Below are 72,089 nucleotides of genomic sequence, written 5' to 3'. Positions count from 1 at the left end.
CACAATACGGTTAATCCTTTGTTACAGCAAGCCGGTGAGATTGACAACCTCACTCGTTTCGTTGGGGCAAAGTACTTTGGTTGTGTTGTGCAGGTTCCACGTTGGCGCCGGAATCCCTGGTGTTGCGCCGCACTACATCCCGCCGCCATCAACCTTCAACGTGCTTCTTGGCTCCTCCTGGTTCGATAAACCTTGGTTTCTTTCGAGGGAAAACTTGCCGCTGTGCGCATCATACCTTCCTCTTGGGGTTCCCAACGAACGTGTGAGTTACACGCCATCAAGCTCTTTTTCCGGCGCCGTTGCCGGGGTGATCAAGACACGCCTGCAAGGGGAGTCTCCACATCGCAATCTCTTTACTTTGTTTTTGTCTTGCTTAGTTTTATTTACTACTTTGTTTGCTGCACTAAATCAAAATACAAAAAAATTAGTTGCTAGTTTTACTTTATTTGTTATCTTGTTTGCTATATCAAAAACACAAAAAAATTAGTTACTTGCATTTACTTTACTTGATTCATCATGTTTCCTTTTAATTTTACCACGAAAAACATACCGGTAGGACGTGGGTCTATAGTTGGGAGAAATAATATAGAAGAATTTTTCAATCATGTTAGTACCATTGAAGATTTTGAAGATAGACACTTGGTAGACCTTGCGCCTACTTATGAAATTGCTGCTGCCTCTTTAGTTCACATGTTGGAAACTAAATTTGTTAATCTTAATCCTATAATCCAACACATGTTTCTTACACTCGGTGATATGGAAGAAGGGGAAAAGAAAGATTTTGTTTTAGAAACCCTTCTTAGAGAATTTGGTGGTATAGCAAGAGAGGCTAGAAAGGTCTTTGCTAAATATGATATGCTTGGTTCATATACCAATTTTGTTAGTCTCTTTGAAAAGATGGATATCGATAGAATAAAGTACACTAATAATATTAATGATGGAGGGGAGATCAAAGCACCAATACCATGTAAACTCCTAGCTATGAATGATGCACTAGAAAATAACTATGCTTGGCTTGTTCCCGAAAATTTGTTTGATGAGAGTAGCACGCCTAAGACTAATGAAAAGGGAGATGCTAAAACTTATGTATCTAATATACTATGCCTGGTTGAGAAAACTCCACACCCCGCTGAGAATGCACCACCCTTCGATAATACTTGATACACACTTTCTGCGCCTAGCTGAAAGGCGTTAAAGAAAAGCGCTTATGGGAGACAACCCATGGTTTTTACCTACAGTACTTTGTTTTTATTTTGTGTCTTGGAAGTTGTTTACTACTGTAGCAATCTCTCCTTATCTTGGTTTAGTGTTTTGTTGTGCCAAGAAAAGCCGTTGATAGAAAAGTTCATACTAGATTTGGATTACTGCGCAGAAACAGATTTCTTTGCTGTCACGAATCTGGGCTGTTTTCTCTGTAGGTAACTCAGAAAATTATGCCAATTTACGTGAGTGATCCTCAGATATGTACGCAACTTTCATTCAATTTGAGCATTTTCATTTGAGCAAGTCTGGTGCCTCGATAAAATTCGTCAATACGAACTATTCTGTTTTGACAGATTCTGCCTTTTATTTCGCATTGCCTCTTTTGCTATGTTGGATGAATTTCTTTGATCCATTAATGTCCAGTAGCTTTATGCAATGTCCAGAAGTGTTAAGAATGATTGTGTCGCCTCTGAACATGTTAATTTTTATTGTCGCTAACCCTCTAATGAGTTGTTCTAAGTTTGGTGTGGAGGAAGTTTTCAAGGATCAAGAGAGGAGTATGATGCAACATGATCAAGGAGAGTGAAAGCTCTAAGCTTGGGGATGCCCCGGTGGTTCACCCCTGCATATTCTAAGAAGACTCAAGCGTCTAAGCTTGGGGATGCCCAAGGCATCCCCTTCTTCATCGACAACATTATCAGGTTCCTTCCCCTGAAACTATATTTTTATTCCATCACATCTTATGTGCTTTGCTTGGAGCGTCGGTTTGTTTTTGTTTTTTGTTTTGTTTGAATAAAATGGATCCTAGCATTCACTTTATGGGAGAGAGACACGCTCCGCTGTAGCATATGGACAAGTATGTCCTTAGTTTCTACTCATAGTATTCATGGCGAAGTTTCTTCTTCGTTAAATTGTTGTATGGTTGGAAACGGAAAATGCTACATGTAGTAATTGGTAAAATGTCTTGGATAATGTGATACTTGGCAATTGTTGTGCTCATGTTTAAGCTCTTGCATCATATACTTTGCACCTATTAATGAAGAAATACATAGAGCATGCTAAAATTTGGTTTGCATAATTGGTCTCTCTAAAGTCTAGATAATTTCTAGTATTGAGTTTGAACAACAAGGAAGACGGTGTGGAGTCTTATAATGTTTTCAATATGTCTTTTATGTGAGTTTTGCTGCACCGGTTTATCCTTGTGTTTGTTTCAAATAACCTTGCTAGCCTAAGCCTTGTATCGAGAGGGAATACTTCTCATGCATCCAAAATCCTTGAGCCAGCCACTATGCCATTTGTGTCCACCATACCTACCTACTACATGGTATTTCTCCGCCATTCCAAAGTAAATTGCTTGAGTGCTACCTTTAAATTTCCATTCTTCACCTTTGCAATATATAGCTCATGGGACAAATAGCTTAAAAACTATTGTGGTATTGAATATGTACTTATGCACTTTATCTCTTATTAAGTTGCTCGTTGTGCGATAACCATGTTCACTGGGGATGCCATCAACTACTCTTTGTTGAATATCATGTGAGTTGCTATGCATGCTCGTCTTGTCTGAAGTAAGAGAGATCTACCACCTTATGGTTAGAGCGTGCATATTGTTAGAGAAGAACATTGGGCCGCTAACTAAAGCCATGATCCATGGTGGAAGTTTCAGTTTTGGACATATATCCTCAATCTCATATGAGAAAAATAATTGTTGCTATATGCTTATGCATAAAAGAGGAGTCCATTATCTGTTGTCTATGTTGTCCCGGTATGGATGTCTAAGTTGAGAATAATCAATAGCGAGAAATCCGATGCGAGCTTTCTCCTTAGACCTTTGTACGAGCGGCATAGAGGTACCCCTTTGTGACACTTGGTTAAAACATGTGCATTGCGATGATCCCGGTAGTCCAAGCTAATTAGGACAAGGTGCGGGCACTATTAGTATACTATGCGTGAGGCTTGCAACTTGTAAGATATAATTTACATGATACATATGCTTTATTACTACCGTTGACAAAATTGTTTCTTGTTTTCAAAATCAAAGCTCTAGCACAAATATAGCAATCGATGCTTTCCTCTTTGAAGGACCATTCTTTTACTTTCATTGTTGAGTCAGTTCACCTATTTCTTTCCACCTCAAGAAGCAAACACTTGTGTGAACTGTGCATTGATTCCTACATACTTGCATATTGCACTTATTATATTACTCTATGTTGACAATATCCATGAGATATACATGTTATAAGTTGAAAGCAACCGCTGAAACTTAATCTTCCTTTGTGTTGCTTCAATACCTTTACTATGAATTATTGCTTTATGAGTTAACTCTTATGCAAGACTTATTGATGCTTGTCTTGAAGTGCTATTCATGAAAAGTCTTTGCTATATGATTCACTTGTTTACTCATGTCATATACATTGTTTTGATCGCTGCATTCACTACATATGCTTTACAAATAGTATGATCAAGGTTATGATGGCATGTCACTCCAGAAATTATCTGTGTTATCGTTTTACCTGCTCGGGACGAGCAGAACTAAGCTTGGGGATGCTGATACGTCTCCGACATATCGGTAATTTCTTATGTTCCATGCCACATTATTGATGTTATCTACATGTTTTATGCACACTTTATGTCATATTCGTGCATTTTCTGGAACTAACCTATTAACAAGATGCCGAAGTGCCGCTTCGTTGTTCTGCTGTTTTTGGTTTCAGAAATCCTAGTAACAAAATATTCTCGGAATTGGACGAAATCAACGCCCAGGGTCCTATTTTGCCACGAAGCTTCCAGAAGACCGAAGAGGAGACGAAGTGGGGCCACGAGGTGGCCACACCCTAGGGCGGCGCGGCCCCCCCTTGGTCGCGCGGCCCTGTGGTGTGGGCCCCTCGTGCCGCCTCCTGACCTGCCCTTCCGCCTACTTAAAGCCTCCGTCGCGAAACCCCCAGTACCGAGAGCCACGAGACGGAAAACCTTCCAGAGACGCCGCCGCCGCCGATCCCATCTCGGGGGATTCAGGAGATCGCCTCCGGCACCCTGCCGGAGAGGGGATTCATCTCCCGGAGGACTCTACGTCGCCATGGTCGCCTCCGGAGTGATGAGTGAGTAGTCTACCCCTGGACTATGGGTCCATAGCAGTAGCTAGATGGTTGTCTTCTCCCCATTGTGCTTCATTGTCGGATCTTGTGAGCTGCCTAACATGATCAAGATCATCTATCTGTAATTCTATATGTTGCGTTTGTTGGGATCCGATGAATAGAGAATACTTGTTATGTTGATTATCAAAGTTATGTCTATGTGTTGTTTATGATCTTGCATGCTCTCCGTTACTAGTAGATGCTCTAGCCAAGTAGATGCTTGTAACTCCAAGAGGGAGTATTTATGCTCGATAGTGGGTTCATGCCTCCATTGATATCTGGGACAGTGACAGAAAGTTCTAAGGTTGTGGATGTGCTGTTGCCACTAGGGATAAAACATTGGTGCTATGTTCAAGGATGTAGTTACTGATTACATTACGCGCAATACTTAATGCAATTGTCTGTTGTTAGCAACTTAATACCGGAGGGGTTCGGATGATAACCTCGAAGGTGGACTTTTTAGGCATAGATGCATGCTGGATGGCGGTCTATGTACTTTGTCGTAATGCCCAATTAAATCTCACTATACTCATCATAATATGTATGTGCATGGTCATGCCCTCTTTATTTGTCAATTGCCCAACCGTAATTTGTTCACCCAACATGTTGTTTATCTTATGGGAGAGACACCTCTAGTGAACTGTGGACCCCGGTCCAATTCTCTATACTGAAATACAATCTACTGCAATATTGTTCTACTGTTTTCTGCAAACAATCATCTTCCACATAATACGGTTAATCCTTTGTTACAAGCAAGCCGGTGAGATTGACAACCTCACCGTTTCGTTGGGGCAAAGTACTTTGGTTGTGTTGTGCAGGTTCCACGTTGGCGCCGGAATCCCTGGTGTTGCGCCGCACTACATCCCGCCACCATCAACCTTCAACGTGCTTCTTGGCTCCTCCTGGTTCGATAAACCTTGGTTTCTTTCTGAGGGAAAACTTGCTGCTGTGCGCATCATACCTTCCTCTTGGGGTTCCCAACGAACGTGTGAGTTACACGCCATCAAGCTCTTTTTCTGGCGCCGTTGCCGTGGAGATCAAGACACGCTGCAAGGGGAGTCTCCACATCGCAATCTCTTTACTTTGTTTTTGTCTTGCTTAGTTTTATTTACTACTTTGTTTGCTGCACTAAATCAAAATACAAAAAAATTAGTTGCTAGTTTTACTTTATTTGTTATCTTGTTTGCTATATCAAAAACACAAAAAAATTAGTTACTTGCATTTACTTTACTTGATTCATCATGTTTCCTTTTAATTTTACCACGAAAAACATACCGGTAGGACGTGGGTCTATAGTTGGGAGAAATAATATAGAAGAATTTTTCAATCATGTTAGTACCATTGAAGATTTTGAAGATAGACACTTGGTAGACCTTGCGCCTACTTATGAAATTGCTGCTGCCTCTTTAGTTCACATGTTGGAAACTAAATTTGTTAATCTTAATCCTATAATCCAACACATGTTTCTTACACTCGGTGATATGGAAGAAGGGGAAAAGAAAGATTTTGTTTTAGAAACCCTTCTTAGAGAATTTGGTGGTATAGCAAGAGAGGCTAGAAAGGTCTTTGCTAAATATGATATGCTTGGTTCATATACCAATTTTGTTAGTCTCTTTGAAAAGATGGATACTGATAGAATAAAGTACACTAATAATATTAATGATGGAGGGGAGATCAAAGCACCAATACCATGTAAACTCCTAGCTATGAATGATGCACTAGAAAATAACTATGCTTGGCTTGTTCCTGAAAATTTGTTTGATGAGAGTAGCACGCCTAAGACTAATGAAAAGGGAGATGCTAAAACTTATGTATCTAATATACTATGCCTGGTTGAGAAAACTCCACACCCCGCTGAGAATGCACCACCCTTCGATAATACTTGATACACACTTTCTGCGCCTAGCTGAAAGGCGTTAAAGAAAAGCGCTTATGGGAGACAACCCATGGTTTTTACCTACAGTACTTTGTTTTTATTTTGTGTCTTGGAAGTTGTTTACTACTGTAGCAACCTCTCCTTATCTTGGTTTAGTGTTTTGTTGTGCCAAGAAAAGTCGTTGATAGAAAAGTTCATACTAGATTTGGATTACTGCGCAGAAACAGATTTCTTTGCTGTCACGAATCTGGGCTGTTTTCTCTGTAGGTAACTCGGAAAATTATGCCAATTTACGTGAGTGATCCTCAGATATGTACGCAACTTTCATTCAATTTGAGCATTTTCATTTGAGCAAGTCTGGTGCCTTGATAAAATTCGTCAATACGAACTATTCTGTTTTGACAGATTCTGCCTTTTATTTCGCATTGCCTCTTTTGCTATGTTGGATGAATTTCTTTGATCCATTAATGTCCAGTAGCTTTATGCAATGTCCAGAAGTGTTAAGAATGATTGTGTCACCTCTGAACATGTTAATTTTTATTGTCGCTAACCCTCTAATGAGTTGTTCTAAGTTTGGTGTGGAGGAAGTTTTCAAGGATCAAGAGAGGAGTATGATGCAACATGATCAAGGAGAGTGAAAGCTCTAAGCTTGGGGATGCCCCGGTGGTTCACCCCTGCATATTCTAACAAGACTCAAGCATCTAAGCTTGGGGATGCCCAAGGCATCCCCTTCTTCATCGACAACATTATCGGGTTCCTCCCCCGAAACTATATTTTTATTCCATCACATCTTATGTGCTTTGCTTGGAGCGTCGGTTTGTTTTTGTTTTTTGTTTTGTTTGAATAAAATGGATCCTAGCATTCACTTTATGGGAGAGAGACACGCTCCGCTGTAGCATATGGACAAGTATGTCCTTAGTTTCTACTCATAGTATTCATGGCGAAGTTTCTTCTTCGTTAAATTGTTGTATGGTTGGAAACGGAAAATGCTACATGTAGTAATTGGTAAAATGTCTTGGATAATGTGATACTTGGCAATTGTTGTGCTCATGTTTAAGCTCTTGCATCATATACTTTGCACCTATTAATGAAGAAATACATAGAGCATGCTAAAATTTGGTTTGCATAATTGATCTCTCTAAAGTCTAGATAATTTCTAGTATTGAGTTTGAACAACAAGGAAGACGGTGTGGAGTCTTATAATGTTTTCAATATGTCTTTTATGTGAGTTTTGCTGCACCGGTTTATCCTTGTGTTTGTTTCAAATAACCTTGCTAGCCTAAGACTTGTATCGAGAGGGAATACTTCTCATGCATCCAAAATCCTTGAGCCAACCACTATGCCATTTGTGTCCACCATACCTACCTACTACATGGTATTTCTCCGCCATTCCAAAGTAAATTGCTTGAGTGCTACCTTTAAATTTCCATTCTTCACCTTTGCAATATATAGCTCATGGGACAAATAGCTTAAAAACTATTGTGGTATTGAATATGTACTTATGCACTTTATCTCTTATTAAGTTGCTCGTTGTGCGATAACCATGTTCACTGGGGAAGCCATCAACTACTCTTTGTTGAATATCATGTGAGTTGCTATGCATGCTCGTCTTGTCTGAAGTAAGGGAGATCTACCACCTTATGGTTAGAGCGTGCATATTGTTAGAGAAGAACATTGGGCCGCTAACTAAAGCCATGATCCATGGTGGAAGTTTCAGTTTTGGACATATATCCTCAATCTCATATGAGAAAAATAATTGTTGCTATATGCTTATGCATAAAAGAGGAGTCCATTATCAGTTGTCTATGTTGTCCCGGTATGGATGTCTAAGTTGAGAATAATCAATAGCGAGAAATCCGATGCGAGCTTTCTCCTTAGACCTTTGTACAGGCGGCATAGAGGTACCCCTTTGTGACACTTGGTTAAAACATGTGCATTGCGATGATCCCGGTAGTCCAAGCTAATTAGGACAAGGTGCGGGCACTATTAGTATACTATGCGTGAGGCTTGCAACTTGTAAGATATAATTTACATGATACATATGCTTTATTACTACCGTTGACAAAATTGTTTCTTGTTTTCAAAATCAAAGCTCTAGCACAAATATAGCAATCGATGCTTTCCTCTTTGAAGGACCATTCTTTTACTTTCATTGTTGAGTCGGTTCACCTATTTCTTTCCACCTCAAGAAGCAAACACTTGTGTGAACTGTGCATTGATTCCTACATACTTGCATATTGCACTTATTATATTACTCTATGTTGACAATATCCATGAGATATACATGTTATAAGTTGAAAGCAACCGCTGAAACTTAATCTTCCTTTGTGTTGCTTCAATACCTTTACTATGAATTATTGCTTTATGAGTTAACTCTTATGCAAGACTTATTGATGCTTGTCTTGAAGTGCTATTCATGAAAAGTCTTTGCTATATGATTCACTTGTTTACTCATGTCATATACATTGTTTTGATCGCTGCATTCACTACATATGCTTTACAAATAGTATGATCAAGGTTATGATGGCATGTCACTCCGTAAATTATCTGTGTTATCGTTTTACCTCGCTCGGGACGAGCAGTAACTAAGCTTGGGGATGCTGATACGTCTCCGACGTATCGATAATTTCTTATGTTCCATGCCACATTATTGATGTTATCTACATGTTTTATGCACACTTTATGTCATATTCGTGCATTTTCCGGAACTAACCTATTAACAAGATGCCGAAGTGCCGCTTCGTTGTTTTCGCTGTTTTTGGTTTCAGAAATCCTAGTAACGAAATATTCTCGGAATTGGACGAAATCAATGCCCGGGGTCCTATTTTGCCACGAAGCTTCCGGAAGACCGAAGAGGAGACGAAGTGGGGCCACGAGGTGGCCACACCCTAGGCGGCGCGGCCCCCCTTGGCCGCGCGGCCCTGTGGTGTGGGCCCCTCGTGCCGCCTCCGACCTGCCCTTCCGCCTACTTAAAGCCTCGGTCGCGAAACCCCCAGCACCGAGAGCCACGAGACGGAAAACCTTCCGGAGACGCCGCCGCCGCCGATCCCATCTCGGGGGATTCAAGAGATCGCCTCCGGCACCCTGCCGGAGAGGGGATTCATCTCCCGGAGGACTCTACGCCGCCATGGTCGCCTCCGGAGTGATGAGTGAGTAGTCTACCCCTGGACTATGGGTCCATAGCAGTAGCTAGATGGTTGTCTTCTCCCCATTGTGCTTCATTGTCGGATCTTGTGAGCTGCCTAACATGATCAAGATCATCTATCTGTAATTCTATATGTTGCGTTTGTTGGGATCCGATGAATAGAGAATACTTGTTATGTTGATTATCAAAGTTATGTCTATGTGTTGTTTATGATCTTGCATGCTCTCCGTTACTAGTAGATGCTCCGGCCAAGTAGATGCTTGTAACTCCAAGAGGGAGTATTTATGCTCGATAGTGGGTTCATGCCTCCATTGATATCCGGGACAGTGACGGAAAGTTCTAAGGTTGTGGATGTGCTGTTGCCACTAGGGATAAAACATTGGTGCTATGTTCAAGGATGTAGTTACCGATTACATTACGCGCAATACTTAATGCAATTGTCTCGTTGTTAGCAACTTAATACCGGAGGGGGTTCGGATGATAACCTCGAAGGTGGACTTTTTAGGCATAGATGCATGCTGGATGGCGGTCTATGTACTTTGTCGTAATGCCCAATTAAATCTCACTATACTCATCATAATATGTATGTGCATGGTCATGCCCTCTTTATTTGTCAATTGCCCAACCGTAATTTGTTCACCCAACATGCTCGTTTATCTTATGGGAGAGACACCTCTAGTGAACTGTGGACCCCGGTCCAATTCTCTATACTGAAATACAATCTACTGCAATACTGTTCTACTTTTTTCCGCAAACAATCATCTTCCACACAATACGGTTAATCCTTTGTTACAGCAAGCCGGTGAGATTGACAACCTCACCTGTTTCGTTGGGGCAAAGTACTTTGGTTGTGTTGTGCAGGTTCCACGTTGGCGCCGGAATCCCCGGTGTTGCGCCGCACTACATCCCGCCGCCATCAACCTTCAACGTGCTTCTTGGCTCCTCCTGGTTCGATAAACCTTGGTTTCTTTCTGAGGGAAAACTTGCTGCTGTGCGCATCATACCTTCCTCTTGGGGTTCCCAACGAACGTGTGAGTTACACGCCATCAGGTCCATATAATAATCATAATATATATAATTATCATAGATCTAGCTAAGGCGCGTGGGGCTATGACGAGGGCCAGATCTACCCCTTTGAACGTCATCTGATGACAGTTGACCATGGTACCGTCTTTTGCAGTGGTTACTAGGACACATAAAATGACGTCACGCGGCTCCGCTCGACTTTTTGGCTCCGTTTACTTTGCCAAACGTGCAAAACGGGGCCGCCAGGACATGCGGTATGGCCGTACCGGCCGCGCGCGTGCACCCGTCCGCCAACGCGTGAAACGGAAAACATTTAGCACATAAAATGATGCGTCGTAGACCTAAAAACATTTTTCCCGGCATTTATTGAGCGGAGGAAAGTGTCGCCCCAGTTCAAATCCGGTCAGTTCCGGCGGATTCGGCGGGACACCGCGAGAAGCGGGAGGGATTCCCGCGATGGCTACCGCGCGCATATGGCATGTGATAGGTGGTGCGTAGGAGGTATCCTACCGCAGCGCGGAGGTCCTGCGCAATACTGAAATGCGCACCATGTAGCTGCTTCACAAAAAAAGCCCTTCCGGCACCCCGAAAATGGAAAAACCGTCGCCCGTGGTTCGGATTGGAAATCCGCGACCGGGGCCTTGCTTCCCATCCTAAGGCCCACGCACGTGCCAAATATGGCCTCGTGTGGTGAAACGGGCCGTTTCCTACTCATTTCCCCTAAAAGCCATAGAACTCCGGGCGAGATAGCCCTGTTCGTGAAGGGTTTTTCAAGATAATTGCCGTATCCCAGTTCCGTCTTTTGCAGTGGTTACTAGGACACATAAAATGACGCCACGCGGCTCCGCTCGACTTTTTGGCTCCATTTACTTTGCCAAACGTGCAAAACGGGGCCGCCGGGACATGCGGTATGGCCGTACCGGGCGCGCGGTTGCACCCGTCCGCCAACGCGCGAAACGGAAAACATTTAGCACATAAAATGACGTGTCGTAGACGTAAAAACATTTTTCCCGGCATTTATTGAGCGAAGGAAAGTGTCGCCCCAGTTCAAATCTAGTCAGTTTCCAGCGGATTCGGCGGGACACCGCAGGAAGCGGGAGGGATTCCCAGATGGCTACCGCGCGCATATGGCATGTGATAGGTGGTGCGTAGGAGGTATCCTACCGCTGCGCGGAGGTCCCGCGCGATACTGAAATGCGCACCATGTAGCTACTTCACAAAAAAAATCCCTTCCGGCACCCCGAAAATGGAAAAACCGTCGCCCGTGGTTCGGATTGGCAATCCGCGACCGGGGCCTTGCTTCCCATCCTAAGGCCCACGCACGTGCCAAATATGGCCTCGTTCCGACAAACTATGTGGTGAAACGGGCCGTTTCCTACTCATTTCCCCTAAAAGCCATAGAACTCCGGACGAGATAGCCCTGTTCGTGAAGGGTTTTTCAAGATAATTTCTGTATCCCAGTTCCGTCTTTTGCAGTGGTTACTAGGACACATAAAATGACGCCACGCGGCTCCGCTCGAATTTTTGGCTCCGTTTACTTTGCCAACTGTGCAAAACGGGGCCGCCGGGACATGCGGTATGGCCGTACCGGGCGCGCGGTTGCACCCGTCCGCCAACGCGTGAAACGGAAAACATTTAGCACATAAAATGATGCGTCGTAGACCTAAAAACATTATTCCCGGCATTTATTGAGCGAAGGAAAGTGTCGCCCCAATTCAAATCCGGTCAGTTTCCAGCGGATTCGGCGCGTGGTTGACGAGGGAGGAAATTCCTGTTGTGTAGCTTTCTGGTCCCCGGCAACGGCGCCAGAAAATAGCTTGATGTCTACGTTCCCCCTCCTTTCCTGTAGACAGTGTTGGGCCTCCAAGAGCAGAGGTTTGTAGAACAGCAGCAAGTTTTCCCTTAAGTGGATCACCCAAGGTTTATCGAACTCGTGGAGGAAGAGGTCAAAGATATCCCTCTCATGCAACCCTCGCAACCACAAAGCAAGAAGTCTCTTGTGTCCCCAACACACCTAATAGGTGCACTAGTTCGGCGAAGAGATAGTGAAATACAGGTGGTATGAATATATATGAGCAGTAGCAACGGTGCCGTGAAAATAGCTTGCTGGCGTGTAGTTGATGGTGGTAGTATTGCAGCAGATAGTAACGCAATAAAACGAGTAAACAAGCAAGTAGTAACGCAGCGAGTATTTAGGAACAAGGCCTAGGGATTACACTTTCACTAGTGGACACTCTCAATATTGATCACATAATAGAATAGATAAATGCATACTCTACACTTTTGTTGGATGATGAACACATTGCGTAGGATTACACGAACCCTCAATGCCGGAGTTAACAAGCTCCACAATAATGCTCATATTTTAGTAACCTTTAGTGTAAGATAGATCAAAAGACTAAACCAAGTACTAGCATAGCATGCACACTCGTCACCTTCATGCATATGTAGGAGGAATAGATCACATCAATATTATCATAGCAATAGTTAACTTCGCAATCTACAAGAGATCATGATCATAGCATAAACCAAGTACTAACACGGTGCACACACTCGTCACCTTTACACACGTGCAGGAGGAATAGAACTACTTTAATAACTTTGCTAGAGTAGCACATAGATAGTAGTGATACAAAACTCATATGAATCTCAATCATGTAAAGTAGCTCATGAGATCATTGTATTGAAGTACATGGGAGAGATGAACCACATAGCTACCGGTACAGCCCCGAGCCTCGATGGAGAACTACTCCCTCCTCATGGGAGCAGCAGCGGTGATGAAGATGGCGGTGGAGATGGCAGCGGTGTCGATGGAGAAGCCTTCCGGGGCACTTCCCCGCTCCGGCAGGTGCCGGAACAGAGACTCCTGTCCCCCAGATCTTGGCGTCGCGATGGCGGCGGCTCTGGAAGGTTTCTGTGGTTTTCGCCAATCGTATCAGGGTTTTCGATCCAGGGGCTTTTTATAGGCGAAGAGGCGGCGTAGGAGGGTCGAAGGGGTGACGACACCATAGGGCGGCGCGGCCAGGGCCAGGGCCGCGCCGGCCTAGGGTCTGGGGGCCCAGTGCCCCCCCTCTGGTCCTTCCCGGGTGTTCTGGATGCTTCCGGTGAAAATAGGAACTTGGGCGTTGATTTCGTCCGATTCCGAGAATATTTCATTACTAGGATTTCTGAAACCAAAAACAGCAGAAAACAGGAACTGGCACTTCGGCATCTTGTTAATAGGTTAGTTCCAGAAAATGCACGAATATGACATAAAGTGTGCATAAAACATGTAGATAACATCAATAATTTGGCATGGAACATAAGAAATTATCGATACGTCGGAGATGTATCGGCATCCCCAAGCTTAGTTCTCGCTCGTCCCGAGCAGGTAAAACGATAACACGGATAATTTACGGAGTGACATGCCATCATAATCTTGATCATACTATTTGTAAAGCATATGTAGTGAATGCAGCGATCAAAACAATGTATATGTCATGAGTAAACAGGTGAATCATATAGCAAAGACTTTTCATGAATAGCACTTCAATACAAGCATCAATAAGTCTTGCATAAGAGTTAACTCATAAAGCAATAATTCAAAGTAAAGGTATTGAAGCAACACAAAAGAAGATTAAGTTTCAGCGGTTGCTTTCAACTTGTAACATGTATATCTCATGGATAGTTGTCAATGTAGAGTAATATAATAAGTGCCATATGCAAGTATGTAGGAATCAATGCACAGTTCACACAAATGTTTGCTTCTTGAGATGGAGAGAAATAGGTGAACTGACTCAACAATAAAAGTAAAAGAATGGTCCTTCAAAGAGGAAAAGCATCGATTGCTATATTTGTGCTAGAGCTTTGATTTTGAAAACATGAAACAATTTTGTCAACGGTAGTAATAAAGCATATGTATCATGTAAATTATATCTTACAAGTTGCAAGCCTCATGCATAGTGTACTAATAGTGCCCGCACCTTGTCCTAATTAGCTTGGACTACCTGGATTATCACCGCAATACATATGCTTTAACCAAGTATCACAAAGGGGTACCTCTATGCCGCCGGTACAAAGGTCTAAGGAGAAAGCTCGCATTTGGATTTCTCGCTTTTGATTATTCTCAACTTAGACATCCATACCGGGACAACATAGACAACAGATAATGGACTCCTCTTTTAATGCTTAAGCATTCAACAACAATTAATTCTTTTCTCATTAGAGATTTGAGGATGTTTGTCCAAAACTGAAACTTCCACCATGGATCATGGCTTTAGTTAGCGGCCCAATGTTCTTCTCTAACAATATGCATGCTCAAACCATTCAACTCAGTGTAGATCGCCCTTACTTCAGACAAGACGAACATGCATAGCAACTCACATGAAATTCAACAAGGAATAGTTGATGGCGTCCCCAGTAAACATGGTTATCGCACAACAAGCAACTTAATAAGAGATAAAGTGCATAATTACATATTCAATACCACAATAGTTTTTAAGCTATTTGTCCCATGAGCTATATATTGCAAAGGTGAATGATGGAATTTTAAAGGTAGCACTCAAGCAATTTACTTTGGAATGGCGGAAAATACCATGTAGTAGGTAGGTATGGTGGACATAAATGGCATAGTGGTTGGCTCAAGTATTTTGGATGCATGAGAAGTATTCCCTCTCGATACAAGGTTTAGGCTAGCAAGGCTTATTTGAAACAAACACAAGGATGAACCGGTGCAGCAAAACTCACATAAAAGACATATTGAAAACACTATAAGACTCTACACCGTCTTCCTTGTTGTTCAAACTCAATACTAGAAATTATCTAGACCTTAGAGAAACAAAATATGCAAACCAAATTTTAGCATGCTCTATGTATTTTTTCATTAATGGGTGCAAAGCATATGATGCAAGAGCTTAAACATGAGCACAACAATTGCCAAGTATCACATTACCCAAGACATTTATAGCAATTACTACATGTATCATTTTCCAATTCCAACCATATAACAATTTAACGAAGAGGAAACTTCGCCATGAATATTATGAGCTAAGAACACATGTGTTCATACGAACCAGCGGAGCGTGTCTCTCTCCCATACAAGCATTTATTCAAACAAAAACAAAAACAAACAGACGCTCCAAGAAAAAGCACATAAGATGTGATGGAATAAAAATATAGTTTCAGGGGAGGAACCTGATAATGTTGTCGATGAAGAAGGGGATGCCCAAGGCATCCCCAAGCTTAGACGCTTGAGTCTTCTTGATATATGCAGGGGTGAACCACCGGGGCATCCCCAAGCTTAGAGCTTTCACTCTCCTTGATCATAGTATATCATCCTCCTCTCTTGACCCTTGAAAACTTCCTCCACACCAAACTCGAAACAAACTCATTAGAGGGTTAGTGCATAATCAAAAAATCACATGTTCAGAGGTGACACAATCATTCTTAACACTTCTGGACATTGCCCAAAGCTACTGGAAGGTAATGGAACAAAGAAATCCACCCAACACAGCGAAAGAAGCAATGCGAAATAAAAGGCAGAATCTGTCAAAACAGAACAGTACGTAAAGACGAATTTTAAAAGGGAACCAGACTTGCTCAAATGAAAATGCTCAAATTTAATGAAAGTTGCGTACATATCTGAGGATCATGCACGTAAATTGGCTTAATTTTCTGAGTTACCTACAGGGAGGTGGACCCAGATTCGTGACAGCAAAGAAATCTGGAACTGCGCAGTAATCCAAATCTAGTACTTACTTTTCTATCAACGGCTTTACTTGGCACAACAAAACACAAAACTAAGATAAGGAGAGGTTGCTACAGTAGTAAACAACTTCCAAGACACAAATATAAAACAAAATACTGTAGCAAAATAACACATGGGTTATCTCCCAAGAAGTTCTTTCTTTATAGCCATTAAGATGGGCTCAACAGTTTTAATGATGCACTCGCAAGAAATAGTATTTGAAGCAAAAGAGAGCATCAAGAGGCAAATTAAAAACACATTTAAGTCTAACATGCTTCCTATGCATAGGAATCTTGTAAATAAACAAATTCAAGAAGCATAATGCAACAAGCATAGAAAGATAAAACAAGTATAGCTTCAAAAATTTCAGCACATAGAGAGGTGTTTTAGTAACATGAAAATTTCTACAACCATATTTTCCTCTCTCATAATAACTTTCAGTAGTATCATGAGCAAACTCAACAATATAACTATCACATAAAGCATTCTTATTCACATGCATAAAAGTATCATTACTCTCCACATAAGCATAATCAATTTTATTAGTTGTAGTGGGAGCAAATTCAACAAAGTAGCTATCATTATTATTCTCATTATCAAATATAGGAGGCATATTGTAATCATAATCAAATTTATCCTCCATAACAAGTGGTAACAAGAGACTACTATCATTATAATCATCATAAATAGGAGGCAAAGTATCATCAAATTAAATTTTCTCCTCAATGCTTGGGGGACTAAAAAGATCATGCTCATCAAAACCAGCTTCCCCAAGCTTAGAATTTTCCATAGCATTAGCAACAATAGTGTTCAAAGCATTCATATCAATAACATTCCCATTAGCATGCATATAAAGTTCCATGGGTTTTTTAATTTTCTCTTCAAACACATCATGTCCTAATTCAAGATAAAGTTCATAAAGATCTCTCATATTTTTGTTGTTTTCCATTATGCCTTACTAGTGTAAACAAGAAACAAAAAGATGCAATTGCAGGATCTAAAGGAAATAGCTTCGAGTACTTACAACGCCGGAAAATAGCTTGGTAGCCGAGGTCCGGAGTGTGAGTACCTTTTACCTTTCCTCCCCGGCAACGGCGCCAGAAAATACTTGATGCTGTCCAGGACTGGCGCGTGGTTGACGAGGGAGGAAATTCCTGTTGTGTAGCTTTCGGTCCCCGGCAACGGCGCCGAAAAATAGCTTGATGTCTACGTTCCCCCTCCTTTCTCGTAGACGGTGTTGGGCCTCCAAGAGCAGAGGTTTGTAGAACAGCAGCAAGTTTTCCCTTAAGTGGATCACCCAAGGTTTATCGAACTCAGGGAGGAAGAGGTCAAAGATATCCCTCTCATGCAACCCCGCAACCACAAAGCAAGAAGTCTCTTGTGTCCCCAACACACCTAATAGGTGCACTAGTTCGGCGAAGAGATAGTGAAATACAGGTGGTATGAATATATATGAGCAGATAGCAACGGTGCCGTGAAAATAGCTTGCTGGCGTGTAGTTGATGGTGGTAGTATTGCAGCAGTAGTAACGCAATAGAAACAAGAAACAAGCAGTAGTAACGCAGCAGTATTTAGGAACAAGGCCTAGGGATTACACTTTCACTAGTGGACACTCTCAATATTGATCACATAATAGAATAGATAAATGCATACTCTACACTTTTGTTGGATGATGAACACATTGCGTAGGATTACACGAACCCTCAATGCCGGAGTTAACAAGCTCCACAATAATGCTCATATTTTAGTAACCTTTAGTGTAAGATAGATCAAAAGACTAAACCAAGTACTAGCATAGCATGCACACTCGTCACCTTCATGCATATGTAGGAGGAATAGATCACATCAATATTATCATAGCAATAGTTAACTTCGCAATCTACAAGAGATCATGATCATAGCATAAACCAAGTACTAACACGGTGCACACACTCGTCACCTTTACACACGTGCGGGAGGAATAGAACTACTTTAATAACTTTGCTAGAGTAGCACATAGATAGTAGTGATACAAAACTCATATGAATCTCAATCATGTAAAGTAGCTCATGAGATCATTGTATTGAAGTACATGGGAGAGATGAACCACATAGCTACCGGTACAGCCCCGAGCCTCGATGGAGAACTACTCCTCCTCATGGGAGCAGCAGCGGTGATGAAGATGGCGGTGGAGATGGCAGCGGTGTCGATGGAGAAGCCTTCCGGGGCACTTCCCCGCTCCGGCAGGGTGCCGGAACGGAGACTCCTGTCCCCGGCATCTTGGCGTCGCGATGGCGGCGGCTCCGGAAGGTTTCGTGGTTTTCGCCAATCGTATCAGGGTTTTCGATCCAGGGGCTTTTTATAGGCGAAGAGGCGGCGCAGGAGGGTCGAAGGGGTGACGACACCATAGGGCGGCGCGGCCAGGGCCTGGGCCGCGCCGGCCTAGGGTCTGGGGGCCCAGTGCCCCCCTCCGGTCCTTCCCGGGTGTTCCGGATGCTTCCGGTGAAAATAGGAACTTGGGCGTTGATTTCGTCCGATTCCGAGAATATTTCATTACTAGGATTTCTGAAACCAAAAACAGCAGAAAACGAGAACTGGCACTTCGGCATCTTGTTAATAGGTTAGTTCCGGAAAATGCACGAATATGACATAAAGTGTGCATAAAACATGTAGATAACATCAATAATGTGGCATGGAACATAAGAAATTATCGATACGTCGGAGATGTATCGGCATCCCCAAGCTTAGTTCTCGCTCGTCCCGAGCAGGTAAAACGATAACACGGATAATTTCGGAGTGACATGCCATCATAATCTTGATCATACTATTTGTAAAGCATATGTAGTGAATGCAGCGATCAAAACAATGTATATGTCATGAGTAAACAGGTGAATCATATAGCAAAGACTTTTCATGAATAGCACTTCAATACAAGCATCAATAAGTCTTGCATAAGAGTTAACTCATAAAGCAATAATTCAAAGTAAAGGTATTGAAGCAACACAAAAGAAGATTAAGTTTCAGCGGTTGCTTTCAACTTGTAACATGTATATCTCATGGATAGTTGTCAATGTAGAGTAATATAATAAGTGCCATATGCAAGTATGTAGGAATCAATGCACAGTTCACACAAATGTTTGCTTCTTGAGATGGAGAGAAATAGGTGAACTGACTCAACAATAAAAGTAAAAGAATGGTCCTTCAAAGAGGAAAAGCATCGATTGCTATATTTGTGCTAGAGCTTTGATTTTGAAAACATGAAACAATTTTGTCAACGGTAGTAATAAAGCATATGTATCATGTAAATTATATCTTACAAGTTGCAAGCCTCATGCATAGTGTACTAATAGTGCCCGCACCTTGTCCTAATTAGCTTGGACTACCTGGATTATCACCGCAATACATATGCTTTAACCAAGTATCACAAAGGGGTACCTCTATGCCGCTTTGTACAAAGGTCTAAGGAGAAAGCTCGCATTTGGATTTCTCGCTTTTGATTATTCTCAACTTAGACATCCATACCGGGACAACATAGACAACAGATAATGGACTCCTCTTTTAATGCTTAAGCATTCAACAACAATTAATTCTTTTCTCGTTAGAGATTTGAGGATGTTTGTCCAAAACTGAAACTTCCACCATGGATCATGGCTTTAGTTAGCGGCCCAATGTTCTTCTCTAACAATATGCATGCTCAAACCATTCAACTCAGTGTAGATCGCCCTTACTTCGGACAAGACGAACATGCATAGCAACTCACATGAAATTCAACAAGGAATAGTTGATGGCGTCCCCAAGTAAACATGGTTATCGCACAACAAGCAACTTAATAAGAGATAAAGTGCATAATTACATATTCAATACCACAATAGTTTTTAAGCTATTTGTCCCATGAGCTATATATTGCAAAGGTGAATGATGGAATTTTAAAGGTAGCACTCAAGCAATTTACTTTGGAATGGCGGAAAATACCATGTAGTAGGTAGGTATGGTGGACACAAATGGCATAGTGGTTGGCTCAAGTATTTTGGATGCATGAGAAGTATTCCCTCTCGATACAAGGTTTAGGCTAGCAAGGCTTATTTGAAACAAACACAAGGATGAACCGGTGCAGCAAAACTCACATAAAAGACATATTGAAAACACTATAAGACTCTACACCGTCTTCCTTGTTGTTCAAACTCAATACTAGAAATTATCTAGACCTTAGAGAAACAAAATATGCAAACCAAATTTTAGCATGCTCTATGTATTTTTTCATTAATGGGTGCAAAGCATATGATGCAAGAGCTTAAACATGAGCACAACAATTGCCAAGTATCACATTACCCAAGACATTTATAGCAATTACTACATGTATCATTTTCCAATTCCAACCATATAACAATTTAACGAAGAGGAAACTTCGCCATGAATATTATGAGCTAAGAACACATGTGTTCATACGAACCAGCGGAGCGTGTCTCTCTCCCATACAAGCATTTATTCAAACAAAAACAAAAACAAACAGACGCTCCAAGAAAAAGCACATAAGATGTGATGGAATAAAAATATAGTTTCGGGGAGGAACCTGATAATGTTGTCGATGAAGAAGGGGATGCCCAAGGCATCCCCAAGCTTAGACGCTTGAGTCTTCTTGATATATGCAGGGGTGAACCACCGGGGCATCCCCAAGCTTAGAGCTTTCACTCTCCTTGATCATAGTATATCATCCTCCTCTCTTGACCCTTGAAAACTTCCTCCACACCAAACTCGAAACAAACTCATTAGAGGGTTAGTGCATAATCAAAAACTCACATGTTCAGAGGTGACACAATCATTCTTAACACTTCTGGACATTGCCCAAAGCTACTGGAAGGTAATGGAACAAAGAAATCCACCCAACACAGCGAAAGAAGCAATGCGAAATAAAAGGCAGAATCTGTCAAAACAGAACAGTACGTAAAGACGAATTTTAAAAGGGAACCAGACTTGCTCAAATGAAAATGCTCAAATTGAATGAAAGTTGCGTACATATCTGAGGATCATGCACGTAAATTGGCTTAATTTTCTGAGTTACCTACAGGGAGGTGGACCCAGATTCGTGACAGCAAAGAAATCTGGAACTGCGCAGTAATCCAAATCTAGTACTTACTTTTCTATCAACGGCTTTACTTGGCACAACAAAACACAAAACTAAGATAAGGAGAGGTTGCTACAGTAGTAAACAACTTCCAAGACACAAATATAAAACAAAATACTGTAGCAAAATAACACATGGGTTATCTCCCAAGAAGTTCTTTCTTTATAGCCATTAAGATGGGCTCAACAGTTTTAATGATGCACTCGCAAGAAATAGTATTTGAAGCAAAAGAGAGCATCAAGAGGCAAATTAAAAACACATTTAAGTCTAACATGCTTCCTATGCATAGGAATCTTGTAAATAAACAAATTCAAGAAGCATAATGCAACAAGCATAGAAAGATAAAACAAGTATAGCTTCAAAAATTTCAGCACATAGAGAGGTGTTTTAGTAACATGAAAATTTCTACAACCATATTTTCCTCTCTCATAATAACTTTCAGTAGTATCATGAGCAAACTCAACAATATAACTATCACATAAAGCATTCTTATTCACATGCATAAAAGTATCATTACTCTCCACATAAGCATAATCAATTTTATTAGTTGTAGTGGGAGCAAATTCAACAAAGTAGCTATCATTATTATTCTCATTATCAAATATAGGAGGCATATTGTAATCATAATCAAATTTATCCTCCATAACAGGCGGTAACAAGAGACTACTATCATTATAATCATCATAAATAGGAGGCAAAGTATCATCAAATTAAATTTTCTCCTCAATGCTTGGGGGACTAAAAAGATCATGCTCATCAAAACCAGCTTCCCCAAGCTTAGAATTTTCCATAGCATTAGCAACAATAGTGTTCAAAGCATTCATATCAATAACATTCCCATTAGCATGCATATAAAGTTCCATGGGTTTTTTAATTTTCTCTTCAAACACATCATGTCCTAATTCAAGATAAAGTTCATAAAGATCTCTCATATTTTTGTTGTTTTCCATTATGCCTTACTAGTGTAAACAAGAAACAAAAAGATGCAATTGCAGGATCTAAAGGAAATAGCTTCGAGTACTTACAACGCCGGAAAATAGCTTGGTAGCCGAGGTCCGAGTGTGAGTACCTTTACCTTTCCTCCCCGGCAACGGCGCCAGAAAAGTGCTTGATGCTGTCCAGGACTGGCGCAAGGTTGGCGAGGGAGGAAATTCCTGTTGTGTAGCTTTCTGGTCCCCGGCAACGGCGCCGAGAAAATAGCTTGATGTCTACGTTCCCCCTCCTTTCCCGTAGACGGTGTTGGGCCTCCAAGAGCGAGAGGTTTGTAGAACAGCAGCAAGTTTTCCCTTAAGTGGATCACCCAAGGTTTATCGAACTCGGGGAGGAAGAGGTCAAAGATATCCCTCTCATGCAACCCTGCAACCACAAAGCAAGAAGTCTCTTGTGTCCCCAACACACCTAATAGGTGCACTAGTTCGGCGAAGAGATAGTGAAATACAGGTGGTATGAATATATATGAGCAGTAGCAACGGTGCCAGAAAATAGCTTGCTGGCGTGTAGTTGATGGTGGTAGTATTGCAGCGGTAGTAACGCAGTAAAACAGTAAACAAGCAGTAGTAACGCAGCAGTATTTAGGAACAAGGCCTAGGGATTACACTTTCACTAGTGGACACTCTCAATATTGATCACATAATAGAATAGATAAATGCATACTCTACACTTTTGTTGGATGATGAACACATTGCGTAGGATTACACGAACCCTCAATGCCGGAGTTAACAAGCTCCACAATAATGCTCATATTTTAGTAACCTTTAGTGTAAGATAGATCAAAAGACTAAACCAAGTACTAGCATAGCATGCACACTGTCACCTTCATGCATATGTAGGAGGAATAGATCACATCAATATTATCATAGCAATAGTTAACTTCGCAATCTACAAGAGATCATGATCATAGCATAAACCAAGTACTAACACGGTGCACACACTCGTCACCTTTACACACGTGCGGGAGGAATAGAACTACTTTAATAACTTTGCTAGAGTAGCACATAGATAGTAGTGATACAAAACTCATATGAATCTCAATCATGTAAAGCAGCTCATGAGATCATTGTATTGAAGTACATGGGAGAGATGAACCACATAGCTACCGGTACAGCCCCGAGCCTCGATGGAGAACTACTCCCTCCTCATGGGAGCAGCAGCGGTGATGAAGATGGCGGTGGAGATGGCAGCGGTGTCGATGGAGAAGCCTTCCGGGGGCACTTCCCCGCTCCGGCAGGGTGCCGGAACAGAGACTCCTGTCCCCCAGATCTTGGCGTCGCGATGGCGGCGGCTCTGGAAGGTTTCTGTGGTTTTCGCCAATCGTATCAGGGTTTTCGATCCAGGGGCTTTTTATAGGCGAAGAGGCGGCGCAGGAGGGTCGAAGGGGTGACGACACCATAGGGCGGCGTGGCCAGGGCCTGGGCCGCGCCAGCCTAGGGTCTGGGGGCCCAGTGCCCCCCCTCTGGTCCTTCCCGGGTGTTCTGGATGCTTCCGGTGAAAATAGGAACTTGGGCGTTGATTTCGTCCGATTCCGAGAATATTTCGTTACTAGGATTTCTGAAACCAAAAACAGCAGAAAACAAGAACCGGCACTTCGGCATCTTGTTAATAGGTTAGTTCCAGAAAATGCACGAATATGACATAAAGTGTGCATAAAACATGTAGATAACATCAATAATGTGGCATGGAACATAAGGAATTATCGATACGTCGGAGACGTATCACCGCGCGATACTGAAATGCGCACCATGTAGCTGCTTCACAAAAAAAGCCCTTCCGGCACCCCGAAAATGGAAAAACCGTCGCCCGTGGTTCGGATTGGAAATCCGCGACCGGGGCCTTGCTTCCCATCCTAAGGCCCACGCACGTGCCAAATATGGCCTCGTTCCGACAAACTATGTGGTGAAACGGGCCGTTTCCTACTCATTTCCCCTAAAAGCCATAGAACTCCGGACGAGATAGCCCCGTTCGTGAAGGGTTTTTCAAGATAATTGCCGTATCCCAGTTCCGTCTTTTGCAGTGGTTACTAGGACACATAAAATGACGCCACGCGGCTCCGCTCGAATTTTTGGCTCCGTTTACTTTGCCAACTGTGCAAAACGGGGCCGCCGGGGACATGCGGTATGGCCGTACCGGGCCCATGTATGCACCCGTCTGCCAACGCGCGAAACGGAAAACATTTAGCACATAAAATGACGCGTCGTAGACCTAAAAACATTTTTCCCGGCATTTATTGAGCGAAGGAAAGTGTCGCCCAGTTCAAATCCGGTCAGTTTCCAGCGGATTCGGCGGGACACCGCGAGAAGCGGGAGGGATTCCCAGATGGCTACCACGCGCATATGGCATGTGATAGGTGGTGCGTAGGAGGTATCCTACCGCTGCGCGGAGGTCCCGCGCGATACTGAAATGCGCACCATGTAGCTGCTTCACAAAAAAAAGCCCTTCCGGCACCCCAAAAATGGAAAAACCGTCGCCCGTGGTTCGGATTGGAAATCCGTGACCGGGGCCTTGCTTCCCATCCTAAGGCCCACGCACGTGCCAAATATGGCCTCGTTCCGACAAACTATGTGGTGAAACGGGCCGTTTCCTACTCATTTCCCCTAAAAGCCATAGAACTCCGGACGAGATAGCCCTGTTCGTGAAGGGTTTTTCAAGATAATTGCCGTATCCCAGTTCCGTATTTTGCAGTGGTTACTAGGACACATAAAATGACGCCACGCGGCTCCGCTCGAATTTTTGGCTCCGTTTACTTTGCCAACTGTGCAAAACGTGGCCGCCGAGACATGCGGTATGGCCGTACCGGGCGCGCGGTTGCACCCGTCCACCAACGCGCGAAACGGAAAACAATTAGCACATAAAATGACGCGTCCTCGACCTAAAAACATTTTTCCCGGCATTTATTGAGCGAAGGAAAGTGTCGCCCCAGTTCAAATCCGGTCAGTTTCCAGCGGATTCGGCGGGTCACCGCAGGAAGCTGGAGGGATTCCCAGATGGCTACAGCGCGCATATGGCATGTGATAGGTGGTGCGTAGGAGGTATCCTACCGCTGCGCGGAGGTCCCGCGTAATACTGAAATGCGCACCATGTAGCCGCTTCACAAAAAAAAGCCCTTTCGGTACCCCGAAAATGGAAAAACCATCGCCCGTGGTTCGGATTGGAAATCCGTGACCGGGGCCTTGCTTCCCATCCTAAGGCCCACGCACGTGCCAAATATGGCCTCGTTCCGACAAACTATATGGTAAAACGGGCCGTTTCCTACTCATTTCCCCTAAAAGCCATAGAATTCCAGACGAGATAGCCCTGTTCGTGAAGGGTTTTTCAAGATAATTGCCGTATCCCAGTTCCGTCTTTTGCAGTGGTTACTAGGACACATAAAATGATGCCACGCGGCTCCGCTCGAATTTTTGGCTCCGTTTACTTTGCCAACTGTGCAAAACGGGGCCGCCGGGACATGCGGTATGGCCGTACCGGGCCCATGTATGCACCCGTCCGCCAACACGCGAAACGGAAAACATTTAGCACATAAAATGACGCGTCGTAGACCTAAAAACATTTTTCCCGGCATTTATTGAGCGAAGGAAAGTGTCGCCCAGTTCAAATCCGGTCAGTTTCCAGCGGATTCGGCGGGACACCGCAGGAAGCGGGAGGGATTCCCAGATGGCTACCGCGCGCATATGGCATGTGATAGGTGGTGCGTAGGAGGTATCCTACCGCTGCGCGGAGGTCCCGCGCGATACTGAAATGAGCACCATGTAGCTGCTTCACAAAAAAAAGCCCTTCCGGCACCCCAAAAATGGAAAAACCGTCGCCCGTGGTTCGGATTGGAAATCCGCGATCGGGGCCTTGCTTCCCATCCTAAGGCCCACGCACGTGCCAAATATGGCCTCGTTCCGACAAACTATGTGGTGAAACGGGCCGTTTCCTACTCATTTCCCCTAAAAGTCATAGAACTCCGGACGAGATAGCCCTGTTCGTGAAGGGTTTTTCAAGATAATTGCCATATCCCAGTTCTGTCTTTTGCAGTGGTTACTAGGACACATAAAATGACGCCACGCGGCTCCGCTCGAATTTTTGGCTCCTTTTACTTTGCCAACTGTGCAAAACGGGGCCGCTGGGACATGCGGTATGGCCGTACCGGGCCCATGTATGCACCCGTCCGCCAACGCGCGAAACGAAAAACATTTAGCACATAAAATGCCGGGTACATGCAAGGTTAGACAAACCTTACATCACAATTGTACACATATGTTAGGGACAAATGCAAGTTTTCCAGCGATTCCGACGCTCCGGTGATCTGTATCTTGGGAAACCGTAGGGCGGGGACCCTGCAGATCTACCCCTATAGATTTTTCTGTGCGAGGGTTTACCAATGGATTTTTTTTATTTGCTTTGCTTTGTTTAGGACATATGCACATGGAAACCATAGGTTTGGAATGAAATAAGCCCCGGATGAGCCGTAGCAGGAGTTTCCACATACAGATCCTGGATTTTACCAAGTGCGGACCCATGTATGCGGAAATCATCAACGCTGGGTACATGCAAGATTAGACAAACCTTACATCACACTTGTACACATATGTTAGGGACAAATGCAAGTTTTCAAGCGATTCCGACGCTCCGGTGATCTGTATCCTGGGAAACCCTAGGGCGGGGACCCTGCAGATCTACCCCTATAGCTTTCTCTGTGCGAGGGTTTACCAATGTATTTTTTATTTGCTTTGCTTTGTTTAGGACATATGCACATGGAAACCATAGGTTTGGAATGAAATAGGCCCCGGATGAGCCGTAGCGAGAGTTTCCACATACAGATCCTGGATTTTACCAAGTGCGGGACCATGTATGCGGAAATCGTCAACGCCGGGTACATGCAAGGTTAGAAAAACCTTACATCACACTTGTACACATATGTTAGGGACAAATGCAAGTTTTCAAGCGATTCGACGCTCCGGTGATCCGTATCTTGGGAAACCCTAGGGCGGGGACCCCGCGGATCTACCCCTATAGCTTTCTCCGTGCGAGGGTTTACCAATAGATTTTTTATTTGCTTTGCTTTGTTTAGGACATATGCACATGGAAACCATAGGTTTGGAATGAAATAGGCCCCGGATGAGCCGTAGCAGGAGTTTCCACATACGGATCCCGGATTTTACCAAGTGCGGGCCCATGTATGCGGAAATCGTCAACGCCGGGTACATGCAAGGTTAGACAAACCTTACATCACACTTGTACACATATGTTAGGGACAAATGCAAGTTTTCAAGCGATTCTGACGCTCCGGTGATCTGTATCTTGGGAAACCCTAGGGCGAGGACCCTGCAGATCTACCCCTATAGCTTTCTCCGTGCGAGGGTTTACCAATGGATTTTTTATTTGCTTTGCTTTGTTTAGGACATATGCACATGGAAACCATAGGTTTGGAATGAAATAGGCCCCGAATGAGCCGTAGCAGGAGTTTCCACATACAGATCCTGGATTTTACCAAGTGCGGGCCCATGTATGCGGAAATCGTCAACGCCGGGTACATGCAAGGTTAGACAAACCTTACATAACACTTGTACACATATGTTAGGGACAAATGCAAGTTTTCAAGCGATTCCGACGCTCCGGTGATCTGTATCTTGGGAAACCCTAGGGCGGGGACCCCGTAGATCTACCCCTATAGCTTTCTCCGTGCGAGGGTTTACCAATGGATTTTTTTAACTTGCTTTGCTTTGTTTAGGACATATGCACATGGAAACCATAGGTTTGGAATGAAATAGGCCCCGGATGAGCCGTAGCGGGAGTTTCCACATACAGATCCTAGATTTTACCAAGTGCGGGCCCATGTATGCGGAAATCGTCAACGCCGGGTACATGCAAGGTTAGACAAACCTTACATCACACTTGTACACATATGTTAGGGACAAATGCAAGTTTTCAAGCGATTCCGACGCTCCGGTGATCTGTATCTTGGGAAACCCTAGGGCGGGGACCCCGCAGATCTACCCCTATAGCTTTCTCCGTGCGAGGGTTTACCAATGGATTTTTTATTTGCTTTGCTTTGTTTAGGACATATGCACATGGAAACCATAGGTTTGGAATGAAATAGGCCCCGGATGAGCCGTAGCAGGAGTTTCCACATACAGATCCTGGATTTTACCAAGTGCGGGCCCATGTATGCGGAAATCGTCAACGCCGGGTACATGCAAGGTTAGACAAACCTTACATCACACTTGTACACATATGTTAGGGACAAATGCAAGTTTTCAAATGATTCGGACGCTCCGGTGATCTGTATCTTGGGAAACCCTAGGGCGGGGACCCTGCAGATTTACCCCTATAGCTTTCTCCGTGCGAGGGTTTACCAATGGATTTTTTTATTTGCTTTGCTTTGTTTAGGACATATGCACATGGAAACCATAGGTTTGGAATGAAATAGGCCCCGGATGAGCCGTAGCAGGAGTTTCCACATACAGATCCTGGATTTTACCAAGTGCGGGCCCATGTATGCGGAAATCGTCAACGCCGGGTACATGCAAGGTTAGACAAACCTTACATCACACTTGTACACATATGTTAGGGACAAATGCAAGTTTTCAAGCGATTCCGACGCTCCGGTGATTCGTATCTTGGGAAACCCTAGGGCGAGGACCACGCGGATCTACCCCTATAGCTTTCTCCGTGCGAGGGTTTACCAATGGATTTTTTATTTGCTTTGCTTTGTTTAGGACATATGCACATGGAAACCATAGGTTTGGAATGAAATAGGCCCCGAATGAGCCGTAGCAGGAGTTTCCACATACGGATCCCGGATTTTACCAAGTGCGGGCCCATGTATGCGGAAATCGTCAACGCCGGGTACATGCAAGGTTAGACAAACCTTACATAACACTTGTACACATATGTTAGGGACAAATGCAAGTTTTCAAGCGATTCCGACGCTCCGGTGATCTGTATCTTGGGAAACCCTAGGGCGGGGACCCCGTAGATCTACCCCTATAGCTTTCTCCGTGCGAGGGTTTACCAATGGATTTTTTTAACTTGCTTTGCTTTGTTTAGGACATATGCACATGGAAACCATAGGTTTGGAATGAAATAGGCCCCGGATGAGCCGTAGCAGGAGTTTCCACATACAGATCCTAGATTTTACCAAGTGCGGGCCCATGTATGCGGAAATCGTCAACGCCGGGTACATGCAAGGTTAGACAAACCTTACATCACACTTGTACACATATGTTAGGGACAAATGCAAGTTTTCAAGCGATTCCGACGCTCCGGTGATCCGTATCTTGGGAAACCCTAGGGCGGGGACCCCGCAGATCTACCCCTATAGCTTTCTCCGTGCGAGGGTTTACCAATGGATTTTTTATTTGCTTTGCTTTGTTTAGGACATATGCACATGGAAACCATAGGTTTGGAATGAAATAGGCCCCGAATGAGCCGTAGCGGGAGTTTCCACATACAGATCCTGGATTTTACCAAGTGCGGGCCCATGTATGCGGAAATCGTCAACGCCGGGTACATGCAAGGTTAGACAAACCTTACATAACACTTGTACACATATGTTAGGGACAAATGCAAGTTTTCAAGCGATTCCGACGCTCCGGTGATCTGTATCTTGGGAAACCCTAGGGCGGGGACCCTGTAGATCTACCCCTATAGCTTTCTCCGTGCGAGGGTTTACCAATGGATTTTTTTAACTTGCTTTGCTTTGTTTAGGACATATGCACATGGAAACCATAGGTTTGGAATGAAATAGGCCCCGGATGAGCCGTAGCAGGAGTTTCCACATACAGATCCTGGATTTTACCAAGTGCGGGACCATGTATGCGGAAATCGTCAACGCCGGGTACATGCAAGGTTAGAAAAACCTTACATCACACTTGTACACATATGTTAGGGACAAATGCAAGTTTTCAAGCGATTCCGACGCTCCGGTGATCTGTATCTTGGGAAACCCTAGGGCGGGGACCCTGCAGATCTACCCCTATAGCTTTCTCCGTGCGAGGGTTTACCAATAGATTTTTTATTTGCTTTGCTTTGTTTAGGACATATGCACATGGAAACCATAGGTTTGGAATGAAATAGGCCCCGGATGAGCCGTAGCAGGAGTTTCCACATACAGATCCTGGATTTTACCAAGTGCGGGCCCATGTATGCGGAAATCGTCAACGCCGGGTACATGCAAGGTTAGACAAACCTTACATCACACTTGTACACATATGTTAGGGACAAATGCAAGTTTTCAAGCGATTCTGACGCTCGGTGATGTCGTATCTTGGGAAACCCTAGGGCGAGGACCCTGCGGATCTACCCCTATAGCTTTCTCCGTGCGAGGGTTTACCAATGGATTTTTTATTTGCTTTGCTTTGTTTAGGACATATGCACATGGAAACCATAGGTTTGGAATGAAATAGGCCCCGAATGAGCCGTAGCAGGAGTTTCCACATACAGATCCTGGATTTTACCAAGTGCGGGCCCATGTATGCGGAAATCGTCAACGCCGGGTACATGCAAGGTTAGCCAAACCTTACATAACACTTGTACACATATGTTAGGGACAGATGCAAATTTTCCAGCGATTCCGACGCTCCGGTGATCTGTATCTTGAGAAATCCTAGGACGGGGACCCCATAGATCTACCCCTTTAGCTTTCTGAGGGTTTACCAATGGTCTTTTTTATTTTCTTTGCTTTGTTTAGGACATATGCACATGGAAACCATAGGTTTGGAATGAAATAGGCCCCGGATGAGCCGTAGCAGGAGTTTCCACATACAGATCCTAGATTTTACCAAGTGCGGGCCCATGTATGCGGAAATCGTCAACGCCGGGTACATGCAAGGTTAGACAAACCTTACATCACACTTGTACACATATGTTAGGGACAAATGCAAGTTTTCAAGCGATTCCGACGCTCCGGTGATCCGTATCTTGGGAAACCCTAGGGCGGGGACCCTGCAGATCTACCCCTATAGCTTTCTCCGTGCGAGGGTTTACCAATGGATTTTTTATTTGCTTTGCTTTGTTTAGGACATATGCACATGGAAACCATAGGTTTGGAATGAAATAGGCCCCGGATGAGCCGTAGCAGGAGTTTCCACATACAGATCCTGGATTTTACCAAGTGCGGGCCCATGTATGCGGAAATCGTCAACGCCGGGTACATGCAAGGTTAGACAAACCTTACATCACACTTGTACACATATGTTAGGGACAAATGCAAGTTTTCAAATGATTCGGACGCTCCGGTGATCTGTATCTTGGGAAACCCTAGGGCGGGGACCCCGCAGATTTACCCCTATAGCTTTCTCCGTGCGAGGGTTTACCAATGGATTTTTTTATTTGCTTTGCTTTGTTTAGGACATATGCACATGGAAACCATAGGTTTGGAATGAAATAGTCCCCGGATGAGCTGTAGCAGGAGTTTCCACATACTCGGACGCTCCGGTGGTTTGTATCTAGGGAAACCCTAGGGGGCGGGGACCCCGCAAATCTACCCCTAGGGTTAGGGTTAGGGTTAGAGTTAGGGTTAGCAATGGACCTTTTCCTTTGTTTTAGGACATATGTACATCGATAGCAGATGTTGGGCCTACTGGATCCCGTCGACCCGTCTACGAAGAGCGTCACTCGTGGGATCTACATATGTCATCTACCATTTTTTCCTTTAAAAAAGTAACTATTTTTACATAATTCATACTAGTACATAAATAAAACAAACATAATATAAAGTAAATGAGAGAGAAGAAAAAAGAAAAAAAATGTATCCCGAGGGTGGCCGTCGGCATAGGTGGGTGATGCCCTATGCCGAGGGTGGCCCTCGGCGCCTCGCTGACGCCGTGACCAAGCCGTCACGGCCGGAGCGGGACCGGAGCACATGCCCGTGCTACGCCGACGGCCTTGCGTACGCCGAGGGTGGCCGTCGGCGTAGCCCTCTCTACGCCGAGGGTATTCATACGCCGAGGGTACTCATACGCCGCTGCCATGGACCGGACGTACGCCGACGGCCCCGACATTTGGCCGTCGGCGTACGCCACGGCCGTCGGCGCAGCGAGCCATTCCTGTAGTGATGTACAATTTTTTCAATGGAGGACCCATCTTTCATTCACACAACTTGCATAGGAGCACGTGTTAGAGCTAGCTCTTGCATAAGAGCTCACTTACATTCTCTCTTCTCATCTCTCCTCCAACTAGAAACAAATATACTATTTTAATTCTTGTAGCCAACTGACTAGAACTTATTGTACTTGCTCTCAACACATTTCTAATCCAAGGATGTTTGGTTGGACTTAGTTTCAGATTTTGGATTTTTTTCCCAAGAGTACACGTACCTTGAATTCTCTCTCGGGCACTCAACTGCTCAGGCAGTCGGTTTCAATCGGCGCGCGCAGTTCCTTTTTTATGAGAGCGACTAGGGTGCGTGTCCACGCTAGCGCGTGGGATGGCACGCGCGGGGTGTCGTCGGGCCGCTCCGCGCTTGACACGTGTCTACGCTACAGTAGCCTGACCCCCTCCGTCCAACTACCCAATTTAAACGATATCCACGTCTACCTATCTCGTGTCATTAAAAAAAGAGAAAAAATAGTGCACCGCGGGCAATGCACTGCCAGAACACCGCGCGGTGCAAAAAAAAACCAAGGCAGTCCAACATGATACAAAAAATCAAATGCACAGATGATGCATTGCCAGGACAACAAAGCAGTGCACGGCGGTGCACTTCACGACACTGTGCGGTGCAAAAGCGACCAAGGCAGTGCAACGCCGTACAACAAACCAGGACATCGCGCGATGCAAAAGCGACTTAAGGCAGTGCAACGTGTATAAAAAATAAAATGCACGGGCGATGCACTGGCAGGATACCGCGCGGTGCAAAGGTATCCAAGGCAGTGCAATATGGTACAACAAAGCAGTGCACGGCGGTGCACTTCACGACACTGTGCGATGCAAAAGCGACCCAAGGCAGTAAAACACCGTACAACAAGGCAGTGCACGGTTGGTGCACTGCCATGACACCGCGCGGGTGCAAAAGCGACTCAAGACAGTGAGGGTGCAAAAGTGACCCAAAGCAGTGCAACCGAGGCACGAAAGGCAGTTTAAAAAAAAGTTCATCCAAACCTATCAAGATAGGGTCTAGTTTTGTAGATCTCGACGCGAGTAGCACAACCATAAAAAACGAAATTTTATTGGGATACTCGGTTGCAAGATATTCCAGTTTTCGTATTCGCAAAAAAAGGGGAAGAGCTACGCAGCGACCTACTCCACGTCCTCCACGTGTCGTGCTGGGATGATCCGTGGAGGCTTCAAACGCACCAGGTTGTGTCACTTATCAGCGCGCGGCACGAAGCAGAGCGCCCTCCCCTAAAGGCGCCCTTTTCTAGTAAAAATGTTTTTTATTCTTTTTTGTCGTTTTATGTTAATCACACATGCATGTGCAGTGTTACCTCTAACATGCATGTAAAGATAAATAAATGGCCATGCATGCTCGTTGCTGCACATGCTATTGCGTGCTAGCTGGTAATGCATGTGCTGCTACCACTTGTCTTCCTTTTTTTTAGCTAGCTGCATGAACGAGTCTATCCAGCTCTGGTTCGCAATAATTCCCTTTTAGCAATTTTTTTTGCAATTCCCTTTTATCAGATTTTTTTATATAAGAAGGTGCAATTTGCGCTAATTCATATATCTTTGCACCAACTTTTATAATTTCCTTTTTTAGGCTAGTGATTTTTTGGGGGGATAACGGGTGCGAGAATCACTTGCAACTCAAATGAACTAAAACTTGCTACTCCAATTTAGTACCTATTTTATCAAGGTTGTTAAATTTTCAAATTAAATTAACTTTTGGTGGTTGGTAACTTTTCAGTTTTATAGTAAATACATAATGGCTGGAGGTTGATAAATTGTGCGCTAAAAAGTCTACAAATTATTCTAAATAAAGATAACTTTTGGGGACGTTAACTTTTAACGTTTACAATTGATAAATAACAGACAGATGGTTGATCACTTGTAAGCTAAAAAAAAGTTACTAAAATATTCTAAATAAAATTAGCCTTTTGAGTCGATAAATTTTCACATTTGTTCGTTGATAAATAATGGAGAGAGGGATTGATGAATTGTGACCTAAAAATATTCCAAAAATATTCTAAATGAAATTAGTTTTTCGGGTTGATAATTTTTTACATTTACTGTTGATAAATAATGGACAAAGTGGGTTGCTAAATTGTTAGCTAAAAATGTTCCCAAATTTTTCAAAATGAATGGCTTTTCATGTTGATAACTTTTCGCACTTGCCATTGATAAATAATGGGTAGGTGGGTTGATAAATTTGAGCGCTAAAAATATCTCAAAAATATTCTTAATGAAATTAGCTTTCCGGGTTGGTAAGTTTTCATATTTACCGTTGATAAATAATGGCCATGTGGGTTGATAGCCTTGGAGCTAAAAAAAATTCACCAAAATATTTTCTAAATGCCTGTGTTGATAATTTCCGTGCTAATAGAAAATTTTAAATATTCCATATAGAATTAACTTGTTGGGCTGGTATTTTTTAAATTAGCGGTTGATAAATTACGTACTTAAGGGTTGATAACTTTTTAGCCTAAAAAAATATGGTCCAACCATATTAACATGGGTGCTAGTTTTGAAGATCTCGTTGAGACCAATTCATAGGTGAAAACGAATTTTAAATTGAAATTTTCATTTGGGAAATAAAATATTTTGAATTTTCGAATTTGAAAAGATTCTCGTGATGTCATCTTTTTGTCTAGTAGTGAGTATATGCAAAAGTGTCAATATATTGCAAATTCGAATTAAAAAAATACCAAAAAATAAAATACCTGTATTGATAATTCGTGAGGAAAAAAGTTCTCAAAATATTCCGTATGAAATTAACTTTTTAGGTTGGTAATTTTTAAATTTACGGTTGATAAATTAGGTATTTAAGGGTTGATAAATTTTAGCCTGGAAAAAAGTTGTCACAACATATTAACATGGGTGCTAATTTCTAAGATCTCATCGAGACCGGTTCATAGGTGAAAACGGATTTGAAATCGGAGTTCTCGTTTCTAAGATCACGTGAAAATGACCGTTTGCGTCCGCGAGTCCGTTTGCGCCTGGGGGTGCCTCTAGCGGCCCGGATGCATTTGCGCGTCGACATGAATTGGGATGTTTCAAAACAACAAAATATACAGTTTCAACGAAGTTTTAGTTATCACATCAAACTTTTTTAAAAGTCTACATGAAAACAAGATGGTATTCCTCTAGGCATTGTCTTCATGGCTAATTGATACGTCTCCAACGTATCGATAATTTCTTATGTTCCATGCCACATTATTGATGTTATCTACATGTTTTATGCACACTTTATGTCATATTCGTGCATTTTCTGGAACTAACCTATTAACAAGATGTCGAAGTGCCGATGTCTTGTTTTCTGCTGTTTTTGGTTTCAGAAATCCTAGTAAGGAAATATTCTCGGAATTGGACGAAATCAAAGCCCGTGGGCCTATTTTTCCACGAAGCTTCCAGAAGTCCGAAGACGAAACGAAGTGGGGCCACAGGGTGCCCAAACCCTAGGGCGGCGCGGCCCCCCCCTTGGCCGCGCCGGCCTATGGTGTGGGGCTCCTGTGCCCCCTCCTGACTTGCCCTTCCGCCTACTTAAAGCCTCCGTGACGAAACCCCTAGTACCGAGAGCCACGACACGGAAAACCTTCCAGAGACGCCGCCAACGCCGATCCCATCTCGGGGGATCCAGGAGATCGCCTCCGGCGCCCTGCCGGAGAGGGGAATCATCTCCCGGAGGACTCTACGCCGCCATGGTCGCCTCCGGTGTGATGTGTGAGTAGTCTACCCCTGGACTATGGGTCCATAGCAGTAGCTAGATGGTTGTCTTCTCCCCATTGTGCTATCATTGTCGGATCTTGTGAGCTGCCTAACATGATCAAGATCATCTATCCGTAATTCTATATGTTGCGTTTGTTGGGATCCGATGAATAGAGAATACTTGTTATGTTGATTATCAAAGTTATATCTATGTGTTGTTTATGATCTTGCATGCTTTCCGTTACTAGTAGATGCTCTGGCCAAGTAGATGCTTGTAACTCCAAGAGGGAGTACTTATGCTCGATAGTGGGTTCATGCCCGCATTGACACCGGGACGAGTGACGTAAAGTTCTAAGGTTGTGTTGTGCTGTTGCCACTAGGGATAAAACATTGATGCTATGTCTAAGGATGTAGTTGTTGATTACATTACGCACCATACTTAATGCAATTGTCTGTTGCTTTGCAACTTAATACCGGAGGGGGTTCGGATGATAACCTCGAAGGTGGACTTTTTAGGCATAGATGCAGCTTGGATGGCGGTCTATGTACTTTGTCGTAATGCCCAATTAAATCTCACTATACTCCTCATGATATGTATGTGCTTGGTCATGCCCTCTTTATTTGTCAATTGCCCAACTGTAATTTGTTCACCCAACATGCTGTTTGTCTTATGGGAGAGACACCTCTAGTGAACTGTGGACCCCGGTCCAATTCTTTATACTGAAATACAATCTATCGCAATACTTGTTCTACTGTTTTCTCGCAAACAATCATCTTCCACACAATACGGTTAATCCTTTGTTACAGCAAGCCGGTGAGATTGACAACCTCACTCGTTTCGTTGGGGCAAAGTACTTTGGTTGTGTTGTGCGAGGTTCCACGTTGGCGCCGGAATCCCCGGTGTTGCGCCGCACTACATCCCGCCGCCATCAACCTTCAACGTGCTTCTTGGCTCCTCCCGGTTCGATAAACCTTGGTTTCTTTCCGAGGGAAAACTTGCTGCCGTGCGCATCATACCTTCCTCTTGGGGTTCCCAACGAACGTGTGAGTTACACGCCATCAAGCTCTTTTTCTCGGCGCCGTTGCCGGGGAGATCAAGACACGCCGCAAGGGGAGTCTCCACTTCTCAATCTCTTTACTTTGTTTTTGTCTTGCTTAGTTTTATTTACTACTTTGTTTGCTGCACTAAATCAAAATACAAAAAAATTAGTTGCTAGTTTTACTTTATTTGCTATCTTGTTTGCTATATCAAAAACACAAAAAAAATTAGTTTACTTGCATTTACTTTATCTAGTTTGCTTTATTTACGTTGCTAAAATGGCCAACGCTGAAAATACTAAGTTGTGTGACTTCACAACCACAAATAATAATGATTTCTTATGCACACCTATTGCTCCACACTGCTATTACAGCAGAATTCTTTGAAATTAAACCTCGCTTTACTGAATCTTGTTATGCGAGAGCAATTTTCCGGTGTTAGTTCTGATGATGCCGTTGTCCATCTTAATAATTTTGTTGAACTATGTGAAATGCAAAAATATAAAGATGTAGATGGTGATATTATTAAACTAAAATTGTTCCCTTTCTCATTAAGAGGAAGAGCTAAAGATTGGTTGCTATCTCTGCCTAAGAATAGTATTGATTCATGGACTAAATGCAAGGATGCTTTTATTGGTAGATATTATCCCCCTGCTAAAATTATATCTTTGAGGAGTAGCATAATGAATTTTAAACAATTAGATACTGAACATGTTGCACAAGCATGGGAAAGAATGAAATCTCTCGGTTAAAAATTGCCCAACCCATGGATCGACTACTTGGATGATCATCCAAACCTTCTATGCGGGACTAAATTTTTCTTCGCGGAATTTATTGGATTCAGCTGCTGGAGGTACCTTTATGTCCATCACTCTTGGTGAAGCAACAAAGCTTCTTGATAATATGATGATCAACTACTCTGAATGGCACACGGAAAGAGCTCCACAAGCTAAGAAGGTAAATTCTGTCGAAGAAACCTCTTCCTTGAGTGATAAGATTGATGCTATTATGTCTATGCTTGCGAATGATAGGACTAATATTGATCCTAATAATGTTCCGTTAGCTTCATTGGTTGCACAAGAAGAACATGTTGATGTAAACTTCATTAAAAATAATAATTTCAACAACAATGCTTACCTGAACAATTCTAGTAACAACTATAGGCCATATCCTTATAATAATGGCAACGGCTATGGTAATTCTTATGGGAATTCTTACAACAATAATAGGAGTTCACCCCTGGACTTGAAGCCATGCTTAAAGAATTTATTAGTACACAAACTGCTTTTAACAAGTCCGTTGAAGAAAAGCTTGGGAAAATTGATATACTTGCTTCTAAAGTCGATAGTCTTGCTCGTCGATGTTGATCTTTTGAAATCGAAAGTTTTGCCTAATGAAAATCATCATAATAAAATTGTTACTACAGCAAATGCCATTCAAGTTAGAATTAATGAGAATATAAGATTAATGGCTGAACTGCGTGCTAGGTGGGATAGAGAAGAAAATGAAAAACTAGGTAAAGAGAAGAATGTAGCTAAAGTTTGGACTATTACCACCACTAGTAATGCTAATGCTACACATGTTGCTGCACCTCCTACTAATAATAATAAAAGAATTGGTGTTAGCAATGTTTCCACTTCTAATGCAAAGCGCGAGAAACTGTCTGAAACTGCTAAAACTGCTGAAACTGCTTGTGATAAAGCTGCTGAAATTTTTTCCAACATTGGGGATGATGATCCCATTGCTTTAGATTATAATGGTTTGAATTTTGATGATTGCCACATCTCTGAAGTTATAAAGTTCTTGCAAAAACTTGCTAAAAGTCCTAATGCTAGTGCTATAAATTTGGCTTTCACACATCATATTACAAATGCTCTCATTAAAGCTAGAGAAGAGAAACTAGAGCGTGAAACCTCTATTCCTAAAAAGCTAGAGGATGGTTGGGAGCCCATCATTAAGATGAAGGTTAAAGATTTTGATTGTAATGCTTTATGTGATCTTGGTGCAAGTATTTCTGTTATGCCTAAGAAAATTTATAATATGCTTGACTTGCCACCGCTGAAAAATTGTTATTTGGATGTTAATCTTGCTGATCATTCTACAAAGGAACCTTTGGGTAAAGTTGATAATGTTCGCATTACAGTTAACAATAACCTTGTCCCCGTTGATTTTGTTGTCTTGGATATTGAATGCAATGCATCTTGTCCCATTATATTGGGAAGACCTTTTCTTCGAACTGTTGGTGCTACTATTGATATGAAGGAAGGTAATATAAAATATCAATTTCCTCTCAAGAAAGGTATGGAACACTTCCCTATAAAGAGAATGAAGTTACCTTTTGATTCTATTATGAGAACAAATTATGATGTTGACACTTCGTCTCTTGATAATACTTGATACACACTTTCTGCGCCTAGCTGAAAGGCGTTAAAGAAAAGCGCTTATGGGAGACAACCCATGTTTTTACCTACAGTACTTTGTTTTTATTTTGTGTCTTGGAAGTTGTTTACTACTGTAGCAACATCTCCTTATCTTAGTTTTGTGTTTTGTTGTGCCAAGTTAAGCCGTTGATAGAAAAGTAAGTACTAGATTTGGATTACTGCGCAGTTTCAGATTTCTTTGCTGTCACGAATCTGGGTCCACCTCCCTGTAGGTAGCTCAGAAAATTAAGCCAATTTACGTGCATGATCCTCAGATATGTACGCAACTTTTATTCAATTTGAGCATTTTCATTTGAGCAAGTCTGGTGCCATTTTAAAATTCGTCAATACAAACTGTTCTGTTTTGACAGATTCTGCCTTTTATTTCGCATTGCCTCTTTTGCTATGTTGTTCTTTGATCCACTAATATCCAGTAGCATTATGCAATGTCCAGAAGTGTTAAGAATGATTGTGTCACCTCTGAATATGTTAATTTTTATTGTGCACTAACCCTCTAATGAGTTGTTTCGAGTTTGGTGTGGAGGAAGTTTTCAAGGATCAAGAGAGGAGTATGATGCAACATGATCAAGGAGAGTGAAAGCTCTAAGCTTGGGGATGCCCCGGTGGTTCACCCCTGCATATATTAAGAAGACTCAAGCGTCTAAGCTTGGGGATGCCCAAGGCATCCCCTTCTTCATCGACAACATTATCGAGTTCCTCCCCTGAAACTATATTTTTATTCCATCACATCTTATGTGCTTTTTCTTGGAGCGTCGGTTTGTTTTTGTTTTTGTTTTGTTTGAATAAAATGGATCCTAGCATTCACTTTATGGGAGAGAGACACGCTCCGCTGTAGCATATGGACAAGTATGTCCTTGGTTTCTACTCATAGTATTCATGGCGAAGTTTCTCCTTCGTTAAATTGTTATATGGTTGGAATTGGAAAATGATACATGTAGTAATTGCTATTAATGTCTTGGGTAATGTGATACTTGGCAATTGTTGTGCTCATTATTAAGCTCTTGCATCATATGCTTTGCACCCATTAATGAAGAAATACATAGAGCATGCTAAAATTTGGTTTGCATATTTGGTTTCTCTAAGGTCTAGATAATTTCTAGTATTGAGTTTGAACAACAAGGAAGACGGTGTAGAGTCTTATAATGTTTTCAATATGTCTTTTATGTGAGTTTTGCTGCACCGGTTTATCCTTGTGTTTGTTTCAAATAAGCCTTGCTAGCCTAAACCTTGTATCGAGAGGGAATACTTCTCATGCATCCAAAATACTTGAGCCAACTACTATGCCATTTGTGTCCACCATACCTACCTACTACATGGTATTTTCCGCCATTCCAAAGTATATTGCTTGAGTGCTACCTTTAAAATTCCATCATTCACCTTTGCAATATATAGCTCATGGGACAAATAGCTTAAAAACTATTGTGGTATTGAATATGTAATTATGCACTTTATCTCTTATTAAGTTGCTTGTTGTGCGATAACCATGTTCACTAGGGACGCCATCAACTATTCATTGTTGAATTTCATGTGAGTTGCTATGCATGTTCGTCTTGTCTGAAGTAAGAGCGATCTACCACCTTATGGTTAAGCATGCATATTGTTAGAGAAGAACATTGGGCCGCTAACTAAAGCCATGATCCATGGTGGAAGTTTCAGTTTTGGACATATATCCTCAATCTCAAATGAGAAAATTATTAATTGTTGTTACATGCTTATGCATAAAAGAGGAGTCCATTATCTGTTGTCTATGTTGTCCCGGTATGGATGTCTAAGTTGAAGAATAATCAATAGCGAGAAATCCAATGCGAGCTTTCTCCTTAGACCTTTGTACAGAGCGGCATAGAGGTACCCCTTTGTGACACTTGGTCAAAACATGTGCATTGTGATGATCCGGTAGTCCAAGCTAATTAGGACAAGGTGCGGGCACTATTAGTATACTATGCATGAGGCTTGCAACTTATAAGATATAATTTACATGATGCATATGCTTTATTACTACCGTTGACAAAATTGTTTCATGTTTTCAAAATCAAAGCTCTAGCACAAATATAGCAATCGATGCTTTTCCTCTATGGAGGACCATTCTTTTACTTTCAATGTTGAGTCAGTTCACCTATTTCTCTCCACCTCAAGAAGCAAACACTTGTGTGAACTGTGCATTGATTCCTACATATTTGCATATTGCACTTATTATACTACTCTATGTTGACAATATCCATGAGATATACATGTTACAAGTTGAAAGCAACCGCTGAAACTTAATCTTCTTTTGTGTTGCTTCAATGCCTTTACTTTGAATTATTGCTTTATGAGTTAACTCTTATGCAAGACTTATTGATGCTTGTCTTGAAGTGCTATTCATGAAAAGTCTCTCGCTTTATGATTCACTTGTTTACTCATGTCATATACATTGTTTTGATCGCTGCATTCACTACATATGCTTTACAAATAGTATGATCAAGATTATGATGGCATGTCACTCCAGAAATTATCTCGTGTTATCGTTTTACTCGCTCGGGACGAGCAGAACTAAGCTTGGGGATGCCGATACGTCTCCAACGTATCGATAATTTCTTATGTTCCATGCCACATTATTGATGTTATCTACATGTTTTATGCACACTTTATGTCATATTCGTGCATTTTCTCGGAACTAACCTATTAACAAGATGCCGAAGTGCCGCTTTGTTTTCTGCTGTTTTTGGTTTCAGAAATCCTAGTAAGGAAATATTCTCGGAATTGGACGAAATCAACGCCCAGGGGCCTATTTTTCCACGAAGCTTCCAGAAGTCCGAAGACGAAACGAAGTGGGGCCACAGGTGCCCAAACCCTAGGGCGGCGCGGCCCCCCCCCTTGGCCGCGCCGGCCCGTGGTGTGGGGCCCCCGTGCCCCTCCCCGACTTGCCCTTCCGCCTACTTAAAGCCTCCGTGACGAAACCCCCGGTACCGAGAGCCACGATACGGAAAACCTTCCGCAGACGCCGCCAACGCCGATCCCATCTCGGGGATCCAGAGATCGCCTCCGGCGCCCTGCCGGAGAGGGGAATCATCTCCCGGAGGACTCTACGCCGCCATGGTCGCCTCCGGTGTGATGTGTGAGTAGTCTACCCCTGGACTATGGGTCCATAGCAGTAGCTAGATGGTTGTCTTCTCCCCATTGTGCTATCATTGTCGGATCTTGTGAGCTGCCTAACATGATCAAGATCATCAATCTGTAATTCTATATGTTGCGTTTGTTGGGATCCGATGAATAGAGAATACTTGTTATGTTGATTATCAAAGTTATATCTATGTGTTGTTTATGATCTTGCATGCTTTCCGTTACTAGTAGATGCTCGGCCAAGTAGATGCTTGTAACTCCAAGAGGGAGTACTTATGCTCGATAGTGGGTTCATGCCCGCATTGACACCGGGACGAGTGACGTAAAGTTCTAAGGTTGTGTTGTGCCGTTGCCACTAGGGATAAAACATTGATGCTATGTCTAAGGATGTAGTTGTTGATTACATTACGCACCATACTTAATGCAATTGTCTGTTGCTTTGCAACTTAATACTGGAGGGGGTTCGGATGATAACCTGAAGGTGGACTTTTTAGGCATAGATGCAGTTGGATGGCGGTCTATGTACTTTGTCGTAATGCCCAATTAAATTTCACTATACTCATCATGATATGTATGTGCATGGTCATGCCCTCTTTATTTGTCAATTGCCCAACTGTAATTTGTTCACCCAACATGCTGTTTGTCTTATGGGAGAGACACCTCTAGTGAACTGTGGACCCCGGTCCAATTCTTTATACTGAAATACAATCTACTGCAATACTTGTTCTACTGTTTTCTCGCAAACAATCATCTTCCACACAATACGGTTAATCCTTTGTTACAGCAAGCCGGTGAGATTGACAACCTCACCGTTTCGTTGGGGCAAAGTACTTTGGTTGTGTTGTGCAGGTTCCACGTTGGCGCCGGAATCCCCGGTGTTGCGCCGCACTACATCCCGCCGCCATCAACCTTCAACGTGCTTCTTGGCTCCTCCTGGTTCGATAAACCTTGGTTTCTTTCTGAGGGAAAACTTGCTGCTGTGCGCATCATACCTTCCTCTTGGGGTTCCCAACGAACGTGTGAGTTACACGCCATCACTAATCAATACCCACTGATGCTCAATCAGATCTCTCTATAGACGTTTCGATCTGATCTCGCCACTGACTTCTACATTCATATGCAGATACTTTTCACGGGATAATAACCCAGGGATTGGCGCAATCAGCTCACCTTGGAAATCCCATTGGTGCTCATTGCGACCATTAGGATGCTCGTTCTCAACGATCATGTTGTGCATCATCACGTAGCATATCATGACCTCATGCATGGTCTTCAACGATCATGTTCTTGCTGGGTGACGGACAATTGCACACCAAGTTTGGAGCACACCAAATCCTCGCTCGAAATCTTTCCTGCAAGCCTCTTGGATCTGGGCAAAGCTCTTCGTCTTATCCGTGTTTGGATTACGGATAGTCTTCACCAGTGTGGCCCAGTCAGGGTAGATATCATCAACAATATAATATGGCTTGTCGTATGCATTTCCATTGACCTCGTTGCTCACCCGGGGAGCTTTGCCTTGCATAAGCCTGTTGAAAACCCGTGATCGGTGCAACACATTGATGTCGTTGTTGGAACTGGCTATGCCAAAGAATGAATGTCAAATCCATAAATCTTGAGATATGACTGTTTCAAGAATGATAGTGCGTCCTTCGCACGCCCGATGTACTAACCCTGCCATTCAAATGGACAGTTTTCCACTCCTAGTGCATGCAATCTATGCTGCCAATCATTCCTGGGAACCGTCTAGACTTGTTGATAGACAACAGCCGCCTTGTATCCTCAACTGTCGGCTCCCTACAGTAATGTTGTCCGAACATAGCAATCACGGCTCGACAAAACTGGTACATGGACCCAAGGCAGGTGCTCTCACCCATTCGGAGATACTCATCGAATATATCAGCACCCATTCGATATGATAGCATGTGAATAGCGGCGGAGCATTTTTGGTAGGAGGTGATGCTTGGCGCACCCGTTGCATCGGGCCTGCATTGGAAGTAGGGGTCATAGTGTCTGATGCCCCGTAGAATGACCATGAACAAATCCCTTGACATCCTGTACCAGCGCCAGAACATTTTTTTCCTTGAACACCGGATCGGTGAGGTGGAAGTAGTTCGCGTGGAGCCGGAGGTGCCCTTCCACTCTGTTGCGTGGCAGGTTTTTTGAGCGGCCCTTCATAGAGCCCCGGTGCACCGGCGTCTGGCTGGCATTGTACTCGTGGAGGATGGAGGGCGCAGCAGTAGCCATTGTCTGTGTCGACTGATCGTACTCCTCGTCGGAAGAGGAGTCAACGACCTCCGCGCGGAACTTGTCCAACATATGCCACATGTCCATCTGCGTGGGTAGGAACTGCGGATCAATGGCCGCGCACAAGAGCGCCGAAAACACGATTCAGAAACGTACCAGCGCAATTGACCGAACAGCTTGTGGGCGGCGAGGCCGGGCGGCGCAACCGGCAAAGTTTGTCTCCCAAACAGGCGACAGCTGCGCGCCACAGCCTACCCCGACTAAGATCCTATTCTCCGGCGCGGCGAGGACCAAGCCGACATCGTGTACTACGGCGGTGCGGCGGGGCGACGGCGGTGGGGTTGGGGTGGTGGCGTCGCACTAGGGTAGCAAAGAAGGGGAAAAGAAGGAAATTGATGCGATCGATTTCGCTGTCCCTGATATGCGGGTCCTACGTAAGTTTCGATAGACACTCGGCGCGACCGTGCAGCGTCCGCATCCGCAGATACGCAAATCTGCCGCATATTTGGGCCAGGTTTGCGTCGTTACGAATGGCCCAGTTACTTTGTGTCGCCCGCTGGAGTAGGGCACAGACGCATTTTCAGTGTTCGTGGAGGCAAGCGGTCGCTCCCTCATTGGAGATCCCCTTATCAGTAAGAGCATCTCTAGCATAGCCCAAACTCGCAGTCGAAACCGAAAAATTCCGGCGTGAATAGGGGTTCGGTTCGGAGATGGGCCAGAACGGAGCCCGAACTCACGGCCTGGCCCGTATAACAAGTTCGGGCCCCCGAGAAATCGAGCGGTCGCCCTGTATTAAAAGGGCCGCAGAGGGGAGTTCGGTTTCTAAACCCTACTCCCCTCCGCCGCTTTCACTCCCGCCGCCGCCTGTCTCCTCTCCGGCAAGCGATTCCGCCAGTTTTGACCCCGCTCCGCCCCTTCGGCCACCACCCCTCCGTCCGCAATGGGGCGGATAAGGCGCGTAGCGTAGGTAGGGGAGGTGGCCGATTCGGCAGCGGAAAATCACCTCGGCATCCGTCGGGTGTACGGGCGGAGTTGGACCGCGCGAGGCGTTCGCGCTCCGACGGCGCATGGAAGCGCGCGGGGCGGAAGTGGCCGGAACTTATGGCGCGCCGTCAAGTGCGCGAGGAGGCGGCTGCGGAAGGAGAAGCCGAGGCGCCACCCGCTGCCGGCTCGTGCAGCCCGCCTCTGTCAGCATTGCCCCCGCGTGGCAACGACGACGACGATGCCGACGGGCCACCTCTAGCGTGCGGGAGCACCTCCGAGGCGGCGACCTTCGAGGTGGCGGCGCTCATCGTCGCCTAGGAATAGCCGGCGACCAAAAACCCTCCGCCGCCGACGGTGAAGCTCCCCGGTGACAATATAGTCCATCCGGGAAGTAATCTAGTCTAAATTAGGCCCGTTATTACCGAATGTAGGTTGAGCAAGCTTGTATTTTGCCAAGATTGTTGTAAATTATGGACGAATTGAGCTTGATCGAAGCAAATCGAGTTCAATCGCGAGTTTCATTTTCCCGTGACGTTCGATTTCCGCTTTTTCGGTTCACGAGTTCGATTTCTGTTTTGCGCCGTGACAAAATCGAACTATTTCCTCGAGTTCGGGAGATCAAACTCGAAGTGTTCGGATCCACAATATATGGACTCTATTAGAGATGCTCTAACAGTAGTTTCTTCATATGGAGAGACTGTGGAGTACCCCATGAAAATATGTAAAATGGGCTATGTTTTGCTTGAGGGCAGGTCTAGTAGTAGGGGGGGAAAGGGCACATGAGACAAAGCGAGAGCCTCCCCTTTTTGACTACCGCGACTAAAAACCATGTAGTACTCGCCACGCCGCGCTTCTGCCTGCCCTCCTCTGTCATATCGTAGCCTCGCTCCTCGTGCCCACAGGCCTCGTCTCCTCGCCGTCCCATCCCTCCATTAACGCCTCCTCCTCGTCGTCGTAGCCGCGGGGCGTTCTCAGACCGAGGCGTGATGAGCTGCGGCGAGAGGCCACTCCCGCCGCCAGGGTTCGGCGCCGACCGGCGACCACTCCGGGGAGATTCCACAGGTTTGTTCTCCTCCTCTCTCTACTCTCTTGTTTCAGGCCGGCCGACGGGCGCGTTTCTTGCTCCGCTCAATGTCGGCTCATGGTTTTCCCGATTCTCCCTAGAGGCCCAGAACCCTCAAAATGCTGCGCCGCCACACTAGTACGCTTTCCAGTACCCAAACTCTCTAATCTATCCGTGGCCTTGTGTGCTCGTTGGAACAAGTTTGTGGCTTAGACATTTTCGTTCTGCCGTATTTATTTTTATCGAATAGAAGACGAAGATTCGAATGTAAGATGAACATTGCCCTAGTATTGCCCGTCCATAGATTGATTTGATGCCGCCGGCCCTGTGATGCTTACTTTTATGATCTTGAGCAGCGACAGCTAGCATTATGCAATGTGCTATCTACTTCTTGCAACCCCCAATACACCTGTCCTTTTTAATCCTCGAGCAATCCCTAGGCAGGTAGTAATTCTTTGTTGTGAATGGTAAAGCATGATTTCTCCTGATCTATCCGTAAAATCCAGGTTGTATTGTAATGAAGGACATGTAACACAACTGGAATTTTATAGCAAGGCGTGTGTAAATTGCAGAGTTAGCTTGCATTGTCTGCCGCATTGGGCACCCCACATATTTGGCAGATTCAGGGGTATTGTTTTTCAAGTCCCAGTTGTTTTGTCGAATCGGACATCCGAATCCGAGTGTGATACGGATACCGTGTTTAAGTAATAGTATCATCATGTGGGCCACCTGTACAAACACAACGACCCGTCTACTAGTGACCTAGTTCTGTTTGCTCATTGAAGTACTATTTTAAAAATTAGTATGCCATTATTCAGTTCATCTAGACAGTTACTTGAAATTAGGACGACCTTTTTAGGTACTTGCTTTCCCCTTCATCCTAGACTCCTAGTCACCACTTTGATGCTTGTAGGTACCATGTCTGCTACTCATACCAGCACGGTGGTCAACATAGAAACAGAAACTGACGATGGAAGTCTTGAGGTTCTACAACAAAGTTACAGGCTGAACGAGCCAATGGCTAGTCAAAGCAGCAGTCGTACGAAAGCAAGCCTCGCTGGGGTACATTGTTCATTCTATTATTTTTCTGAAACAAATATGTTCTTTTTTCGACATAGTTCTTTGTCCAAATCCTGGAGGATTCGAGCATGGTGTAACACTGATGACTGGTACTCTTCTATGGTGTAACACATCTATACGTGTTAGAGATATCAACCCTTTAATAGAACTAACTGTTCATTCGTTGATGAATTACATTGACTGTGAACATTTTGTATTCAACATTCTGATTGAATACCCTTTTTGTAGAATAAAAATGTGTCACCCACAAAGGGTCCATATAAGAGAGTTTGTGCCGATGCAACCAAAGTTGCATCACTAGGTGTTAATGCAAGTAAAACTGGACAGCACCTGCGCCCCTGTAAAAAAAGCAAGTGTTTAGGGAAACATAGCAAGTTGGAAGACTATCAAGGTGATGCTGAATTGAGGAGACTGCAAACACCAATCAACATATTTGAAGATGAATGCGTTTTCTGCCATTCATTTAGAACCAGTGAGAATGTAATATGGTGTATATCATTTGCATATATCAAATTTTAAAAAATCTTTTGACGTATTCTTATTTCTTACTAGCCCTAAAATTATTCACTTTTCGTGTGTCAGTTTCATGGTCCCATAGTCCTGTATCGAAAGGGAAGGATTGTGTCCAGTGACGAGGGCAACCCAAAAAATGCCATCTATGTTCATAAAGAGTGCATGGACTGGTAAGCTTGTCTATACACAATGTCAAACTCCTTGTATTTTATTTATTTAGATTCATCAAGTACTGTTCATCAGTTTTTTTTCATTCTTAACATGATATTACTCTCAGATTAGGCTTTATGTTCATAAAATATTTTGACTCCCCTTCTAATATTTTTGTAGGGCCCCAAGAGTGAATCTTGTTGGCGATGATATTTTTAACATGGAGAAGGAAATCAGCCGTTCATCAAGGTTGAAATGCAGCAGATGCAAGCTTCCGGGGGCAGCTCTTGGTTGTTATCACCACCCCTGCCCCAAAAATTATCATGTTCCATGTGCAGTGATGATCCCAGAATGCCGCTGGGATATGGTAAGTTTTTTAGTAGACATTGTCATTAAATCCATTTTAAAAACATTGTGATGTTTTGACATGCCTAGTTTAATTCTGAAGAAAAATCGCCATGTTTGGTGCCCCAAGCATGCATCTGATCCATTACCATGTGATGTAACGAGCTCACCAATAATGGAAAGTGGCATTACTTCTCCCATCCTTCAAAAGTATGTGATTTTTCTTCAATCTTCATTTTACTTAATTAATCTTTCATTTATAAATTATAATTCAGTGTTGTGTATTTAGTCATTCCAGGTTTCAGCCAAAGTCGAGATAAAAAAGAAATTTCCATGATTTTTTGTATGAACATATATAAATAAATCCTCTGCTACATTAAACTGTCTTTGTTTGCGTAGGCTATCTTTCTTCACCGGTATTTGAGATTGTCCTATTTGTTTGTTAATTACTAATCTTTCATGTTGTCTGATTTGTTTTATTTTGTTTGTTCCAGCCAAGATAAACAAGGAATGTCTGTCATTCATATAAGGGAAGATCAACAAGTAGATCAACTGAACACTTCGAGTTTTTCTTCCTTGCCTCAGGGGTATGCCGTCTTGATTACCTTTCTTGGAAGATGGTGCGGAGGTTACTGGAGAAATATTAAATCATTATTCATTAATATATTCGTCTATAATTTGCATTGTATTTCGTCATTACACTCAATGTTTGGACAGAGAAATTTTTTCTCCCTGTTACCGTTATTCTTTAAATGGTCTTATATAATTTGCGTTGTTTTTCATCATTACAGCCAATGTTCAGGCAAAGGACTTAGACTACTAACAAAGGGGTACAGCCAATGTTCAGCCGGTTACCGGAGAGAAGAAAAACAAATGAACCAGTCAAGAACCTTTGTGAACGAAAAGGTCCTGCTTGGTTCAGCTTTAAGTGCATCACAGAAGGTAACTTAGACTATTAGCAAACAATACCCTCTTTTTGGAGCACCTGGATATATCTGAACGATACTAGCATAATTGCATAAATGTAGTAATCCTACTACTTATGGTCAAATGAAAATATGATGTGATTTGCTAATTTTCGAAATGATTTCTCATCAATACAAAGTTGTGAACAAATTGCTTATGTTTGTCGCAGGATTCTCTCAAAAAATTTGCTTCCTTGACCAAATCAACCTTGGTTGAGGAATGGGACAAAAATGTGACTCATGTTATTGTGGACAGAAGTGCGGGTATCACATGTGGCAGGTCATATGAGGTCCTGATGGCGATACTCTCTGGAAAATGGGTTGTCAGAGCTGAATGTTAGTTTTAAGCTATTTTACATCTCCCTTGTTTGTATTATTGATAACTACTTTACTATCCCCAAGTCCATACTGCTTAACGTAACAAGCTGCTGGTCTTCACACTTATCCTAGCTCTGCAAAGAATGATATTTATGCCTGCATTGAAGCAGTTCGTGGCATGTTCCTGTCATAGGGATTGTGGATTGCTTGGTGCAGCTGATTCCAGGTCCAGAAATTTGCTTGGCAGAGCCAGTTACAGTTCCGGAAACTTCTTACGAGGTGGAATTCTTCAATGCTTCGCACATATCGATTGATGGACCAAAGAAAGGAAGAGTTGGAGCAGCTGAAGGGGTATGTATAGATGTATATTTCTGGCAATAATATTCTATACGATTTTGTTATAGAGATAAATATTAGTGAAAACATATTGCAGGTTATTATATGCATAAGTTCAGGGAATTGGTTCACCATTCTTTGTGAAAAATTATTCCTACTACAACCAAATGTAAAAATGTATCTAAGTGTTCATACAAAGGTTGTATATAATGTAAAAGGGTAAAAGTGCACCTCTAAAAAAGTCACGTGTTTTCTGGTCAGTATATTAAAACAGATTTTTTATAAGTTGGGTGCTGAACAGAGTCGCATCTGCATCCGGAAAAACAATTTACAAAATGTGTTTATTTTATGGTGCATTTCAGTTAGCTAAAAAATGAATTTTGTGATTGCACTTCAATCAATTATCTACTATACAAGTGATATCCTGAATACACGTCTACATCCATAAGTTTACTTATCTCCTGAGAATTGTACCATAGCACTACATCTGCATCATGGGAAACTGATGGTTGCAGGCACCAAAGCTTTTCTCAGGGCTGCATTTCTTCCTCAGCGCGTACATGGACCCGGAACTCAGGGAAAACCTAGAAAATCTCATACCAGCCGCCGAAGGGAAGGTCCTGGAGGCACATGAGAGTGCGTGCGAAAATCCCGCCAAGGTATACTTCGTCTACGTTGGCGGCCCTCCAAGAGATTTCGCTGCCACTTTACTTGTTGACAAGGAGATAGAGGAGGCACGGAACTATGCGGCATGGGGAGTGCAGGTGATCTGCCACCTTTGGCTGTTTGATGCCATCATGTCTTACGATGCGGCGCTGCTGGAACGGAGTTATCGTGAGGGCCGCTAGCCAGGCGGAGCTTCTTTTGGCTCATGTTCAGGAGAGTCTTTTGGGTTGGCCCTACATCAGTTGTGGGGTTGGATTGGTTGTATAGTGCTTATGCGCATCAGATATGCTCAGCCAAATGGTCAGCTTTTGTGGGGGTGATGGCTTGGTTGTAAGTGTACCGTTCGTAGTCCTTGTTTTGGTGATGGATCGATCATTGAAAAGGCCAAACACCTGGTGCTGGACGCTGGTTTAGAGATCGAGAGTCGGGCCTGCGGTGACAGCTTATGTTTTGTGGCAACGACTGTAACCTCTGTTGGGCGACATCAGATACTTTGGCATTGTAATAATAGGTTGATAAAAGATGAGAAATGCTGATGTAGACTCTCTACGGTAGGTAGTGAAATTAAGGAAACCAGAGACGATCGATGGACCTCGACCCAGACTCGGTCTCAGCCTTTCAGCAGCTGGTAATAACCGTTGGATCAGTGGTATCGATCAATTGGATTCTTGCCCGACTCGGAAGTAATTCAATTAGGACAACATCCCAAGCCTATATCTAAAGTTATATGATGCCCCCCATAGGGGTAGGGTTGAAAATGAAAGGGAAACTTTCCGTCCGTTTTCAAAGAAAAAGGAAATTGAGAGCAAAAAAGGGAAAAGAAAATGGCATTTTGCGGAAAACGAAAGGAAACGGAAGAATCATAAAAGGAAACGGAAATGAAAACGAGGGAGCTGTTTCCGACGGAAACGAAAACGGCAAAGGAAATTTCGGATAAATAAATATGAAAAGTTTTCGCAAATGTAACCTAGAGAGGCTCATGTTCTTGGTAGGCCTACATTTACACATGAAACTAGGCCTGCAGGCCATCTACTAATTATAGACAGCCGCCTACAGTCCCTATGATTTATCTCTGTTTGGGACGATTCCACAAGACCTAGTCCCAACTCCCAAGCGATCGCAGCAATCGCGGCTTCTTCCTACAAGATGAGCGATCAGGCGGCCAAGTAACTGCCCCACGAACACTCTTAGTGTCAATACAAAAATATTTATGTGAACTTGCGCTTGTCTAAGTGTTAAACTATATCTGTTACTCCCTCCATCACTAAAAGGATGTCTTAATTTTGTCAAATTTTGGATATATCTAGATACTAAATCGGGTCTAGATACATCCAAATTTGGACAAAGTTGAGACACCCTTTTAGTGATGGAGGTAGTACTTTATGTTGAATTGCTACTTTTTAAAGTTGAGTGATATTCCTTGTCTTATTGTCTACTTCGTTATACGTGCCATTTTATTGTGACAAATATTCATTTTCGTAACGTACCCGTTCCGTATCCGCTCCATATTCATCTTCGGTGATTTTCGTTTCCATATTCGTTTCCGGGGTTTCCGATTTCGTTTTCGATTCCGTCAAGATAGACGGAAACAAAAACGATAAGACATATTTCCGTCCGTTTCCGTTCCGTTTTCAACCCTACATAGGGGGCCTCACAGCGATTTGAGGCTCGTAGCCCTTGGATCTTGTTTGGTGGTGGATCTCATCCGTCCATTTTTTCACTGGTGGAGTAGTCCAAGACGAGGCCCTCGCGCGAACCCGTTTTTTATCCACGGGTCATGTGAAGCCCACGCGGCCCGGCGTTGGCGCGTCGTGAGGCTGCTCCCCAATCCCCTCATTTCCACGCCCTATCCCCAACCGAGGAGAACAGGGAAGCGGCGGCGGCGCCGACCACGCGCCCGGGGACGAAGCTGAGCGCGTGCCTGAAGACGGCGAAGGGCGCGCCTGGCGACGGCGGCAAGCGCGAGCACGCGCCTGGGAGACGGCGGCCGCGAGCGCGCGCCTGGAGACGGCAGCGGCGAAGGCGCGGCGCCTGGCGACGGCGGCGGCGAGCGCGCGGCTGGAAACGACGGAGGCAAGCGTGTGCCTGCGCGACGGCAGCGACTGCGGCGGCGACGGCGAGTGACATGGAGGGAGGCTCCGCCAGCGTGCCTCCATCGCCGATCTGCTGATCCCTCCTCCTCGTGGCCTACTCCTAGAGAGGTGCTGGATGGAGGTGGACCAGCGGCGAGGTGCAGCGCTGGGCCGGAGGTGGACGAGCAGCAGTGGCGGTTGATCTAGATCTCCTACACCCAGGTTCCTCTCTCGCATCCCTTGCAACCGTGGCCTGTCCCATGGTCCTCTTCCCTTACCCTGTTTTCTCTTCCTTGGCACTTGATAGGAGGATGAGAAGAAGGCAGCTGTGAGCCGTCGTTTTTTTTTTATCTTCAGCACTTGATTGAGTCATCTCCCTTTTCCCCCCACCAAAATTAATATTTCTAAATCAACATCTTCAAAGAAGGCACCAGTTCACAACAATCCAAATCAATGAACAAGGTAACCTGATGCAACAGAACTTAGTTTACATGGTGGCCATTTGCCGTACAACATTAGGATTGAGATCTATGACTTACTACTTTATTTGGTAATCTGATATGGACAGTAATTAGACTATTCTCCAACAAATTTGGATCTTTTATTTTCCACTGATATGGTGTTGACTGATGTATAATCATTTTCTCGTTTGTACTTATTCAACGCATATGTATTTATATCTGACTTTGTGCAGAGGCTCCAATCTGTTGAAGTTGCTATCGTGTGAATTCACATGAGAAATTTCCTTTTTGTTTCATGTTGATTTCAGCTGTGAGCGTTGCAAAGATTAAATTGGATGATCATGTATTTCTTGGCAATCGGCTGCAGGTGTCATATGCACCTTAGTTTGAGATATTTTTGGATACCAAGGAGAAATCGGAACTCGGGAGAAACGAAAACCTCGATCACATAGGATGTATGGTCTCACCATTTTCCAAAAAATAGTTGCATCTTACAATTTACTGTTGTGATGAGAGAATGTAACCAAAAGATATTCTAGAATTGGCATCATTGCTACTGCAAATTCCTTGGTACTCAAATAATTAGATTTAGGTACTTGTGTTTTTTAGCTTCTAGCGGAATCAGACTTGAAGCTTCCTTTAGATATCTAGATGCAATCTTTTGTGCAATAGTTCAGCGAAACATCAAATGATATTACTTATTTTAGCCAAATGTTGTTTCGTAATGGATTTTAGCCTTGAGAACAAGGCAGAGACTATTTATATGTAGTCTCATTTGCTTTTGGAATATCAGTATTGGATAATCTTTGCGGCGCATCATAATTTCGAGTTCGAGAAGAAATAGCTTTCATCATGCTCCTGGTGGGTGCGGAATCATGTGTATCCAAGAGTTGTCCTTGGACATTGACTGGGTCAGACAACACAATTATATGGTAAGTGCTAGACACTAATATTTACTAGCTTCCTCATATGTCTTAGTATAGTGGTGCAAAAAGCGTTCTCACCACTCATGACGTGCAGGGTTTGTGGCTACTTCGTTCTCTTATCTATTTATCTATAAAAACAGGTCATGCGTGGCAGTTTGTTGGATATGTAAATATGGTAAAATTATAATTAGTTGTTAAGATCAAAATAATGTCCCAAATGCATAAGATATTTTTTCAGAGTACATAGAATTTCATTTTGCTTCAGTTTGGTCTAAAACATATGATCAGTTGTTCATAGCAAAATACATATGTCTTCTGAGCAATTAATCATCTTATTATGAGAACTGGTGTTTTCTAAAACGAAGTACACATCATATTTCTCCCTTATTAGGACCAGAAGCATGGTTATTTTAATTTCCCTTATAGTGTATATTTAAGTTTTTGCCATACGAGTGATTCTTTCTTTGCTACGTTCAGGGTAAGAACTAAAGAGAAGAGTCCGTGTTGTTTTTGAGGATATCAGAACTGGTCCCCTAGATTTTGTATTATTTAGATAAAGAGAAGGATCTGAAGCCACAACCCCTTCTAACATTTAATTGTATTTAGGACATGCTGCACTCTCGTGGTTTAGATAGATAATTATCCAGCTTAAAAACTTAATTGTAGTTGTTCAAAAAATTGTGTAGATGCTACAAAGCTTTAGGTGTGCACTTTGATATATTCCTATAATTAGTTTGCATTTTCTTTGAAATTTGCCCACTCTTGGCCTTTCATGGATTGTTATTAAACATTTTAGGTGAGGTGCGAGATGAGAGTTGTACCTTTGTCACGTCGACAGGAGGCAGCGATGTCTCACACGAGTAACGCCGGCGCAGCCATTGCCGGAAACAGCGCCGAATCATGTCGTTGATGTTGTTGTCGCCGAGATCAGCGCCGCCTTACGCCGTTTAGCCCGCATGCAGCATTGTGGCGAGTCCACGGCATGCATCGGCCCAAATTGGTAGGTAAAATTTTGCCATGCCTTCATTTGTTCATCTCTAGATCAACTGCATCAGGCAATGATTCCCTTGCAGCCCTTCAGAAATTTATGTGTAAAGTTTGTTTGTTTCACCGCCATAGTTCATGATTTGCTGAAGCTGGGATGTATTTCTTGTGGATGCACAGGTCACCAGCACTCAAGCCAGAGTATATTGGTAACATTCTCATGGAAATTCTATTTAAAGATTGTTCAGGCTGGTTTTTATATTAGTACTTAAGCGCTTGGACTTGGAGCAATGGCCAATGATATGGGCAACAACATGGTTATTGTTCAGCAAGGTATGCATGTTGCGGAATGCTATATGCTATCTAGGAATTAGTCTAAAACAATTCCTCACTATCCTATGAAACTTTAGCATCGAGAGAAAAGTGCTAAGGGTTGTGAAAAACCATGCACCTCCCAGATGCATTCATTTGATGCTTTGTGTGATATGGCAAGGAGTTTTTGGTTCCTATTAATTCAAAGGCTATGGTAATGGCACCTTACAAAACTAAATGTAGCAGATCATTGTTGCTCTATTCAAGTGAGGAGTGATTTAGAAGAAAAATTGCAAAACAAAATGGTATATGCTCTTTCTTATCACTTATCAGACAACTTCTGTAACCATGTAAACAGCATGTTCCCATTTTTGTCTTTGCTTTTTCTCAGGTTGGCACTACTTGGTAGGGTGTCTACTCCATCGTAAAAGAAGTGAAGTAAACAAGATAAAAGGGTACTGATATTGGGTTTATATCAGGTATGCATACCAAGCATGGTATAACCATCATCTATTAGTTGCTACTGTTTATTGCAGAAATTAATATATAATGATACAAAGATATTGCACAATGTAGCATAACTTACATGGAGATGTCTCCGTTTTTCTATCGCAGTGGTGTAAGGAGTAGATCCACGTAGTAGAAAACGAATTTCTTCATTACAAATATTCTTCACAGTTTGAGTTGATCTTTTTATTTGTGTATAAAACCTATGATGGATGATATTTTCGGCTATAGATGAAATTCTAGCTGAAAATTAAATATGATACCATGCATTACCTTTCTTCAATCGAATGGAGGAATCCTGGGACAAGTGAGTTGCTTCATGTGTGTGAGGCACCCTAAATTATTTGATTTCTTCACCGTATTAACTAATTATAACTCATATACAGCTTATGCCAGTTTTGTTTTCAGATCAAACCAGCTTCATGTGACGCTACTTCTAGAAGAGCTAAGACTTAAGACGCTATCTCTACTTGGGAACAAAATGGGTAAGGGCCTGCAGGTCAAGGCCTCAGATCCAAGGAGGATCTGCTGTGCTTCTAGAATTAGAAATTTCTTCTAAAATATTGTTGTTCAACTTTTTTTCACTTATTTTTGGCAACGACGGTGATACGCGCTTAAGAATGGCGCTACAATCTAGACAAATACTTTAATTGCATATGTATTGATAGAGTTTCTTCTTTATCACGCATTTAAAAAAATACGCTTGTGTAAAAAACAGACGTGTTTCATCCTTTGTCTCTATGCTTTTTTGTTAAACTTATTGTCTTGTTTTTTTTGCAGGATGAGTCTAAGGTTAAACTTATTGTCTTGTTTTTTTTGCAGGATGAGTCTAAGGTTAAACTTCAGAAGTGTAAACCGGCTCCCATAAATATGAATGGTGTTGCAGACCTGGTATTTCCGTTACGCCATTTGTGACATGCCCTATATGGGGCGTTAGAGAAAGTGTGGATAAATATTATGCAGGCATCAGAGTTTAAATCTTCCCCTATTTCACTGGTTATATGTATATGTGTTCCGTACTCCGTTTGTAGTTCTCTATGCTTTAACCTAATTTCATCCTAACAACATAGTTTTGTAAAACCCAGCAAATGTATTATCACATTGGCAGCTAAATTTTATCGTTGACATACAAAATCAACAGGACGAGCTCCACGGGACCGTGCGCCAAGGCGCACATCTAAATCTTCTCACGATCATTGATCATTTCACCAATATGTGTGGATAGTTATTTTTAGATTTGTAGGGAGCCTTGCATATTGTTCAGCTGGTTCTAAGTTAGTTTGTTTGATACTTATCTGTATTTGTTACATATTTGTTCTACTTGTCTGATAGTTTTTTTCCTTGAAGAAAAGGTATGATTTTTATCTTCTGGTATATATTGAGAATACTGTTCGAGGGTTCACCCTGCTTGGTACTACTGATAGTTGTTGCTGCATGGGGAGTGTTGACTGATTTCAAGGAATGTTTGTTAGGAACTTTGCCCATCTTCTTGACAGTTCTCTTCTATACAGGTCGGGGATAAGCTAATGGTCTTCATTATGTGCTTGACTTAATTCTTTCTTCTCTGATTTCACTGAAATGCTTTCTAACATTTCGATATTGCTTGCTATTACAACAGTACCATTAACATCTGAGATGTATGCCTTAGATTGAGACATGTGTCTCCAGATCTTAAAGTTATACAGGTCTGTGAATGTTGAAATCAGTTAGATAGGAAGTTGTCTGCAATTCTGGATGTTATTGATTCTTATAACTTTTGAATGGATTAAAATATCAGTGGCCTAAAAAGGCTGTGTTCTTTAAGTCTTTATTGAACTTTGAAAGTTTAATGATGGTGCCTACTACATATTGTTCAACAGGGTATTGCAGCGGTGGGCGTGAGCGTGCTGTTGTTTGGAGTGTAGGAGTTATAGGAGGACATGCTTTGGGCTCGCGGCCGTGTGCATAGGCTACGGAGGTGCACCAGGTGGCCGAGATTGTGACCGGTTGCGAGGGATTTCAGAACTAGAGCAGGGACCTCATCTCCTTGCTGCCGTAATAATTGGCCACAATACTAGAAAGTCTGCTCCAAATGTTTTATTGTTCTTGATATTAGCAAGTGCTCTTCCTCATATGCCGAAGTGACCTCCTATTATGTATTGACCTTTATTCTTCCTCAGAACAAGAGTTTGAATTGTTCTAAAATTTTGTTCTATGAAATTAGTTGTCTTGAGAAAAGCTATCATATATTGTGACAATGGGCTACCTATGTAGATGATGATCATTTTCATATTTTACACGAGTCACACGGGGTCGTGCGCCAAGGCGCACATCAAAATCTAGTTTGTGATAAGAGTCTCGATCGTGTCTCGACGCGGTGGTCGATCATGGAGTCTGTCGTGGAAGAAATTTTACGTGAGATTCTTTTCAAGCTGCCGACGACGGACCTGGCCCGATCCTGCTGCGTCTGCAAGCGCGCCGTCGTCAGCGACACCTCCTTCCGCACGCTGCACGGCGCTGCCCGCCACGTCGTCCGTGCCGAGGCGGAGACCTTGCTGGTGCCGGAGTTCCGTGTGCAGGGCATTGGCCTCGAGATGACTGTCATCAGGGTTTCGTCGGCCAAGCCCGTGTGCCGCTTCACCGACCTTGCCGGCTGCTACATCCCCACCAACGCCTGCAACGGCTTCCTCCTCCTCGCTCCGCGTGCTGTTGAAGACTGGCCTGTGTATGTCTGCAACCCGGTCACCGGCGAGAAGCTCAAGATCCCGGCACCGCCGAAGATCGAGGACGTCTACCTGCGCATGTATGCAATGGGGAGTAGCCCATCCACCGGCGAGTACAAGCTCTTCCGCCTCTCCTTCTCCGAACATGAATGGACGGAGAAGCGGATGAACCAGCTGGACGTGTACACCTTGGGTGGAGACAATGCCGGGTGGCGCCGGCACCCGTACATGTTCGCATATCGCGCGGTGTATGGCCTCTACTTGCCGCCGCCGGTGCTCTTGGACGGCAAGTTGTATGTGGTGATGGAACGGCCGCCGAATTACGAGGCGCCTGATAGGATACTCGTGATCGACGTTGCGAGCGAGGCGCATTTCGCGTTGGCCCTCCCGGAAAATTTCACAAGGAATGACAGGGCGGCCGTCCACACTTTCGAGCTGTGCGGGGCAGTTGTGTGTAGCCGTGCACGTCTTTGGCCAGACGCATGTCTGTTTCTGGGTCATGCCATCGCTGCGGGGACGACGGCTCATCGACGACAAAAATGACGAGTGGATGCCTCGATGGGAGCGGCGCTACACCTTCTGTGTCCAGGACAGCGACCAATATGGTAATTAACCAGCCGCACTGCGCCTGGCTCGACAGGCGCGACGGGATGTTGTGCTACAGGTTAGGTGGCCTTGTGTACAAGTACGACACCACCAACAAGAGGGAGAAGAAGCACAATCGAGGATGGGTTGAGTATGATTCGTTGGAATGGGACAACCAAACCCAGCTGCCACCACTCCTTTGGCATCCTCTGACAACCTACGGTGGAACGTCTATGGAGGATACCGTCCTAGCCTGCTCTCGCCTCATCTCGCCTTTGCTTCCACACCGTTTATGCAGCAGCACCGCCGCGAGCAGGAAGATTGCGAGCAGGCCTTGCTACATGCTCTGGTGCCCAGCAACCATCCAGGAAACGATGCTCTACGCGCACGCCCGGTCGCAGCAGAGATCCAATACATGGCGCCAAGAGGACTCGCAGGCCAGCACATGATAGTTAACCAACCAAACAAAACATAGCTCTTGTACTGTGTTAATCGAGAATTTCTACTAGTTAGCGGGAATTTTGTACCGATACGTAAGCCTTGATTTTTGCCAGAAATTAAGATATATATCAATGAGAAAGAATAGAAATTGTCAATAGATATCTGCAACTAAGTCTAGGAGTTAGAGAATTTTGAAGATGAACCAAACATGCCTCGCAAGGATAAACATTTTTTTCCCATGTGCTTTCAAGGGCGAATTCAGGTTACTATATAAATGTGAAAACAAAAGACCACCTGGAGATTGGTTCGTATCAAGTTTGACATATATCAATTAGTCCAAAAGTGTCTTTGGCTTCTTTCATTTTTAAAAATTCAAAAACATATTCTAATTTTTTTAAATAAAACAAATCTGGAGATAGGCAATGATGTAACCTACAAGCATGCAAAATTTCAATAGATAATTCTTTCTATTGTGGCCTACACAAAAATAACAAAATCTCATAAAATTTGTAGATTCGAAATTTTACATACTCAGATCCACATGTTTGTCATTTTTAAATATGATAACATTTGTAGTTTGAAATTTTACATACTTAGATTCACACGTTTATCAACTTTTTTGTAGCCCAACATACAAAGTATTTGGAATTGGTATTTTGTACGTTTGTGGGGTAAATAGTTGGCTACCATCCTACCCCGCCAAAATCCTCCACGTAAAAATCATATCGGCATATCCTACCATTCTCAACCCAATTTAGAGGATCCTAAATTTTAATTTGTCAAAACTCTATGTTGTTTTGCTAAAATACCCGCTTGGTTTTGTAAAGCCACTCCCACCTTTTTCTTAGTTCAACTAAAATAAAACAGTACTTTCCGGTATGTTTTATTTAACCAAAATGTTTTCTTGTTTTCCTAAAAAAGTATGTGAAAGCCCACAAAAACTTTTTGACCGAAAACTAGTCAAGCCCACCTACCCCTTTGGCAGGCACCTCCATCCCCTTCTTACTCCTCCCAAACCCTATCTCTGAATTTGCCAAAGTTCCCCTCCTTTTTCATCTCAAACTTTGCTCCATTTCTTCACTCTTATCTTCCCAAAATTATCCTTTAATTCTTGTTCCCACTGGGCTTACCGCTCCTGCGCCGCTCCAGTTTTTTTCTCGCCGCCGATGCTCCCTTTGTTCTGGTAGAAATATAATACATATGATGTAATTAGACTAGGACTCATCTTGTACTCTAAATCTATCTTTTTCATTTATATCTCTATATATACCTCAGGATGGTCATGAGAGCATCTCCAGCCGCGTCTCCAAAGCGTTCCCCAAAGGGATTTGAGTCGCGCCGGACAAAATAACGTTCCCAGCTGCGTGCATCAAAGCCTCTTTTTGTTCGGCACGGCCCGATACGGTGTCCAGCGTCCCGAGCCCGTCCCCGCTACATAGGGTACGCTCCTGGGACGCTGGACACAATGAAAAGCGAGGCGAGGTGTGGCGGGCTTGACGCGTCAGCGACACATTGAAATTTAACCTAACCGTCGCCTACCTCGCGACGGAAGTAATTAGCTCGAAGCAACGGTGCAGTTCCCGCAGAGGCGCAGCGAAGCGTCTCGTCGCGTCTAGCTCCGCGTGTCGGCGGTAATGAGCGCCACCGCTTGAAAGTGCATGGAGCCCCCATGTGTGGTTTTGGTAATTAATGACAATCCCTATGGACTAATGTTTGCATTGAGTTATATTTGTAGGAGTTGTCCATAGGCAATTCTTGAACCATATGTTGGCTTCAAGGTTGCAATAAGAAGAAACTGATGAAGGATATCAAGTGTCAAGTATGTCTTGAAGATGAAGATGAAGTGAGCCCTCAAGTTACTTCAAGACATCAACATGATGAAGAATGAAGAAATGAAGTGCAAGTTCAAGATGAGCCAACTCGAAGAGTTCATAAGCTTGAAGCTTGCCATGGAGAAATAAAGTGCAAGTTCAAGATGAGCCATCTCGAAGAGATCCTTTGCTTGAGTCTTGTCATCCATATGGTGATCATGGATATGTGAAGATGCGCCAAAGAAGAAGCTCTCTCATGGTGGATTATGGGTGAGCAATCCACATGGTGGTCATGGTTATGTGAAGATGCGCCGAAGAAGAAGCTCTCCCATGGTGGATTATGGGGGAGCAATCCACAAGACTTCGTCAAGCAAGCACAAGCAAGAAAGACGTTCCATCTTGTTGAGGTCAAGATCGTCGTCATCGAGCTCAAGTGGTATGCACAAGGTTCACTACAAAGGAAAACATTTTTTTTGACAAATCACTTTCGTCATTTGAAGGCCAGTTTTCGTCAAGGATTACTTCGCGGTGACGAAATTTGATCGTCATGGGGTTCGTCAAGGAAGCTCCGTCATAAAATATCGGGGGTGACGGTATGCATTTTTTCGTCAACGTCAAATGTTTGATGGTGACGACCTGCAAATTCGTCAACATCGAAGGTTTATTGTTGACAGACAGGTTTGTCACGAAAAATTGCAACTTTCGTCAATATCTAAATCTTGGGAAGTTTCTGATTGGTCCAAAAAAGCATACGTGGCCTTACATGTGGGTCCCATTTGGGTTCTGACAACATGGTCCGACGGCGCTGACATGGTGGGACCCACAAAATATTATGACAAGCTGGACCCTCAATATTCTGGCCGGTGGGATCCACAAAATTCAGACAAGTGGGACCAGGTTGTTGCCGACATATGGGTCCCAATAATGCTGACTGGTGGCACCCACAAATTCTGACAAGTGGGACCAGAAATTGGTGCCACGTGGTTTCATTTAATAGTGACGTTGTGACATTTTCCGTCACCTTTTGAATTTGACAAAATTTGAGAGCATTTGAATTATTTGCGAAATTTGGGAAACAAAAAAACTGGCGAAATATGAAAAAATAGACAATAAATATCATGCATAAATGGTGGCACAAGAAGTATATATGTCTCTCACGAACCGAAAGATTCATAAGAAAAATTACAATTGGAACACAAAGAAATTAAAAGACCTATGATTAATAATGTTGTAGGACGGTGGTGCAATAGATCAGTTGCCCTGGGATTCAGACATGGATGGTGGATGGGATGTCCTCAAGAGCAAATTAAGCACGGCATCTGTTTCTCTCTGCCTCTTTTCAAAAGCCGCAGTCTTTTCTTCTTGGGCTTTCTTCGCAGCTTCAAGTTCTTCCTCCTGCTTCTTCCCGATCTCTTCAAATTTTTGATCTTGTTCTTGCAGTCTTGCTCGCATCTCACCGTGGTACCTTTCGACTGCTCGTATGGAGTTCTGCTCTTGATCTGCTAGTCTTTGTTGTAGCTCTCGGATGCGTGTAGCTGAGACAGAAGACTTCCTGGAGCTTGTTGCGACGCCCAATCTTGGTAGGAATGTGCTGTTGCAGGTGGTGGATGGGCTTTTCTCGCTCGGAACTAGCTGAACAATTTGCAAATCAGTCAAATCAGGTTCATCTTCATTGCGTGGCGCCGTTTTTTTGCCACCATTTTATCCTGCATAAAGATTACAATCATTGCATGGACAACATACAAAACTCGGATTATATTATATTGTGCTAATATGAAATATTTCTTACATATGCACTTTTTGCTTCAGACACTCATAATGTTATCCTTGTTAGTGTGTGTGATTCTAAAAAATTCAATTGGAGAGGTTTCTTCTTCCCGTCGCTTAGCCTTCTGCTTGAAAAAATGTAGAATGCACATTACCATTGTACACCGTGTATGACAGAAGTATGAACCGTATGGGGAAATTCAGAACACTTACTATAAGTTCCCGATGAGCAACATAGCTTCGAGATCCAGTTGGTATGGAACAGTTTCACAGCTTCTCTGTTCTTTCCATTTTTTACACACACTACCTATGTTCAGTACATGCATTTTATTTATCCAGATCAGAGAAATGTAAGAATTCAGTAGCTGTTATTGAAAGGAATAACGTTTATGTACCTGGTACTTCTCATCAAACCATCTCTTCACCAGTTCTTTCCAGCTTTTCTCTTCTACATGATCTGGCTTCTTCAGATATGCTTGCTCCAGTGGTGAGATTTTTAATTTCCGGCCAATACTCCTTTTTAAGCCTATATCGGAACCGTCGAATACTAACTTGCAGCATATCGGTGCACACATCTTGAGCCACCTCATCATTTTTGTCCATACTAAACTTTCCCTGCAAAATAGTGATGCATTAATCAAGTAGATTCTTAGATAGTTGATCATGTAGCATACTAATTAGGTTAAAACAAGATTGTACAGGACTCACCGCTACTCGTACTTATAGCATGAGGAATGACATGCTTGAGAGTTTCATCTTTCTTGTACTCGTGTCCAAGTGTGTTGCAAGCGGCATTTTCTCATGGATGTGAATACCAACCTCACTGCTCAGCTTTGCTGACTGGATATAATCCTTGGGTCTCCTGACACCAGCAGAGAATTCAATTGGCATCTTATTGCCACCATGTCTTCTTGTGTACTCATGTAGTCCATGGCCCATGGTAGGTATGCGTCCACCTCTCTTTCTCTTACTACCGCCAGATATTGTCAATGTCTCTGAAATAAGAGATATGAAATGATTCTCTTTTATATGAAAATATGCGGTACAGTGTTTAGTTTTTACAAACTTTCATACCTTGCGGCTGAAAGTTTACAATTTGATTGTCCTCGAGAGATGAGTTGCTGCCTCCGGATGTCATGATCTGGTTAGGTGAGGGTGCTCCTTCAGTTGTTCGACCAGCGAGTGGCCATCGGCTCATCGATGACCCAGCTTCGAGTTCCGCTTGTTGCCATTGATCTTGTTGCAATGTTGGATGGTGCAACTTCGGGTCCGGATCGCTTCTTCTCCGCAATCGTTGCGGAAGAAGCAACTATCTCGCAAGCAAAGTAGAGGCTACATTAGTAGGAAACATTTAGCATGTACGTATTTGCTATCATAATTCGACATAGTTCCACGGACACTGAGCTGAAGTTTTGCCGACGATGCGCTGATCCTCATCCGAATGAAGATCATCTTCAGCAGTAGCTATCTCTTCTGGATTTGGTTCGTACGAAGGGTCCTCTTCGACCTCCTTCTCTTCGCAGTCTGTGTCCTTTAGATTGTTACTAGTTCCTATTTGTATCCCACCATACACTAATGAACGTGCAAAACTAGAGAATTCCTGCTGATTTTTGTGGCCAGGTCCAAATCTTTCAGCCAAAACTTTTTCCATGCGTTCTATATTTTCTTTCATTTGTTTCTCCTTGACAAGCTCATATGCCAGCTTGACGGGGTTTTCTGTCTGCGCTGAAATAATCGGAAGAGCGGAGCGTGAACAAAACATAAGAGGGGGCCAATTCCATAGAAAACAGCAAATAATTGTCTTTGCAAAATATTGTACAACAGCAAATGATTGAAAACATAAGAGTCTACGTATGATGTCAGCGAACAAAACATAAGAGGGGGCATATGCCAGGCTAAGGGACATCATGTGCTTTTAGATATCTACTCGTAACAAATAATTTTCAATGGGATGCAGCCAAGTCCCTCTACTTTTGTTTGAAGTTGTAATTAGGATGCACCATTTCTACCTGATTAATCCCTTGTCTCAGTTACTAACGCACATGCGCACCAAAAGCATCATTGAGGTTACAAAATTAGAATCAGAAAAGAATTTAAAAGGAAGTATGTTTTGTGATCACCTAGATATGGCTCAATTGTTTTGTAGTTTGGTTGATAGCCTTTGGACCTGATCAACCTCCTAGATGTAGAGTTAATTGACACATTGATTTGGGAAACATGTGCAAACTAACTAGATCCATAGAAAACAGCAAACAATTGTTCTAGATCAAACTCTGCTTCCCTCTGAAACTGAGGAATAAAAGTCTGAAGCAATGTCGTTGTTCACTGTAGCTCGTCAGGCTGTTTTCGGCAATGGCTGGAATTAGTTCAGCTTAAGTGTTTCGGCAAACAATTGTCTACGCAAAAGATTGTACAAAGAGACGGGATGGCAAAGATTGCATAGCATGGCATGATTGTCTCTGCAATAAAAACGATAAACCCTAGACGTATGATGTCGGGATTGGATCTATCAAATATGCAAGATCTAGATATAGGTCAAACGGGCTAGGTAGACATGTAAAACCGATCTCTCGATCGAACCATCCGAAAAACACAACAACAAGCCAATCACCGACAGATTTACCTCGGGGTTTCTTCGAGCTGGGCGCCTTCTTCGGCGTGTGTGCGCGATTTTCCTTCCCCCCGACGTTTCGACGACCGCCGGCCATGGCGACCACCGGCCGGGGAGATAGATGCGAGATGGAAGAACGTCCGGCGAAGACACCGGATCGGGGTGAGCACGAGAGGATGAGGTCGGGGGGTGGGGAGTTAAGATGCTCGTAAATCATGCGGGAGAGGCACGACGTATATAAGGGAGGGCGAAATATTTGATAGGTGGGGTGCGCGGGAGGAGTGGAGGGAACAAAAAATTTGGGCATTTTGGCAGCCGACGTACTACAATTTGGAGGGAACAAGTTTTTGCCGTGAAAGAAAAAATATTACTCTGAAAATGGAACTGTACATGTATATTTTAATTAAAAAATGAAAGAAAACGAGTAAAACTCATAATAAATGCTAAATTCAATGTAAAATCATCAGTAACTAGTGGGACTGAGTAAATGTTGTGACATTCATGTGGAAATTTCAAATTTAAATTTTTCATGAGGTTTGATGTAGTTTGATGTGAATTTACACAAGTGAGGGCATTTTTGGCATAACGGTCGAATCGTCCACCCCGGAAGTTGTAAACCTTTTGCATGTGAGGTATATGTGAGAACACATCCCACATATACATGTTATTGTTCACACATGTGAGATTTTGTCTGAAAACACTTGTGAAACCTCATGTTGGTTGGGTCGATCCATGTGTGGACCCACATCGATCATGTCGGTGAAGGGCTCTTTTTCAAGCAAGCTGCACTTCAAAGACTCAGATTGAGCTGCAAATTTTTGTGAGTGGTCATGAAGGGTAGGTATGTGTGCCCGAGGAGTTTCAGATTTTTCCGACAATTTTAGGTGTTTGTTTATTTTTTTAATTAAAAAATGACAGAAAACGAGTAAAACTCATAATAAATGCTAAATTCAATGTAAAATCATCAGTAACTAGTGGGACTGAGTAAATGTTGTGAAATTCATGTGGAAAATTCAAATTTAAATTTTTCATGAAGTTTGGTGTAGTTTGATGTGAATTTACACAACTGAGGGCATTTTCTGCATTGGGAAAATTGGGAGCACGTGCTGGTCTCATTTGGCGTCACCACATTACCCTACAACAGAAGTTTCACTTCGAAAAAGGTTTGACAACCTCTTAGTGCAATGAGGTCAACCTAGGTTTGACCAAACACTCAAAATTTCATATAAAATTGAAAATTTGTTGAAATCTTTCCAAACCTTGTGTATTGGCCAATGTGTGGCTAACACTTTCCATGGAAAATAACAAACTAGAAAAAAATTTGTTTCCCTACCAAAGCACTCCCAAAAGTGAGGTGCGTAGTGAAAGATTATGCCCGTCTACCTCGAACGGGCAGTTCTTGACCATTTTTTGAGGTAGCTAACTTGAAATGGACTGAAATTTGGCATAAGGGTGCATCAACATGTGAGTAATGACGCTAGCATGCTATCTTGGCAGTTTGGTTTGAAAATTTTCAAAAATTCATCCCCTAAACTCAAGAAGAGGCTATGTGTGATCACTAATTCGTATTTCAAATATTTTATAGTTTTTAATACCCATACCGAAAATTCCGTGCCTGCCCATCCGTCATGCGTGGGACCCATGTCAAAGTAATGGGAAAGTGGACCGACTACATGCAGGAATCCACGTTTTCACACGCACGCGTCGGACGGAGGAACCCAAACGGCAGCACCTACTGTATATCCATCGGCCCCATCGTCTCTCCCACCCGCAACTTCTATTCCCCAATCTCTGGCGAAAAACCCTGCTTGCACCTCCACCAGCGCACCACCGACATCCCCTTCCACCGAAGATCCCGAAGATGAAGCGTGTTCGCGGAGACGAGCCGGAGGCGAGTGCGGTCGTCAACGTCGACAGAGGCGAAGGCGATGCTCCGGTAGTAGTCGACGGCACGGAGGCGGGATCTTCTTCCGGAACTGGAGCCGCTCTTCGCCGCGCCGTGACCGTGGAGGGCTCCGCCCAACTGGCCGTGGTCACTGTCGCTGATGAGGCCAAGGGAGACGTCCTCGCTCCCGCGGCACAAGCAGATGACCAGGGCTTCGATCCGAATGACCCGTTCTACCGCCACTCCAAGCAGTACCGCGAGCTATATGGCCCCAGAGAGTGCGACGAGTTCGAAGAGGAGGCCTCCGACAACTGCAGCGAGGTACTCTACTATTCCGATCGATCCCCTGTTTTTCTTGATCTTACTGTTCACCATAGGGTTTGCTCGTAGGGTAGATTGATTTGCCCTGTCTGCTACTTCTTGTACAAATTGATGATTCTGGGGTTCTTACTCATCTGATTTATGGTTTGTAGTTACTAGATTTGTAATATTTGATGCACATCTTGATTCAACTATAATGATTCCTTTTGTGTGATGAATCATACCTGCTTAGTCTAGTGCTCACTGCATTTCAAACTTAAATTCATCCGAATATGAATCATACCAGAGTGATTATGATTACAAGAATTATATTATAGGTACTATTAATTGATCTGATCCATGGATTTTATAATCACCATTTGTCTTAAACTCGGTGCTTATTTATACGATGAAACCATAGTGTGTACATCATTTTTATTTGGGGAACAAATGAATTATCGATGCATGTAATTTATGACCACCATTTTTCTTGAATTCCCGCTATTGACGTCATGAATCCATATTGTTTTATGAATCGGTACATCTTCGGTGGAACAAATGATTGATCCCTGATCCATGAAATTTATAATCACCATTTTCTCTTAAATTGGTGCTTAGTTATATTACTGAAATAATGATTGGACTACCCATGAACAATTTGTGACAACAGTTTAAATTGGTGCTTATTTATATTAGTGAAGTAATTATGTATGGTTGGATCTGGATCATAAATGTTGATTCTACATGATGATTAATTCTTAATAATGTTCATACAAAAATATTTAATGCTTGAATTGTATTTCAGTTAATTTCCTTCTCTCACTTCTTCTTTACTTTCAAAATCGCAGGAAGACTCTGAGGACGTTGACAGCGACAAGGAGGACCGCGACCGGAAGAGCCGCTTCGTTCTGAAGAAGCTGAAGACTGGCCAGATCCCTTTCCATCGGAACGGAAAGCCTAATTGCCCATTCTGCGGCAGGGTTTTCCCGAACGATGTCGAGTGTCTGATCCAGCACGCGACGGGAGTTGGAAAAGGTAGCAAGCACAAGCACAAGCCTGCGAGCAAGGCGAAGCACGCTGCTTTTGGCAAGTTCCTCAGGGACTACGTCAAGACTGGCCTCATCCCGCTCGTCGGTCCAGCTGTTGGCCCTCATGTTCTCCACTAAATTTAGTTTCTGTTTAGTTGTTCCCCTGGAGGTTCATGGTTAAACTATGTCATGTTTCAAAGACTATGTTCTACTTTTGTTATTTGGAACCCGGGCAATCATACCCAGTTGTTTAAGACTATGTCATGTTTATATGTTGTTTGTCGTTGCGTAAGCATTACTGCTGCACATGTTATCTCTTTTTTCATGTTGATGCATGCTGCATTTGTGTAGATGCTTTATTCTGTAGCTAAGCAAGTTTCGAGTTAATTTCGACTACCAATGTTTGGCTACACCAGAGTTGTGTAGATTACATATCCCTTTGTCCCACAAGGGTGCCAAATCTTGCCCAAATCCATGGTGGTTTGGTCAGTTTTTGGCGATTTCCCCCTCTTTTTGTCCGAAAACCCCTCTTTCGACACATCTCTACCATGGGGACACCATGCCACCAACTCCAAAAAATCAAAACCCATAGCAACCAAGGTGTCATATCACAATGTGCACAAGGGTGCCAAATCATGCCCCAAATCCATGGTGGTTTGGTCAGTTTTTGGCGATGTCCCCCTCTTTTCGTCCGAAAACCCCTCTTTCGACACATCTCCACCATGGGGAAACCATGCCACCAACTCCAAAAAATCAAAACCCATAGCAACCAAGGTGTCATATCACAATGTGCACAAGGGTGCCAAATCATGCCCCAATCCATGGTGGCTTGGTGAGTTTTTGGCGATTTCCCCCTCTTTTCGTCCGAAAACCCCTCTTTCGACACATCTCCACCATGGGGACACCATGCCACCAACTCCAAAAAATCAAAACCCATAGAAACCAAGGTTTCATATCACAATGTGCACAAGGTTGCCATATCATGCCACAATCCATGGTGGTTTGGTGAGTTTTTGGCGATTTCCCCCTCTTTTCGTTCGAAAACCCCTCTTTCGACACATGTCCACCATGGGGACACCATGCCACCAACTCCAAAAAATCAAAACCCATAGAAACCAAGGTGTCATATCACAATTTGCACAAGGGTGCCAAATCATGCCCCGATCCATGGTGGTTTGGTCAGTTTTTGGCGATTTCCCCCTCTTTTCGTCCGAAAACCCCTCTTTCGACACATCTCCACCATGGGGACACCATGCCACCAACTCCAAAAAATCAAAACCCACAGAAACCAAGGTGTCATATCACAATGTGCACAAGGGTGCCAAATCTTGCGCCAATCCATGGTGGTTTGGTGAGTTTTTGGCCATTTCCCCCTCTTTTCGTCCGAAAACCCCTCTTTCGACACATGTCCACCATGGGGACACCATGCCACCAACTCCAAAAAATCAAACCCCATAGAAACCAAGGTGTCATATCACAATGTGCACAAGGGTGCCAAATCATGCCCCAATCCATGGTGGTTTGGTCATTTTTTGGCCATTTCCCCCTCTTTTCGTACGAAAACCCCTCTTTCGACACATCTCCACCATGGGGAAACCATGCCACCAACTCCAAAAAATCAAAACCCATAGCAACCAAGGTGTCATATCACAATGTGCACAAGGGTGCCAAATCATGCCCCAATCCATGGTGGTTTGGTGAGTTTTTGGCGATTTCCCCCTCTTTTCGTCCGAAAACCCCTCTTTCGACACATCTCCACCATGGGGACACCATGCCACCAACTCCAAAAAATCAAAACCCATAGCAACCAAGGTTTCATATCACAATGTGCACAAGGTTGCCAAATCATGCCACAATCCATGGTGGTTTGGTGAGTTTTTGGCGATTTCCCCCTCTTTTCGTTCGAAAACCCCTCTTTCGACACATGTCCACCATGGGGACACCATGCCACCAACTCCAAAAAATCAAAACCCATAGCAACCAAGGTGTCATATCACAATTTTCACAAGGGTGCCAAATCATGCCCCAATCCATGGTGGTTTGGTCAGTTTTTGGCGATTTCCCCCTCTTTTCGTCCGAAAACCCCTCTTTCGACACATCTCCACCATGGGGACACCATGCCACCAACTCCAAAAAATCAAAACCCACAGAAACCAAGGTGTCATATCACAATGTGCACAAGGGTGCCAAATCTTGCGCCAATCCATGGTGGTTTGGTAAGTTTTTGGCCATTTCCCCCTCTTTTCGTCCGAAAACCCCTCTTTCGACACATGTCCACCATGGGGACACCATGCCACCAACTCCAAAAAACCAAACCACATAGAAACCAAGGTATCATATCACAATGTGCACAAGGGTGCCAAATCATGCCCCAATCCATGGTGGTTTGGTCATTTTTTGGCCATTTCCCCCTCTTTTCGTCCGAAAACCCCTCTTTCGACACATGTCCACCATGGGGACA

The 72,089-nt window shown here is 43.4% G+C and overlaps 1 protein-coding gene across 1 annotated transcript; it reads left to right on the top strand.

The window, feature by feature from the left end:
• The first annotated feature begins 47,781 nt into the window (after nt 1-47,781).
• LOC124662286 (BRCA1-associated RING domain protein 1-like) lies at nt 47,782-51,418 on the top strand. Its single transcript, XM_047200142.1, has 10 exons — nt 47,782-47,925; nt 48,172-48,423; nt 48,526-48,626; nt 48,787-48,973; nt 49,055-49,161; nt 49,446-49,538; nt 49,788-49,893; nt 50,087-50,252; nt 50,428-50,585; nt 51,086-51,418. Exons 1-10 carry the CDS (start codon nt 47,782-47,784, stop codon nt 51,416-51,418), a joined length of 1,647 nt encoding a protein of 548 aa, XP_047056098.1.
• Nucleotides 51,419-72,089: the final 20,671 nt, after the last annotated feature.

Source organism: Lolium rigidum, chromosome 6 (genome assembly GCF_022539505.1).
Source record: "Lolium rigidum isolate FL_2022 chromosome 6, APGP_CSIRO_Lrig_0.1, whole genome shotgun sequence".
Classification (NCBI taxonomy): Eukaryota; Viridiplantae; Streptophyta; class Magnoliopsida; order Poales; family Poaceae; genus Lolium; species Lolium rigidum.
Note: the sequence above shows the minus strand (reverse complement) of the source record. Positions and strands in the feature narration are given on the sequence as shown.

Coding starts and splice junctions, on each gene's coding strand:
- LOC124662286 (XM_047200142.1), top strand. CDS start 47,782: ATGTCTGCTACTCATACCAGCACGGTGGTCAACATAGAAACAGAAACT. Junction 49,162..49,445: donor ACTTCTCCCATCCTTCAAAA/GTATGTGATTTT, acceptor TGTTTGTTCCAG/CCAAGATAAACAAGGAATGT. Junction 49,539..49,787: donor TTTTCTTCCTTGCCTCAGGG/GTATGCCGTCTT, acceptor AAAGGGGTACAG/CCAATGTTCAGCCGGTTACC.